The sequence below is a fragment of the Pan troglodytes genome, chromosome 13 (genome assembly GCF_028858775.2).
Source record: "Pan troglodytes isolate AG18354 chromosome 13, NHGRI_mPanTro3-v2.0_pri, whole genome shotgun sequence".
Classification (NCBI taxonomy): Eukaryota; Metazoa; Chordata; class Mammalia; order Primates; family Hominidae; genus Pan; species Pan troglodytes.
This window is the reverse complement of record NC_072411.2, coordinates 10,876,756-10,948,844: the sequence shown is the minus strand read 5'-3', so window position 1 is coordinate 10,948,844 and position 72,089 is coordinate 10,876,756.

The following is a 72,089-nucleotide window of genomic DNA, read 5'->3' as shown; positions in this document are numbered from 1 at the left end:
ATGTTTATACAGATGGCGGTGTAGATATTTCCTTGCTTATACAGATATCGGTGTAGATATTTCCAGGTTTATACAGAGAGCAGTGTAGATATTTCCACGTTTTACAGATAGTGGTGTAGATATTTCCATCTTTATACAGATAGCGGTTCAGATATTTCCATGTTTACACAAATAGCCGTGTAGATATTTCTATGTTTGCACAGATAGAGTTGCAGATATTTCCATGTTTATAAAGATAGCGGTGCAGATATTTCCATGTTTATACAGATAGCGGTGTGGCTATTTCCATGTTTATACAGATAGCGGTGTGGGTATTTCCATGTTTATACAGATAGCGTTATAGATATTCCATGTTTATAGAGATGACTGTCTAGATATTTCCATGTTTATACAGCTTTCCGTGTAGATATTTCCATGTTTATACAGATGACTGTGAAGATATTTCCATGTTTATACAGATGTCAGTGTAGATATATTCATGTTTATAGAGATAACGATGCAGATATTTCCATGTTTATACAGATAGCGGTGTAGATATTTCCATATTTAGAGAGATAGCGTTGTAGATATTTCCATATTTGTACAGATAGCGGTGTAGATCTTTCCAGGTTTATACAGATAGCGGTGTAGATATTTCCATGTTTATACAGATAGCGGTGTAGATAATTCCATGTTTATAGAGATGGCGTTGTAGATATTTCCATGTTTATAGAGATAGTGGTGTAGATATTTCCATGTTTATACAAATCGCAGTGCGGATATTTCCATCTTTATACAGATGGCAGTGAAGATTTTTCCATGTTTACACAGATAGTGTTGTAGATATTTCCATGTTTATACAGATGGCGGTGTAGATACAGCCATGTTTCTGAAGATGGCGGTGTAGATATTTTCATGTTTATACAGATGGCGGTGTAGATATATCCATATTTATACAGATAGCAGTGTAGATATTTCCATCTTTCAAGAGATGGCAGTGTAGATATTTCCATGTTTATACAGATGGCGGTGTAGATATTTCCATATTTATACAGATGTCTGTGTAGATATTTCCATGTGTATACAGATGGTATTCTAGCTATTTCCATGTTTATACAGATGGCGGTGAAGTTATTTCCATGTTTATAGAGAAAGCGGTGTTGGTATTTCCATGTTTATAGAGATAGCGGTGTGGATATTTCCATATTTATACAGATAGCGGTGTAGATATTTCCATGTTTATACAGATATCAGTTTAGATATTTCCATGCTTATACAGATGGCTGTTTAGATATTTCCATGTTTATAGAGATAGCGGTGTAGATATTTCCATCTTTATACAGATAGTGGTGTAGATATTTCCATGTTTCTACAGATGGCGGTGTAGATAGTTCCATGTTTATGAAGATGGCGGTGTAGATATTTTCTTGTTTATATAGATGGCGGTGTAGATATTTCCATGTTTGTAGAGATTGTGGTGTTGGTATTTCCATATTTACAGAGATAGCGCTGTATGAATTTCCTTGTTTATACAGATAGTTGTGTAGAGAAATCTATGTTTATACAGATGGCTGTGTAGATATTTCCATCTGTATACTGATGACTCTGTAAATATTTGTATGTTTACACAAATGGCAGTGTAGATATTTCCATATTTATACAGATAGCGGTGTAGATATTTCCATGTTTATACAGATAACGGTGTAGATATATCCATGTTTATACAGATAGCGATGTAGATATTTCCATGTTTATACAGATAGTGGTGTAGATATTTCCATGTTTACAGAGATAGCGGTGTAGATATTTCCATCTTTACACAGATAGCGGTGTAGATATATCCATTTTTTCACAGATAGCAGTGTAGATATTTTCATATTTATACAGATCGTGGTGTAGATATTTCCATCTTTCCACAGATGGCAGTTTGGATATTTCCATGTTTATACAGATGACAGTGTAGATATTTCCATGTTTATACAGATAGCGGTGTAGATATTTACATGTTCATGCAGATGGCGGTGTAGATATTTCCATGTTTATAGAGATGGCGGTATAGATATTTCTATGTTTATAGAGATAGCGGTGCAGATATTTCTATGTGTATAGAGATGGCGGTGTAGATATTTTCATGTTTGCACAGATAGCGTGAAGATATATCCATGTTTATACACATAGCAGTGTAGATATTTCCATGTTTATACAGATCGTGGTGTAGATATTTACATGTTTATACAGATAGTGGTGTAGATATTAACATGTTTACACAGACCACGGTGTAGATATTTCCATGTTTACACACATAGCGTGATAGATATTTCCATGTTTATACAGATAGCGGTGTAGATATTTCCACGTTTACAGAGATAGCTTTGTAGATATTTCCATGTTTATACAGATAGCGGTGTAGATATTTCCATGTTTATACAGATCACGGTGTAGATATTTCCATGTTTATACAGATCGCGGTGTAGATATTTCCATGTTTACACAGATTGCGGTGTAGATATTTCCATCTTTCTACAGAAGGCATTGTAGATATTTCTATGTTTATATAGATTGCGTTGTAGACATTTCCATGTTTATAAAGATGGTGGTGTAGATATTAGCATGTTTATACAGATAGCGGTGTAGATATTTCCATGTTTATACAGATCGTGGTGAAGATATCTCCATGTTTATACAGATCGCGGTGTAGATATTTCCATGTTTATACAGATCGCGGTGTAGATATTTCCATGTTTATACAGATAGCAGTGTAGATATTTCCATGTTTATACAGATAGCGGTGTAGATATTTCCATGTTTATACAGATGGCGGTGTAGATAATTCCATGTTTATAGAGATGGCAGTGTAGATATTTCCATGTTTTTTTAGATAGCCGTGTCGATATATCCATGTTCATAGAGGTATCAGTGAGGATATTTCCATGTTTATACAGATAGCAGTGTAGATATTTCCATTTTTATAGAGATAGCGGTTTAGACATTTCATATTAATACAGATAGTGGTGTAGATATTTCCATGTTTTTACAGATATCAGTGTAGATATTTCCATGTTTACACAGATTGCGGTGTAGATATTTCCATCTTTCTACAGATGGCATTGTAGATACTTCCATGTTTATACAGATGACGGTGTAGATATTTCCATGTTTATACAGATGGCATTGTAGATATTTCCATGTTTATAGAGATAGCGGTGTAGATATTTTCATGTTTATTCAGATTGCGGTGGAGATATGTCCATGTTGATAGAGATAGCAATGGAGATATATCCACGTTAATACACATAGCAGTGTAGATATTTCCACGTTTATACAGATAGCGGTGTAGATATTTCCATGTTTATACAGATGGCTGTGTCGATATATCCATGTTTATACACAGTTATCTGTAGATATTTCCATGTTTATATAGATGACAGTGTAGATATTTCCAGGTTTATAGAGATAGCGTTGTAGATATTTCCATGTTTATTGAGATAGCGGTTTAAATATTTCCATATTTATACAGATAGTGGTGTAGATAATTCCATGTTTTTACAGATAGCGGTGTAGATATTTCCATCTTTATTCAGAGAGTGCTGTACATATTTCCAAGTTTATGAAGATCACTGTGTAGATATTTCCATGTTTATACAGATAACTTTGTAGTTATTTCCATCTTTATACAAACGGTGGTGTAGATATTTCCTTGTTCCTACACATGACTGTGTAGTTATTTCCATGTTTATACAGATGGCGGTGTAGATATTTCCATATTTATAGAGATAGCAGTGTAGATATTTCCAGGTTTATACAGATAGTGGTGTAAATATTTCCATGTTTATACAGATCGTGGTGTAGTTATTTCCATGTTTATACAGATACTGGTGTAGATATTTCCATGTTTATACAGACTGCAGTGTAGGTATTTCTATGTTTATACAGATAGCGGTGTAGATATTTCCATGTTTGTACAGACGGCGGTGTTGATATTTCCATGTGTACACAGATTGCCGTGTAGATATTTCCATCTTAATACAGATGGCATTGTAGATATTTCCATGGATATGCAGATGGCGGTGTGGATATTTCCATGTTTATAGAGATAGCGGTGTAGGTATTTCCATGTTTATAGACATAGCGGTGTAGATATTTCCATGTTTATATAGATGGCGTTGTAGATATTTCCATGTTTATACCGATAGCGGTGTTGGTATTTCCACGTTTATACAGAGAGCGATGTAGATATTTCCATGTTCATACAGCTCGCGATGCAGATATTTATATCTTTATATAGATGGCATTGTAGATATTTCCTTATTTACACAGATGGCGGTGTAGATGTTTCCATGTTTATACAGATCGCGGAGTAGTTAGTTCCATGTTTATGGAGATGGCAGTGGAGATATTTTCATGTTTATAGAGATGGCGGTGTAGATATTTCCATGTTTATAGAGATAGCAGTGTAGATATTTACATGTTTATACAGATGGCTGTGTAGATATTTCAATGTGTATAAAGATGGCATTGTAGATATTTCCATGTTTATACAGATGACTGTATAGGTATTTCCATGTTTTTACAGATGGCAGTGCAGAAATTTCCATGTTTCTAGAGATAGCAGTGTAGATATTTCCATGTTTGTACAGATGGCGGTGTTGATATTTCCATGTATACACTGATGGCCTTGTAGATATTTCCATGTTTATACAGATGGCGGCGTAGATATTTCCATGGAAATGCAGATGGCGGTGTAGTTATTTCCATGTTTATACAGATAGCGGTGTAGATATTTCCATGTTTACACAGATGGTGGTGTAGATATTTCCGTGTTTATACACATGGCGGAGTAGATACTTCCATCTTTATGGAGACGGCAGTGTAGATATTTTCATGTTTATAGAGATGGCGGTGTAGATATTTTCATATTTATAGAGATAGCGGTGTAGATATTTCCATCTTTCTACAGATGGCAGTGTAGATATTTCCATGTTTATACAGATGGCGGTGTAGATATTTCCATATTTATACAGATGTCTGTGTAGATATTTCCATGTGTATACAGATGGTATTGTAGCTATTTCCATGTTTATACAGATCGCGGTGAAGTTATTTCCATGTTTATAGAGAAAGCGGTGTTGGTATTTCCATGTTTATAGAGATAGCGGTGAAGATATTTCCATATTTCTACAGATAGCGGTGTAGGTATTTCCATGTTTATGCAGATTGTGGTGTAGAAATTTCCATGTTTCTACATATGGCGGTGTAGATATTTCCTTGTTTATACAGATAGTGGTGTAGATATTTCCATGTTTATACATATGGCGGTGTAGATATTTTCTTGTTTATACAGATAGTGGTGTAGATATTTCCATGTTTATACAGATAGCGGTGTAGATATTTCCATGTTTTCAGAGATAGCGGTGTAGGTATTTCCCTCTTTGCACTGATTGCCGTGTAGATATTTCCATTTTTACAGAGATACCTTTGTAGATATTTCCAAGTTTACACAGATAGCTGTGCAGATATTTCCATGTTTACACAGATAGCATTGTAGATATTTCCATGTTTATACAGATAGCATTGTAGATAGTTCCATGTTTATACAGATAGCGGTGTAGATATTTCCATGTTTATACAGATAGCGGTGTAGATATTTCCATGTTTATAGAGATAGCGGTGTAGGTATTTCCATGTTTATAGACATAGCGGTGTAGATATTTCCATGTTTATATGGATGGCCTTGTAGATATTTCCATGTTTATACCGATAGCAGTGTTGGTATTTCCACGTTTATACAGATATCGATGTAGATATTTCCATGTTTATACAGCTCGCGGTGCAGATATTTATATCTTTATACAGACGGCATTGTAGATATTTCCTTATTCACACAGATGGCGGTGTAGATGTTTCCATGTTTATACAGATGGCGGAGTAGTTAGTTCCATTTTTATGGAGATGGCGGTGTAGATATTTTCATGTTTACATAGATGGCGGTGTAGATATTTCCATGTTTGTAGAGACTGTGGTGTTGATATTTAAATGTTTGTAGAGATAGTGCTTTAGGTACTTCCTTGTTTATAGAGATATTTTTGTAGATACATCCATGTTTATACAGATGGCTGTGTAGATATTTCCATGTGTATACAGATGACTCTGTAGATATTTGTATGTTTACACAAATGGCGGTGTAGTTATTTCCATATTTATACAGATAGCGGTGTTGATATTTCCATGTTTCTACAGATAACAGTGTAGATATATCCATGTTTATACAGATAGCGATGTAGATATTTCCATGTTTATACAGATAGTGGCGTAGATATTTCCATGTTTACAGAGATAGCGGTGTAGATATTTCCATCTTTGCACAGATTGCGGTGTAGATATTTCCATCTTTAAACAGATAGCGTTGTAGATATTTTCATATTTATACAGATCGCGGTGTAGATATTTCCATCTTTCCACAGATGGCGGTTTAGATATTTCCATGTTTATTCAGATAGCGATGTAGATATTTCCATGTTTATAGAGACGGCTGTGTAGATATTCCAATGTTTATACAGATGGCAGTGTAGATATTTCCGTGTTTATACAGATAGTTTTGTGGATATTTCTATGTGTAAACAGATGACTGTGTAGGTATTTCCATGTTTATACAGATGGCGGAGTAGATATTTTCATATTTATAGAAATATCCTTGTAGATATTTCCATGTTTATACAGATAGCGGTGTAGACATTTCCATGTTTATAGAGATAGCGGTGTAGATATTTCCATATTTATACAGATAGCAGTGTAAATATTTCCATGTTTATACAGATAGCGGTGTAGATGTTTCCATGTTTATACAGATAGCGGTGTAGATATATCCATGTTTATACAGATCCTGGTGTAGATATTTCCATGTTTATACAGACAGCGGTGTAGATATTTCAATGTTTATATAGATAGCGGAGTAGATATTTCCATATTTACAGAGATAGATGTGCAGATATTTCCATATTTCCACAGATTGCGGTGTAGATATTTCCACCTTTATACAGATAGCGGTGTAGATATTTCCATGTTTACACAAATAACGGTGTAGATATTTCCATCTTTATACAGATGACTTTGTAGATATTTCCATGTGTATACAGATGGCAGTGTAGATATTTCCATGTTTATGCAGATAGCGGTGTCCCTCTTTCCATGTTAATAGAGGTAGCGGAGTAGATATTTCCATGTTTATACAGATAGTGGTGTAGATATTTCTATGTTTATACAGATTGCGGTGTAGATATTTCCATGTTTATACAGATAGTGATGTAGATATTTCCATGTTTATAGAGATGGCTGTGAAGATATTTCCATGTTTATACAGATGGCAGTGTAGATATTTCCGTGTTTATACAGATGGTGGTGTGGATATTTCTATGTTTATACAGATGACTGTGTACGTATTTCTATGTTTATACAGAAGCGGCTTTAGATATTTCCATATTTATAGAAATAGCCATGTTGATACTTCCATGTTTATACAGATAGCGGTGTAGACATTTCCATGTTTATAGAGATAGTGGTGTAGATATTTCCATATTTATACAGATAGCGGTGCAGATTTTTCCATGTTTATGCAGATGCCTATGCAGATATTTCCATATTTATACAGAGGGCTGTGTAAATATTTCCATGTTTATACAGATGGCAGTGTAGATATTTGCATGTTCCTCCACATAACTGTGTAGGTATTTCCAAGTTTATACAAATGGCTTTGTAGATATTTCCATGTTTATAGAGATAGCGGTGCAGATATTTCCATGTTTATACAGATAGCGGTGTAAATATTTCCATGTTTATTCAGATCGTGGTGTACATATTTCCATGTTTATACAGATACCGGTGTAGATATTTCCATGTTTATACAGACCACAGTGTAGATATTTCCATGTTTATAGATATAGCAGTGTAGATATTTCCATGTTTGTACAGATGGTGTTGTTGATGTTTCCATCTATACACAGATTGCCGTGTAGGTATTTCCATGTGTATACAGATGGCATTGTAGATATTTCCATGTTTATGCACATAGAAGTGTAGATATTTCCATGTTTATACAGATAGCGGTGGGGATAATTCCATGTTTATAGACACAGCGGTATAGATATTTCCATGTTTATACAGAGAGCGGTGTAGATATTTCCCTGTTTACAGACATAGCAGTGAAGATATTTCCATCGTTGGACAGATTGCTTTGTTGATATTTCCATTTTTACACAGATATCTGTGTAGATATTTCCAAGTTTACACAGATAGCTGTGTAGATATTTCCATGTTTACACAGATAGCGTTGTAGATATTTCCATGTTTATACAGATAGCAGTGAAGATATTTCCATGTTTATATAGATAGTGGTGTAGATATTTCCATGTTTATACAGATGGCGGTGTAGATACATCCATGTTTCTGAAGATGGCGGTGTAGTTATTTTCATGTTTATACAGATGGCGGTGTAGATATTTCCATGTATAGAGAGATTGCAGTGTAGATATTTCCATGTTTATAGAGAAAGCAGTGTAGCTATTTCCATTTTTATAGAGATAGCGGTGTAGATATTTCCATATTTATACAGATAGTGGTGTAGATATTTCCATTTTTATACAGATTGCGGTGTAGATATTTCCATGTTTACAGAGATAGCGGTGTAGATATTTCCATCTTTGCACAGATTGCTGTGTACATATTTCCACTTTTACACAGTGGAGTAGGTATTTCCATCTTTGCACAGATTGCGGTGTAGGTATGGCCAAATTTACACAGATAGCATTGTAGATATTTCCAAGTTTACACAGAGAGCTGTGTAGATTTTCCGTGTTTACAAAGATAGCATTGTAGATATTTCCATGTTTATACAGATTGCGGTGTAGTTATTTCCTTGTTGATTCAGATAGCGCTGTAGATATTTCCATGTTTATACAGGTAGCGGAGTAGAAATTCCCATGTTTATACACATCTCTTTGTAGACATTTCCATGTTTTTACAGATGTCTGGGTAGATATTTCCATGTTTATGCAGATGGCGGTGTAGACATTTTCATGTTTATAGAGATGGCGGTGTAGTTATATCTATGTTAATAGAGATAGCGGTGTAAATATCTCCATGTTTATAGAGATGGTGGTGTAAGTATTTTCATGTTTATAGAGATAGCGTTCTAGATATTTCCATGTTTATACAGATAACGGTGTTGGTATTTCCATATTTATACAGATAGCGGTATAGATATTTCCACGTTTATACAGATCGTCGTGTAGATATTTCCATGTTTATAGAGATGGCGGTGTAGATATTTCCATGTTTATATAGATGGTGGTGTAGATATTAACATGTTTATACAGATAGCGGTGTAGATATTTCCATGTTTATACAGATGGCGGTGTAGTTATTTCCATGTTTATAGAGATAGAGGTGTAGATATTTCCATATTTATACAGATAACGGTGTAGATATTTCCATGTTTATAGAGATAGCGGTGTAAATATTTCCATGTTTATACAGAGCACGGTGTAGTTATTTCCATGTTTATAGATATAGCGGTGTAGATATTTCCATGTTTATACAGATATCGGGTTAGATATTTCCATGTTTATACAGACCGCGGTGTAGATATTTCCATGTTTATTCAGATAGCGGTGCAGATATTTCCATGTTTGTACAGATGGCGGTGTTGATATTTCCATCTATACACAGATGACCGTGTATATATTTCCATGTTTATACAGATAGCGGCACAGATATTTCCATGGATATGTAGATGGCGTTCTAGATATTTCCATGTTTATACAGATAGCGGTGTAGTTATTTCCATGTTTATAGAGATAGCAGTGTAGATATTTCCATGTTTGTACAGATGGCTGCGTAGATATTTCCATGTTTGTACAGATGGCAGTGTAGATGTTTCCATGTTTATACAGATGGCGCTGTAAATATTTCCATGTTTATACAGATGGCAGTGTAGATATTTCCATTTTTAAACAGATATCGGTGTAGATATTTCCAAGTTTACAGAGATAGCGGTGTAGGTATTTCCATCTTTGCACAGATTGCGGTGTAGATATTTCCATGTTTATAGAGATGGCGGTGTAGATATTTCCATGTTTATAGATATCACGGTGTAGATATTTCCATGTTTATACAAATCGTGGTGTAGATATTTCCATGTTTATACAAATCATGGTGTAGATAGTTCCATGTTTATACAGATCGTGGTGTAGATATTTCCATGTTTATAGAGATACCGGTGTAGATATTTACATGTTTATACAGACCGCAGTGTAGGTATTTCCATGTTTATAGAGATAGCGGTGTAGATATTTCCATGTTTGTACAGATAGCGGTGTTGATATTTCCATCTATACACAGATGGCCGTGTAGATATTTCCATGTTTATTCAGATGGCGGCACAGATATTTCCAAAGACATGCAGATGGCGTTGTAGTTATTTCCATGTTTATACAGATAGCGGTGTAGGTATTTCCATGTTTACACAGATGGTGGTGTAGATATTTCCGTGTTTATACACATGGCGGAGTAGATACTTCCATCTTTATGGAGATGGCAGTGTAGATATTTTCATGTTCATAGAGATGGCGGTGTAGATATTTCCATATTTATAGAGATAGCGGTGTAGATATTTCCATCTTTCTGCAGATGGCAGTGTAGATATTTCCATGTTTATACAGATGGCCGTGTAGATATTTCCATATTTATACAGATGTCTGTGTAGATATTTCCATGTGTATACAGATGGTATTGTAGCTATTTCCATGTTTATACAGACGGTGGTGTAGATATTTCCATGTTTATTCAGATGAATGTGTAGATATTTCCATGTTTTTACAGATGGCAGTGTAGATATTTCAATGTTTATATAGATGGCGATGTTGATATTTACATGTTTATACAGATAACGGTGGAGATATTTCCATGTTTATACAGAGAGCAGTGGAGATATTTCCATGTGTATACACATAGCGTTGTACATATTTCCATGTTTATAGAGACACCGGTGTAGGTATTTCCATGTTTATACAGATAGCGGTGCAGATATTTCCATGTTTACACAGATGCCTATGCAGATATTTCCATATTTATACAGAGGGCTGTGTAGATATTTCTATATTTATACAGATGGCAGTGTAGATATTTAAATGTTCCTACACATGACTGTGTAGGTATTTCCATGTTTATACAGATGTCTTTGTAGTTATTTCCATGTTTATAGAGATAGCGGTGCAGATATTTCCATGTTTATACAGATAGCGGTGTATATATTTCCATGTTTCTACAGATCATGGTGTAGATATTTCCATGTTTATAGAGATACCGGTGTAGATATTTCCATGTTTATAAAGACCGCAGTGTAGATATTTCCATGTTTATAGAGATAGCAGTGTAGATATTTCCATGTTTGTACAGATGGTGGTGTAGATATTTCCATGTTTATACAGATGGCTGTGCCGATATTTCCATGTTTATACAGAGTTCTCTGTAGATATTTCCACGTTTATATAGATGACAGTGGAGATATTTCCAGGTTTATACAGATGACTGTGTAGATATTTCCATGTTAATACAGATGGCGGTGTAGATATTTCCATGTTTATACAGATAGCGGTGTAGATATTTCCATGTTCATAGAGATAGCAGTTTAAATATTTCCATCTTTATACAGATAGTGGTGTAGATATTTCCATGTTTATACAGATGGTGGTGTAGATACAGCCATCTTTCTGAATATGGCAGTGTAGATATTTTCATGTTTACATAGATGGTGGTGTAGATATTTGCATGTTTATAGAGATGGCGGTGTAGATATTTCCATGTTTATATAGATGGCAGTGTAGATATTTTCTTGTTTATGTAGATGGCGTTGTAGATACCTCCATGTTTAAAGAGATGGCGGTGTGTATATTTCCATGTTGATGGAGATAGCGGTGTAGATATTTCTATGTTTCTACAGATGACTGTGTAGGTATTTCCATGTTTGTACAGATGGCAGTGTATATATTTCCATGTATATAGATATAGCGGTGTAGATTTTCCATGTTTATGCAGATTGCGGTGGAGATATTTCCATGTTTATACAGATGGCTGTGCCGATATTTCCATGTTTTTACAGAATTCTCTGTAGATATTTCCGTGTTTATATAAATGACAGTGTAGATATTTCCAGGTTTATACAGATGACTGTGTAGATATTTCCATGTTAATACAGATGGCGTTGTAGATATTTCCATGTTTATACAGATAGCGGTGTAGATATTTCCATGTTCATAGAGATAGCAGTTTAAATATTTCCATCTTTATACAGATAGTGGTGTAGATATTTCCATGTTTATACAGATGGCGGTGTAGATACAGCCATCTTTCTGAATATGGCAGTGTAGATATTTTCATGTTTACATAGATGGTGGTGTAGATATTTCCATGTTTACAGAGATTGCGGTGCAGATATTTCCATGTTTATAGTGCAAGTGCTGTAGATATTTCCATGTTTATAGAGATAGCGGTGTAGACATTTCCATATTTATACAGGTAGTGGTGTAGGTATTTCCATGTTTATACAGATGGCGGTGTAGATATTTCCATGTTTCTAAAGATGGCGGTGTAGATATTTCCTTGTCTATACAGATAGCGGTGTAGATATTTCCAAGTATACACAGATAGCGGTGTAGATATTTCCATGTTTACACAGATAGCCGTGGAGATATTTCCCTGTTTATACAGATAGCAGTGGAGATATTTCCATGTTTATACAGATAGCGGTGTAGATATTTCCATGTTTATACTGATCGTGGTGTAAATATTTCCATGTTATAGAGATGGCGGTGTAGATATTTCCATGTTCATAGAGATAGCGGTGTTGATTTTTAAATGTTTATAGAAATAGCGGTGTGGATATTTCTATGTTTATACAGATAGTTGTATGGATATTTCCATGTTTATAGAGATGGCGGTGTACATATTTCCATGTTTCTACAGATCACGGTGTAGATATTTCCTTGTTTATACAAATAGCGGTGTAGATATTTCCATGTTTATACAGATAGCGGTGTAGATATTTCCATGTATATACAGATGGCTGTGTAGATATTTCCATGTTTATACAGATGGCTGTGTAGATATTTCCATGTTTATACAGATGATTTTGTAGGTATTTCCATTTTTATACTTATGGCGGTGTAGATATTTCCATGTATATAGAGATAGCTGTGTAGATATTTCCATGTTTACACAAATAGCAGTCTAGATATTTCCATGTTTATACAGATCGCGGTGTAGATATTTCCATGTTTATACAGATCGCGGTGTAGATATTTCCATGTTTATACAGATAGTGGTGTAGATATTTCCATGTTTATACAGATGGCGGTGTAGATATATCCATGTTCATAGAGATAGCAGTGAGGATATTTGCATGTTTATACAGATAGCAGTGTAGATATTTCCACTTTTATAGAGATAGCGGTTTAGATATTTCACATTTATACAGATAGCGGTGTAGACATTTCCATGTTTATACACATTGGGTGTAGATATTTCCACTTTTATAGAGATAGCGGTTTAGATATTTCACATTTATACAGATAGCGGTGTAGACATTTCCATGTTTATACAGATTGCGGTGTAGATATTTCCATGTTTATAGAGATAGCTGTGTAGATATTTCCACCTTTATACAGATGGCGGTGTAGATATTTCCATCTTTCTACAAATGGCAGTGTAGATATTTCCATGTTTATAGAGATGGCGGTGTAGATATTTCCATGTTTATATAGATGGCAGTGTAGATATTTTCTTGTTTATGTAGATGGCTTTGTAGATACCTCCATGTTTAAAGAGATGGCGGTGTGTATATTTCCATGTTGATGGAGATAGCGGTGTAGATATTTCCATGTTTATAGAGATAGCGGTGTAGTTATTTCCATGTTTATACAGATAGCGGTGTAGATATTTCTATGTTTCTACAGATGACTATGTAGATATTTCCATGTTTGTACAGATGGCAGTGTAGATATTTCCATGTATAAAGATATAGCGGTGTAGATTTTCCATGTTTATACAGATTGCGGTGGAGATATTTCCATGTTTATACAGATGGCTGTGCCGATATTTCCATGTTTATACAGAGTTCTCTGTAGATATTTCCTTGTTTATATAGATGACAGTGTAGATATTTCCAGGTTTATACAGATGACTGTGTAGATATTTCCATGTTAATACAGATGGCGGTGTAGATATTTCCATGTTTATACAGATAGCGGTGTAGATATTTCCATGTTCAAAGAGATAGCAGTTTAAATATTTCCATCTTTATACAGATAGTGGTGTAGATATTTCCATGTTTATACAGATGGCGGTGTAGATACAGCCATCTTTCTGAATATGGCAGTGTAGATATTTTCATGTTTACATAGATGGTGGTGTAGATATTTGTATGTTTATAGAGATGGCGGTGTAGATATTTCCATGTTTATATAGATGGCAGTGTAGATATTTTCTTGTTTATGTAGATGGCGTTGAAGATACCTCCATGTTTAAAGAGATGGTGGTGTGTATATTTCCATGTTGATGGAGATAGCGGTGTAGATATTTCCATGTTTATAGAGATAGCGGTGTAGTTATTTCCATGTTTATACAGATAGCGGTGTAGATATTTCTATGTTTCTACAGATGACTGTGTAGATATTTTCATGTTTGTACAGACGGCAGTGTAGATATTTCCATGTATATAGATATAGCGGTGTAGATTTTCTATGTTTATACAGATTGCGGTGGAGATATTTCCATGTTTATACAGATGGCTGTGCCGATATTTCCATGTTTATACAGAGTTCTCTGTAGATATTTCCATGTTTATATAGATGACAGTGTAGATATTTCCAGGTTTATACAGATGACTGTGTAGATATTTCCATGTTAATACAGATGGCGGTGTAGATATTTCCATGTTTATACAGATAGCGGTGTAGATATTTCCATGTTCATAGAGATAGCAGTTTAACTATTTCCATCTTTATACAGATAGTGGTGTAGATATTTCCATGTTTATACAGATGGCGGTGTAGATACAGCCATCTTTCTGAATATGGCAGTGTAGATATTTTCATGTTTACATAGATGGTGGTGTAGATATTTCCATGTTTATAGAGATGGCGGTGTAGATATTTCCATGTTTATATAGATGGCAGTGTAGATATTTTCTTGTTTATGTAGATGGCGTTGTAGATACCTCCATGTTTAAAGAGATGGCGGTCTGTATATTTCCATGTTGATGGAGATAGCGGTGTAGATATTTCCATGTGTATAGAGATAGCGGTGTAGATATTTCCATGTTTATACAGATAGCGGTGTAGATATTTCTATGTTTCTACAGATGACTATGTAGATATTTCCATGTTTGTACAGATGGCAGTGTAGATATTTCCATGTATATAGATATAGCGGTGTAGATTTTCCATGTTTATTGAGATTGCGGGGGAGATATTTCCATGTTTATATAGATCACTGTGTAGATATTTCCATGTTTATACAGATAACGTTGTGGATATTTCCATCTTTATACAAACGGTGGTGTAGATATTTCCATGCTCCTACACATGACTGTGTAGTTATTTCCATGTTTATACAGATGGCGGTGTAGATATTTCCATATTTATAGAGATACTAGTGTAGATATTTCCAGGTTTACACAGATAGCGGTGTAAATATTTCCATGTTTATACAGATCGTGGTTTAGATATTTCCATGTTTATACAGATAACGGTGTATATGTTTCTATGTTTATACAGATAGCGGTGTATATATTTCCATGTTTGTACAGATGGCGGTGTTGATATTTCCATCTGTACACAGATTGCCATGTAGATATTTCTATCTTTATACAGATGGCGTTGTAGATATTTCCATGGATATGCAGATGGCGGTGTGGATATTTCCATGTTTATAGAGATGGCGGTGTAGGAATTTCCATGTTTATAGACATAGCAGTGTAGATATTTACATGTTTATATAGATGGCGTTGTAGATATTTCCATGTATCTACAGATGACTGTGTAGATATTTCCATGTTTGTACAGATGGCAGTGGAGATATTTCCATGTTTATAGAGACAGCGGTGTATATATTTCCAAGTTTATACGAATTGCGTTGGAGATAAGTCCAAGTTTATAAAGATAGCAATGGAGATATTTCCACATTAATACAGATAGCGGTGTAGATATTTCCATGTTTATACAGATAGCAGTGTAGATATTTCCATGTTTATACAGTTGGCTGTGCCGATATTTCCATGTTTATTCAGAGTTCTCTGTAGATATTTCCATGTTTATATAGATGACAGTGTAGATATTTCCAGGTTCATACAGATGACTGTGTAGATATTTCCATCTTAATACAGATGGAGGTGTAGATATTTCCATGTTTATAGAGATAGTGGTGTAGATATTTCCATGTTTATAGAGATAGCGGTTTAAGTATTTCCATCTTTATACAGATAGTGTTGTAGATATTTCCATGTTTATACAGATGGCGGTGTAGATACAGCCATGATTCTGAATATGGCAGTGAAGATATTTTCATGTTTACATAGATGGCGGTGTAGATGTTTCCATGTTTACAGAGATTGCGGTGTAGATATTTCCATGTTTATAGTGCAAGTGGTGTAGGTATTTCCATGTTTATAGAGATAGCGGTGCAGACATTTCCATATTTATACAGGTAGCGGTGTATTTATTTCTGTTTATAGAGATGGCGGTGTAGATATTTCCTTGTTTATACAGATAGCGGTGTAGATATTTCCATGTATATACAGATAGCGGTGTAGATATTTCCATGTTTACACAGATAGCGGTGGAGATATTTCCCTGTTTATACAGATAGCTATGTAGATATTTCCATGTTTATGCAGATAGCGGTGTAGATATTTCCATGTTTATAGAGATAGCGGTGTAGATATTTCCATGTTTATACAGATGGCTGTTTAGATATATCCATGTGTATACAGATGGCGGTGTAGATATTTCCATGTTTATACATATAGCAGTGTAGATATTTCCATGTTTACAGATATACCGGTAAAGATATTTCCATCTTTGCACAGATTGCGGTGTAGGCATTGCAAACTTTACACAGATAGCGGTTTAGATATTTCCAAGTATACACAGATACCTGTGTCGATATTTCCATGTTTACAGAGATATCATTGTAGATATTTCCATGTTTATACAGATAGCGGTGTAGTTATTTACACGTTGATACAGATAGCGGTGTAGATATTTTCAGGGTTATACAGATAGTTGTGTAGATATTTCCACGTTTTACAGATAGCTGTGTAGATATTTCCCTGTTTACACAGATAGCGTTGTAAATATTTCCATGTTTACACAGATAGCGTTGTAGATATTTCCATGCTTACACAGACTGCGGTGTAGATATTTCCAAGTTTACACAGATAGCTGTGTAGATATTTCCATGTTTACACAGATAGCGTTGCAGATATTTCATTGTTTATAGAGATAGCGGTGTAGGTATTTCCATGTTTTTAAAGATACCGGTGTAGGTATTTCTGTGTTTAAAAGGTAGCGGTGGAGATATTTCCATGTTTATACAGATAGCGGTGTAAAAATTTCCATGTTTATACAGATAGCGGTGTAGCTATTTCCATGTTTATACAGATAGCGTTGTAGATATTTCCATGTTTATAAAAATTGTGGTGTAGTTATTTCCATGTTGATACAGATAGCGGTGTAGTTATTTCCATGTTTATACAGGTAGCGGTGTAGAAAATCCCATGTTTATACAGATCACTTTGTAGATATTTCCATCTTTCTACAGATGTCAGTGTAGATATTTCGAAGTTTATACAGAAGTCTGTGTAGATATTTCCATCTTTATGCAGATGGCGGTGTAGATATTTCCATCTTTATAGAGATGGCGGAGTAGTTATTTCTATGTTTATAGAGATAGCGGTGAAAATATTTCCATGTTTATAGAGATGGTGGTGTAAGTATTTTCATGTTTATAGAGATAGCGGTGTAGATATTTCCATGTTTATACAGAAAACGGAGTTGTTATTTCGATGTTTATTCAGATAGCGGTGTAGATATTTCCATGTTTATACAGCTCGCGGTGTAGATATTTCCATCTTTATACAGATGACAGTGTAGATATTTCCATGTTTATACAGATAGCGGTGTAGATATTTCCATGTCTATACAGATAGCGGTGTAGGTTTTTCCATATTATACAGATTGCGGTGTAGATATTTCCAACTTTACACAGATGGCGGTGTAGATATTTCCATGTTTATACAGATGGCAGTGAAGGTATTTCCATGTTTATACAGATAGTGGTGTAGATATTTCCATGTTTATACAGATGGCGGTGTAGATACATCCATGTTTCTGAAGATGGCGGTGTATTTTCATGTTTATAGTGATGGCGGTGGAGATATTTCCATGTTTATACAGATGTCTGTGTAGATATTTCCATGTTTATGCAGATTGCAGTGTAGATATTTCCGTGTTTATAGAGATGGCGATCTAATTATTTTGAAGTATATAGAGATAGCGGTGTAAATATTTCCATGTTTATAGAGATGGTGGTGTAAGTATTTTCATGTTTATAGAGATAGCAGTGTAGATATTTCCATGTTTATACAGATAGCAGTGTTGTTATTTCCATGTTTATACAGATGGCGGTGTAGATATTTCCATGTTTATACAGCTCGCGGTGTAGATATTTCCATCTTCATACAGATGGCAGTGTAGATATTTCCATGTTTATACAGATAGCGGTGTAGATATTTCCATGTCTATAGAGATAGCGGTGTAGTTATTTCCTTATTTATACAGATTGCGGTGTAGATATTTCCATCTTTATACAGATTTCTGTGTAGATATTTCCATGTTTATACAGATGACAGTGAAGATATTTCCATGTTTATACAGATAGTGGTGTACATATTTCCATGCTTACACAGATGGCGGTGTAGATACGTCCATGTTTCTGAAGATGGCGGTGTAGATATTTTCATGTTTATAGAGATAGCAGTGTAGATATTTCTATATTTGTACAGATCGCGGTGTAGATATTTGCATGTTTATACAGACAGTGTTGTAGATATTTCCATGTTTATACAGATAGCGGTGTAGATATTTCCATTTTTATACAGATCGTGGTGTAGATGTTTCCATGTTTATACAGATAGCGGTGTAGATATTTCCATGTTTACAAAGATAGCGGTGTAGATTTTTCCATGTTTATAGAGATCGCGGTGTAGACATTTCCATCTATCCACAGATGGCAGTGTAGATATTTCTAAGTTTATACAGATGGCGGCGTAGATATTTCCATGTTTATACAGATGGCCCTGTAGCTATTTCTATGTTTATAGAGATACCGGTGTAGATAATTCCATGTTTATAGAGATGGCGGTGTAGTTATTTCAATGTTTATAGACATAATGGTGTAGATATTTCCATGTTTATACAGATAGCGGTGTAGAGATTTCCATGTTTATACAGTTCGTGGTGTAGGTATTTCCATCTTTATGCAGATGGCAGTGTAGATATTTCCATGTTTATAGAGATAGCGGTTAAGATAATTCCATTTTTACACAGATGGTGGAGTAGATAGTTCCATGTTTATGGATATGGCAGTGTAGATAATTTGATGTTTATAAAGATGGCGGTGTAGATATTTCCAGTCTTATATAGATGGCGGTGTAGATATTTCCATGTTTATAGAGATAGCTCTGTAATTATTTCCATGTGTATAGAGAAAGCGGTGTAGGTATTTCCGTCTTTATACAGATGGCTGTGTAAATATTTCCACGTTTGTGCAGAAGGCAGTCTAGGTAATTCCAGGTTTATAGAGATGCTGGTGCAGATATTTCCATTTTTATACAGATGGCGGCATAGATATTTCCATGTTTATAGAGATAGCGGTGTATATATTTCCATATTTATAGAGATAGCAATGTAGATATTTCCATGTTTATTCAGAGGGCGGTATAGATATTTCCATATTTATACAGACAGCGGTGTATTTATTTCCATGTTTATACAGAGAGACTTGTAGATATTTCCATGTTTATACAGATCGTGGTGTTGATATTTCCACGTTTATACAGGTAGTGGTGTTGGTATTTCCCCGTTTATACAGATATCAGTGTAGATATTTCCATGTTTATACAGCTCGGACTGCAGATATTTCCATCTTTATACAGACGGCAGTGTTGATATTTCCATGTTTACACAGATGGCGATGTAGATAGTTCCATGTTTATGGAGATGGCGGTGTAGATATTTTCATGTTTATAGAGATGGCGGTGTAGATATTTGCATGTTTATAGAGACTGTGGTGTAGATATTTCCAGGTTTATAGAGATTTCAGTGTAGGTATTTCCATGTGTATAGAGATAGCGGTGCAGATGTTTCCATGTTTATACTGATGGCTCTGTACACATTTCCATGTGTATACAGACGGCAGTGTAGATATTTCCATGTTTATAGAGATGGTGGTGTAGATATTTCCATGTATATACATATGATTGTGTAGATATTTCCATGTTTACAGATGGCAGTGTAGGCATTTCCATGTTTATAGAGATGGTGGTGTAGATATTTCCATGTATATACAGTTGACTGTGTAGATATTTCCATTTTTATTCAGATAGCGGTATAGATATTTCCATATATAAACAGATAGCGCTGGTGATATTTCCATGTTTATACAGAGAGCGATGTAGATATTTCCATGTTTATACAGATTGCTTTGTAGGTATTTCCATGTTTATAGAGGTAGCGGTGTAGATATTTCCATGTTTATACAGATGGCTGTGTAGATATTTCCATGTGTATACATGTCAGTGTAGATTTTTCCATGTTTATGCAGATAGAGGTGTAGATATTTCCATGTTTATAGAGACAGCGGTGGATATATTTCCACGTTTATACAGATGGATGTGTAGATATTTCCATGTGTATACACATTGGAGAATAGATATTTGTATGTTTATACAGATGGCAGTGTAGATATTTCCATGTTTATAGAGATAACGATGAAGAATTTCCATGTTTATACAGATAGAAGCGTAGATATTTCCATGTTTATGGAGATAGCGGTGTAGATATTTCCATATATACACAGATAGCGGTTTAGATATTTCCATGTTTATAAAGATCCCGGTGTAGATATTTCCATGTTTAAATAGATGGCGGTGTAGATATTTCCATGTTTATACAGATAGCCGCGTAGGTATTTCCATGTTTATACAGATAGCGGTGTAGATATTTCCATGTTTACAGAGATAGCGATGTAGATATTTCCATCTTTGCACAGATTGCGGTGTTGATATTTCCATCTTTACATAGATTGCGGTGTAGATATTTCCAAGTTTACACAGATAGCTGTGTAGTTATTTCCATGTTTACACAGATAGTGTTGTAGATATTTCCATGTTTATAGATATAGCGGTGTTGATATTTCCATATTTATTCAGATAGCGATGTAGATATTACCATGTTTATACAGATAGCAGTGTAGATATTTCCATGTTTACAGAGTTAGTGGTGTAGATATTTCCATCTTTGAACAGATTGCGGTGTATATCTTTCCATCTTTACACAGATTGCCGTGTAGATATTTCCAAGTTTACACAGATAGCTGTGTAGATATTTCAATGTTTACACAGATAGCGTTGTAGATATTTCCACGTTTATACACATAGCAGTGTAGATATTTCCAGGTTTATAGAGATAGCGGTGTAGATATTTCCATATTTATGGAGATGTTGATGTAGATATTTCCATGTTTTTACAGATAGCGGTGTAGATATTTCCATGTTTATACAGATAGCGATGTAGACATTTCCATGTTGATACAGATAGTGGTGAAGATATTTCCTTCTTTATACAGATAGCAGAGTAGATATTTCCAGGTTTACACAGATAGCGATGTAGATATTTCCATGTTTACACAGATAGCCGTGTAGATATTTCCAAGTTTATGCAGATGGCGGTGTAGATATTTCCATGTTTATGCAGATGGCGGTGTAGATATTGCCTAGTTTATAGAGATGGCGGTGTAGATATTTCCATGTTTATAGAGATAGCGGTGTAGGTATTTCCATGTTTATAGTGATAGCGGTGTAGTTATTTCCAGGTTTATACAGATAGCGGTGTAGATATTTCCATGTTTATTTGGATAGCGGTGTTGGTATTTCCATGTTTATTGGGATAGCGGTGTAGATAATTCCATGTTTATACAGATAGCTGTGTAAGTATTTCCGTGTTTATACAGATAGCGATGGAGATATTTAAATGTTTATACAGATGTCTGTGTAGATATTTCCATGTTTATACAGATGCCAGTGTAGATATTTCCATGTATATACAGATGGTGATTTAGATATTTCCATGTTTATACAGATGACTGTGTAGGTATTTCCATGTATATACAGATGTCGGTGTAGATATTTTCATATTTATAGGGATGCCAGTGTAGATATTTACATGTTTATACAGAGAGCGGTGTAGACATTTCCATGTTTATAGAGATAGCGGTGTAGATATTTCCATGTTTACAGAGATAGTGGTGTAGATATTTCCATCTTTGCACAGATTGCGGTGTAGATATTTCCAACTTTACACAGATATCGGTGTAGATATTTCCAAGTTTACACAGATAGCTGTGTAGATAGTTCCATGTTTACACTAATAGTTTTGTGGATATTTCAATGTTTATAGAGATAGCGGAGTAGTTATTTCCATGTTTATACAGACAGCGGTATAGATAATTCCATGTTTATACAGATAGCGGTGTTCGTATTTCCATGTTTATACTGACAGTGGTGGAGATATTTCCTTGTATATATTTCCATCTTTATTCAGAGAGTGCTGTACATATTTCCATGTTTATACAGATCACTGTGTAGATATTTCCATGTTTATACAGATAACGTTGTAGATATTTCCATCTTTATACAAATGGTGGTGTAGATATTTCCATGTTCCTACATATGACTGTGTAGTTATTTCCATGTTTATACAGATGGCGGTGTAGATATTTCCATATTTATAGAGATAGCAGTGTAGATATTTCCAAGTTTATACAGATAGCGGTGTAAATATTTCCATGTTTATACAGATCGTGGTGTAGATATTTCCATGTTTATACAGATACCGGGGTAGATATTTCCATGTTTAAACAGACTGCAGTGTAGATATTTCTATGTTTATACAGATAGCGGTGTAGATATTTCCATCTTTGTACGGATGGCGGTGTTGATATTTTCATCTGTACACAGATTGCCGTGTAGATATTTCCATCTTTATACAGATGGCGTTGCAAATATTTCCATGGACATGCAGATGGCGGTGTAGATATTTGCATGTTTATAGAGATAACGGTGTAGATATTTCCATGTTTATAGACATAGCGGTGTAGATATTTCCATGTTTATGTAGATGGCGTTGTAGATATTTCCATGTTTATACCGATAGCTGTTTTGGTATTTCCACGTTTATACAGATAGCGATGTAGATATTTCTATGTTTATATAGCTCGCGGTGCAGATATTTATATCTTTATACAGATGGCATTGTAGTTATTTCCTTATTCACACAGATGGCTGTGTAGGTGTTTCCATGTTTATACAGATGGCGGAGTAGATAGTTCCATGTTTATGGAGATGGCAGTGTAGATATTTTCATGTTTATAGAGATGGTGGTGTAGATATTTCCATGTTTATAGAGATAGCAATGTAGATATTCACATGTTTATACAGATGGCTGTGTAGGTATTTCCATGTGTATACAGATGGCATTGTAGATATTTCCATGTTTATACAGATGGTGGTGTAGATATTCCCATGTTTATACAGATGACTGTATAGGTATTTCCATGTTTTTACAGATGGCAGTGTAGATATTTCCATGTTTATAGAGATTCCGGTGTAGATATTTCCATGTTTGTACAGATGGCAGTGTTGATATTTCCATCTATACACAGATGGCCTTGTAGATATTTCCAAGTTTATACAGATGGCGGCATAGATATTTCCATGGATATGCAGATGCCGGTGTATGTATTTCCATGTATATACAGAAGGCTGTGTAGATATTTCCAAGTTTATACAGATGGCGGTCTATATATTTCCATGTATATACAGATGACTTTGTAAGTATTTGCATTGTTATACAGATGGCGGTGTACATATTTCCATGTTTATAGAGATAGCGGTGTAGGTATTTCCATGTTTATGGAGATAGCGGTGTAGATATTTCCATGTTTACACAGATGGCTGTGTAGGTATTTCCATGTGAATACAGATCGCATTGTAGATATTTCCAAGCTTATAGAGATGGTGTTGTAGATATATCTATGTTTATACAGATGACTGGGTAGATAATTCCATATTTTTAAAGATGGCACTGTAGATATTTCAATGTTTACAGAGATAGCTCTGTAGATATTTCCATATTCATACAGATGGCGCTGTAGATATTTCCATGATTACACAGATGGCAGTGTAGATATTTCCATGTTTATACAGATAGTGGAGTAGATATTTCCTTGTTTACAGAGATAGCGGAGTAGATATTTCCATCTTTGCACAGATTGCGGTGTAGATATTGCCAATTTTTCACAGATAGCGGTGTAGATATTTCGAAGTTTACACAGATAGCTGTGTAGATATTTCCATGTTTACAGAGATAGCATTGTAGATATTTCCATGTTTATACAGATAGCGGTGTAGTTATTTCCATGTTGAAACAGATAGCGGTGTAGATATTTCCAGGTTTATAGAGATAGCGGTGATGGTATTTCCACGTTTATACAGATAGCGATGTAGATATTTCCACGTTTATACAGATAGCGTTGAAGACATTTCCAGATTTATACAGATAGCGGTTTAGATATTTCCAAGTTTATACAGATAGCTGTGTAGATATTTCCACGTTTTACAGAGAGCTGTGTAGATATTTCCATGTTTACACGGATAGCGTTGTAAATATTTCCATGTTTACACAGATAGCATTGTAGATATTTCCATGTTTACACAGATAGCGGTGTACATATTTCCAAGTTTACACAGAGAGCTGTGTAGATATTTCCATGTTTACACAGATAGCGTTGTAGATATTTAATTGTTTATACAGATAGCGGTTTAGGTAATTCCATGTTGATACAGATACAGGTGTAGGTATTTCCATGTTTATACAGATAGCGGTGGAGATATTTCCATGTTTATACAGATAGCGGTGGAGATATTTCTATGTTTATACAGATAGCGGTGTAGATATTTCCTTGTTTACACAGATAGCGGTGTAGATATTTCCATGTTTATAGAGGCAGTGGTGAAGATATTTCCATGTTCATACAGATGCCTGTGTAGATATTTCCATGTATATAGATATAGTGGTGCAGATATTTCCATGTTTATAGAAATGGTGATGTAGATATTTCCATGTTTATGCAGATGACTGGGTAGGTATTTGCATGTTTATACAGATGGTGACGTAGATATTTCCATGTTTATAGAGATAACGGTGTAGATATTTCCATGTTTATGAAGATAGTGTTTTAGATATTTCCATGTTTATAGAGATTGCGATGTAGAGATTTCCATATTTATACAGATAGCGGTGTAGATATTTCCATGTTTATACAAAAGGCGGTGTAGTTATTTCCATGTTTATAGAGATGGCGGTGTAGATGTTTCCTTGTTTATAAAGATAGCGGTGTAAATATTTCCATATTTATAGAGATATCGGTGTAGATATTTCCATGTTTATACAGAGAGCGGTGTAGATATTTCCAAGTATTTCAGATAGTGGTGTAGATATTTCCATCTTTATACAGATAGCGGTGCAGATATTTCCATGTTTACACAGATAGCCGTGTAGATATTTCGATGTTTACACAGATAGAGTTGCAGATATTTCCATGTTTAAAAAAATAGCGGTGCAGATATTTCCATGTTTATACAGATAGCGGTGTCGGTATTTCCATGTTTATACAGATAGCGGTGTAGATATTTCCATGTTTATAGAGATGACTGTCTAGATATTTCCATGTTTATACAGATTTCCATGTAGATATTTGCACCTTTATACAGATGGTGTTGTAGATATTTCCATGTTTATACAGACGACTGTGTAGGTATTTCCATGTTTATACAGATGTCGGTGTAGATATTTTCATGTTTATATCGATAGCGATGTAGATATTTCCATGTTTATACATATAGCGTTGTAGACATTTCCATGTTTACAGAGATATCGGTGTAGATATTTCCATCTTTACACAGATTGCGCTGTAAGTATTGCCAAATTTAAACAGATAGCCGTGTAGATATTTCCAAGTTTACACAGATAGCTTTGTAGATATTTCCATGTTTACAGAGATAGCATTGCAGATATTTCCATGTTTATACAGATTGCGGTGTAGTTATTTCCATCTTGATGCAGATAGCGGTGTAGATATTTCCATGTTTATACAGGTAGCGGTGTAGAAATTCCCATGGTTATACAGATCGCTTTGTAGATATTTCCATCTTTCTACAGATGTCAGTGTAGACATTTCCATTTTTACACAGATAGTTGTGTAGATATTTCCAAGTTTACACAGATAGCTGTGTAGATATTTCCATGTTTACACAGATAGCGTTGTAGATATTTCCAAGTTTATACAGATTGCGGTGTAGATATTTGCATGTTTATACAAATAGCGGTGTAGATATTTCCATGTTTATACAGATAGCGGTGGAGATATTTCCCTTTTTATACAGATAGCGATATAGGCATTTCCAAGTTTATAGAGATAGCGGTGTAGATATTTCCATGTTTATACAGATGGCTCTTTAGATATTTCCATGAGTGTACAGATGGCGGTGTAGATATTTCCATGCTTATACAGATGGCGCTGTAGATATTTCCATGTTTATACAGATTGCAGTGTAGATATTTCCATGTTTATACAGATTACGCTGTAGTTATGTCCATGTTGATACAGATTGCGTTGTAGATATTTCCAGGTTTATACAGGTAGCCTTGTAGAAATTCCCATGTTTATACAGATCGCTTTGTAGACATTTCCATCTTTCTACAGATGTCAGTGTAGATATTTCCAAGTTTATACAGATGGCAGTGTAGATATTTCCATGTTTATACAGATGCCTGTTTAGATATATCCATGTTTATGCAGATGGCGGTGCAGATATTTCCATGTTTATAGAGATGGCAGTGTAGTTATTTCTATGTTTATAGAGATAGCAGTGTAATTATTTCCATGTTTACAGATATGGTGGTGTAAGTATTTTCATGTTTATAGAGATAGCGGTGTAGATATTTCCATGTTTATACAGATAATGGTGTTGGTATTTCCATGTTTATACAGATAGCGGTGTAGATATTTCCATGTTTATACAGCTCGCGGTGTAGATATTTCCATCTTTATACAGATGGCAGTGTAGATATTTCCATGTTTATACAGATAGCGGTGTATATATTTCCATGTCTATAGAGATAGCGGTGTAGGTATTTCCATACTTATACAGATTGCGATGTAGATATTTCCATCTTTATACAGATGGCGGTGTAGATATTTCCAGGTTTATAGAGATGGCAGTAAAGATATTCCCATGTTTATATATATAGTGGTGTAGATATTTCCATGTTTATACAGATGGCGGTGTAGATACATCCATGTTTCAGAAGATGGCGGTGTAGATATTTTCATGTTTATAGAGATGGCGGTATAGATATTACCATGTTTATACAGATGTCTGTGTAGATATTTCCAAGTTTATGCAGATGGCGGTGTAGATATTTCCATGTTTATAGAGATGGCGGTGTAGTTATTTCTATGTTTAGAGAGATAGCGGTGTAAATATTTCCATGTTTATAGAGATCGCGGTGTAATTATTTTCATGTTTATGGAGATAGCGGTGTAGATATTTCCATGTTTATACAGATAGCGGTGTTGGTATTTCCATGTTTACACAGATAGCGGTGTAGATATTTCCATGTTTATACAGCTCGCGGTGTAGATAATTCCATCTTTATACGGATGGCAGTTTAGATATTTCCATGTTTATAGAGATAGCGGTGTAGATATTTCCATGTCTATAGAGATAGCGGTGTAGGTATTTCCATATTTATACAGATTGCGGTGTAGATATTTCCATCTTTATACAGACGGCGGTGTAGGTATTTCCATGTTTATACAGATAGCAGTGAATATATTTCCATGTTTATACAGATAGTGGTGTAGATATTTCCATGTTTATACAGATGGCGGTGTAGATACATCCATGTTTCTGAAGATGGCGTTGTAGATATTTCCAATTTTACAGAGATAGCGGTGTAGTTATTTCCATCTTTGCACAGATTGCCGTGTAGTTATTTCCATGTTTACGCAAATATCTGTGTAGATATTTCCAAGTTTACACAGATAGCTGTGTAGATATTTCCATGTTTACACACATAGCGTTGTAGATATTTCCGTGTTTATACAGACTGCGGTGTAGATATGTCCATGTTTATACAGATAGCGGTGTAGATATTTTCATGTTTATACAGATAACGGTGGAGACATTTCCATGTTTATAGAGACAGCGGTATAGATATTTCCATGTTTATACAGATAGCGGTGTAGATATTTCCATGTTTACAGAGATATCAGTGTAGATATTTCAATTTTTGCACAGATTGCTCTGTAGATATTTCCATTTTTACACAGATAGATGTGTAGATATTTCCAAGTTTACACAGATAGCTGTGTAGATATTTCCATGTTTACACAGATAGCGTTGTAGATATTTCCAAGTTTATACAGATACCGGTGTAGATATTTCCATGTTTATTCAGATTGCGGTGTAGATATTTCCATGTTTACACAGATACTGGTGGAGATATTTCCCTGTTTATACAGATAACGATGTAGACATTTCCATGTTTATAGAGATAGCGGTGTAGATATTTCCATGTTTATACAGATGGCTGTTTAGATATTTCCATGAGTGTACAGATGGCCGTGTAGATATTTCCATGTTTATACAGATGGCGCTGTAGATATTTCCATGTTTATACAGATGGCAGTGTAGATATTTCCATGTTTATACTGATTGCGGTGTAGGTATTTCCATGTTTATAGAGATAGCGGTGCAGATATTTCCATATTTATACAGATAGCTTTGTAGATATTTGTATGTTTATACAGATCGCGGTGTAGATATTTCCATGTTTATAGAGCTGGCGGTGTTGATATTTCCATGTTTATACAGATATTGGTGAAGATATTTCCATGTTTATACAGATAGTGGTGTAGATATTACCATGTTTACACAGATAGCGGTGTAGATATTTCCATCTTTGAACAGATTGCGGTCTGGATATTTCCATGTTTATTCAGATAGCGTTGTAGATATTTCCCTGTTTACACAGATAGCTCTGTAGATATTTCCATGCTTACACAGATAGCATTATAGATATTTCCATGTTTATAGAGATAGTGGTTTAGGTATTTCCATGTTTATACAGATAGCTGTGTTGTTATTTCCATGTTTATATAGATAGCGCTGTAGATTGTTCCATGTTTATGGAGATGGTGGTGTAGATATTTTCATGTTTATAGATAAGGTGGTGTAGATATTTCCATTTTTATAGAGATGAATTTGTAGATATTTCCATGTTTATACAGATGGCGGTGTAGATATTTCCATGTTTATACAGATAGCGGTGGAGATATTTCCTTGTTTATAGAGATCGTGTTGTAGATGTTTCTATGTTTATACTGAGAGCCGTGTAGATATTTACATGTTTATACAGGTAGCGGTGTTCATATTTCCAAGTTTATACAGATCGTGGTGTAGATATTTCCATTTTCCTCAGATGGCAGTTTAGACATTTCCATGTTTATACAGATGGCGGTGTAAATATTTCCATGTTCATTCAGAAGGCGGTGTAGATATTTCCATGTTTACAGAGATGGCGGTGTTGATATTTCTATGTTTATAGAGATAGCAGTGTAAATATTTCCATGTGTATAGAGATGGTGGTGTAGGTATTTCCATGTTTATAATGACAGTGGTGTAGTTATTTCCATGTTTATTCAGATAGTTGTGTATGTATTTCCATGTTTATACAGATGTTGGTGTAGTTAGTTCCATGTTTATGGAGGTGTCCATGTAGATATTTCCATGTTTATACAGATAGCGGTGTAGACATTTCCATGTGTATAGAGATAGTGGTGTAGATATTTCCATATTTATACAGATTGCGGAGTAGATATTTCCAAGTTTATACAGATAGTGGTGTAGATATTTCCATGTTTATACAGATAGCTGTGTAGATATATCCATGTTTATACATATTGTAGTGTAGATATTTCCATGTTTATACAGATAACGGTGTAGATATTTCCATGTTTATACAAAGAGTGGTGTAGATATTTCCATGTTTACAGAGATAGAGGTGTAGATATTCCAATATTTGCAAAGATTGTGGTGTAGATATTTCCATCTTCACACAGATTGCGGTGTACATATTTCCATGTTTAAACAGACAGCTGTGTACATATTTCCATGTTTACACAGATAGTATTGTAGATATTTCCATGTTTCTACAGATTGCGTTGTTGATATTTACAAGTTTATAAAGATAGCTGTGTATATATTTCCATGTTTATACAGATAGTGGTGTAGATATTTCCATGTTTATACAGCCTGCGTTGTAGATATTTCCATGTTTATACAGAGAGTGGTGGAGATATTTCCATGTTTATACAGATAGCGGTGGAGGTATTTCCATGTTTCTAGAGATGGTCTTGTAGATATTTCCAAGTTTATGCAGGTAGCGGTGTAGATATTTGCATGTTTATAGAGATAGCGGTGTAGATATGTCCATGTTTATACAGGTAGCGGTGTAGATATTTCCATGTTTACAGAGATAGCGATGTAGATATTTCCATATTTATAGAGATAGCGGTTTAGATATTTGTGTGTTTATTCAGATGGTGGTGTAGATATTTCCATGTTTATAAAGATAGCGGTGTGGCTATTACCATGTTTATACAGATGGCGGTGTAGATATATCCAAGTTTATACAGATAGTGGAGTAGATATTTCCAAGGTTATAAAGATAGCGGTGAAAATATTTCCAAGTTTATAGAGATAGCGGTGGAGATATTTCCATGTTCATAGAGATAGCGATGGAGATATTTCCATGTTTGTACAGATATCGATGTAGATATTTCCATGTGTATGCAGATAGCGGTGTAGATATTTCCGTGTTTATGAAGAAAGCGGTGTTGATATTTCCATGTTTATAGAGATAGCCATGTAAATATTTCCATGTTTATACAGATAGCGGTGTACACATTTCCATGTTTATAGGGATAGCGGTGTGGATATTTCCATATTTATACAGATACCGGTGTAGATATTTCCATGTTTTTACAGATGGCGGTGTAGATACATCCATGATTCTGAAGATGGCGGTGTAGATGTTTTCATGTTTATTGAGATGGCGGTGTAGATATTTCCATGTTTATACTGATGACTGTGTAAGTATTTCCATGTTTATACAGATCGCAGTGAAGACATTTCCATGTTTATACATATAGCGGTGTATATATTTCCAACTTTATACAGATAGTGGTGTAGATATTTCCATGTTTATAGAGATAGCGATGTAGATATATCCATCTTTATACAGATAGCGGTGTAGATATTTCCATGTTTATTCAGATGGCGGTGTAGATAGTTCCATGTTTATGGAGATGTCTCTGTAGATATTTTCATGTTTATATACATGGCCGTGTAGATATTTCCATGTTTGTGCGGATTGCGGTGTAGATATTTCCATGTTTATAGAGAAAGCGTTGTGGGTATTTCCTTGTTTATAGAGATAGCTGTGTAGATACATCCATGTTTATACAGATGGCTGTGTAGGTATTTCCATGTCTATACAAATGAATGTGTAGATATTTGTATGTTTACACAAATGGCGGTGTAGATATTTCCATATTTATACAGATAGCGGTGCAGATATTTCCATGTTTATTCAGATGGTCGTGTAGATATTTCCATGTTTACAGTGATAGCGGTGTAGATATATCCATCTTTGCACAGATTGTGGTGTAGATATTTCCATCTTTACACAGAAAGCGGTGTAGATATTTTCATATTTATAGAGATCTTGGTGTAGATATTTCCATCTTTCCACAGATGGCATTGTAGATATTTCCATGTTTATACAGATGACAGTGTAGATAGTTCCATGTTTATACAGATAGTGGTGTAGATATTTCCATGTTCATGCAGATGGCGGTGTAGATATTTCCATGTTTATAGAGATGGCGGTGTAGATATTTCTATGTTTATAGAGATAGCGGTGAAGATATTTCTATGTGTATAGAGATGGCGGTGTAGGTATTTCTATGTTTATAGAGATATTTGTGTAGATATTTCCATGTTTATAGAGATAGCAGTGTAGATATTTCCATGTTTATACAGATAGCGGTGTTGGTATTTCAATGTTTATACAACTAGCATTGTAGATATTTCCATGTTTATACAGCTCGCGGTGTGGATATTTCCATCTTTATAGAGATTGCAGTGTACATATTTCCATGTTTTTACAGATAGCGCTTTAGATATTTCCATGTTTATACAGATGGCGGTGTAGATATTTCCATGTTTATACAGATATCGGTTTAGATATTTCCATGTTTATACAGATAGCTGTGTTGTTATTTCCATGTTTATACAGATAGCGGTGTAAATTGTTCCATGTTTTTGGAGATGGTGATGTAAATATTTTCATGTTTACAGAGATGGTGGTGTAGATATTTCCATGTTTATACCGATGACTTTGAAGAGATTTCCATGTATATACAGATGGCGGGGTAGATATTTCCATGTTTATACAGATAAAGGTGGAGATATTTCCTTGTTTATACAGTTCGTGGTGTCGATATTTCTATGTTTATAAAGAGAGCCGTGTAGATATTTCCATGTTTATACAGGTAGCAGTGTACATATATCCATGTTTATACAGATCGTTGTGTAGATATTTCCATTTTCCTCAGATGGCAGTTTAGATATTTCCATGTTTATAGAGATGGCGGTGTAGAAATTTCCATTTTTATGCAGACAGCCCTGTAGATATTTGCATGTTCATTCAGAAGGCGGTGAAGCTATTTCCATGTTTACACAGATGGCGGTGTAGATAGTTCTATATTTATAGAGATAGCGGTGTAGGTATATCCATGTGTATAGAGATAGTGGTGTAGGTATTTCCATGTTTATAGAGATAGTGGTGTAGGTATTTCCATGTTTATTCAGATAGCGTAGAAGTTATTTCCATGTTTATACCGATGGTGGTGTAGATAGTTTCATGTTTATGGAGATGGCCGTGTAGATATTTTCACGTTTATACAGATGGCGGTGTAGATATTTCCATGTTTATAGAGATAGCGGTGTAGATATTTCCATGTTTATACAGATGTCGGTGTAGATATTTCCATGCTTATACAGATGGCAGTGTAGATATATCCATGTTTTTACAGACAGCGGTGGAGATATTTCCATATTTATAAAGATAGCGTTGTAGATATTTCCATATTTATGCAGATAACTGTGTAGATATATCCATGTTTATACAGATAGCGGTGCAGATATTTCCATGTTTATACAGATAGTGGTTTTGTTATTTCCATGTTTATACAACTAGCATTGTAGATATTTCCATGTTAATACAGCTCGCGGTGTTGTTATTTCCATCTTTATACAGATGGCAGTGTAGATAATTCCATGTTTTTACAGATAGCGGTGTAGATACTTCCGTGTTTATACAGATGGTGGTGTAGATATTTCCATGTTTATGGAGATCACGGTGCAGATATTTTCAGGTTTATAGAGATGGCGGTGTAGATATTTCCACGTATATAGAGATGGCGGTGTAGATATTTCCATGTTTATAGAGATAGCGGTGTAGGTATTTCCGTGTTTATAGAGATGGCGGTGAGGATATTTCCATGTCAATGTAGATGGCTGTGTAGATATTTCCATGTGCATACAGATGGCAGTGTAGATATTTCCATGTATAAGCAGATGGTGGTGTCGATATTTCCATGATTATAGAGATGACTGTGTAGATATTTCCATGTTTATACGGATGGAGGTGTAGGTATTTCCATGTTTATAGAGATAGCGGTGTAGATATTTCCATGTTTATACAGATAGCGGTGTAGTTATTTCCATGTTTATAGAGATAGCGGTGCAGATATTTCCATATTTATACAGATAGCTTTGTAGATATTTCTATGTTTATACAGATCGCGGTGTAGATATTTCCATGTTTATAGAGATGGCGGTGTAGATATTTCCATGTTTATACAGATATCGGTGTAGATATTTCCATGTTTATACAGATAGCGGTGTTTGGTATTACCACGTTTACACAGATAGCGGTGTAGATATTTCCATCTTTGAACAGATTGCGGTGTGGATATTTCCATGTTTATTCAGATAGCGTTGTAGATATTTCCATGTTTACACAGATAGCTCTGTAGACATTTCCATGTTGACACAAATAGCATTAGAGATTTTTCCATGTTTATAGAGATAGTGGTTTAGGTATTTCCATGTTTATACAGATAGCTGTGTTGTTATTTCCATGTTTATACAGATAGCGGTGTAGATTATTCCATGTTTATGGAGATGGCGGTGTAGATATTTTCATGTTTATAGAGATGGTGGTGTAGATATTTCCATTTTTATAGAGATGACTTTGTAGATATTAACATGTTTATACAGATGGCGGTGTAGATATTTTCATGTTTATACAGGTAGCGGTGGAGATATTTCCTTGTTTATAGAGATCGTGTTGTAGATGTTTCTATGTTTATACAGAGATCCGTGTAGATATTTCCATGGTTATACAGGTAGCGGTGTTCATATTTCCATGTTTATACAGATCGTGTTGTAGATATTTCCATTTTTCTCACATGGCAGTTTAGATATTTCCATGTTTATACAGATGGCGGTGTACATATTTACATGTTCATTCAGAAGGCGGTGTAGATATTTCCATGTTTACAGACATGGCATTGTTGATATTTCTATGTTTATAGAGATAGCGGTGTAAATATTTCCATGTGTATAGAGATGGTGGAGTAGTTATTTCCATGTTTATAATGACAGTGGTGTAGATATTTCCATGTTTATTCAGATAGTGGTGTAGGTATTTCCATGTTTATAGAGATGGCGGTGTAGATATTTCCATGTTTATACAGATAGCGGTGTAGACATTTCCATGTGTATAGAGATAGTGGTGTAGATATTTCCATATTTATACAGATTGCGGAGTAGATATTTCCATGTTTATACAGATAGCGGTGTAGATATTTCCATGTTTATACAGATAGCTGTGTAGATATATCCTTGTTTTTATAGATTGTGGTGTAGATATTTCCAAGTTTATACAGATAGCGGTGAAGATATTTCCATGTTTATACAGAGAGTGGTGTAGATATTTCAATGTTTACAGAGATAGAGGTGTAGATATTTCCATATTTGCAAAGATTGCGGTGTAGATATTTCCATTTTCACACAGATTGCGGTATACATATTTCCATTTTTAAACAGACAGCTGTGTACATATTTCCATGTTTACACAGATAGTGTTGTAGATATTTCCATGTTTATACAGATGGTGGTGTTGATATTTACATGTTTATAAAGATTGCGGTGTATATATTTCCATGTTTATACAGATAGCGGTGTAGATATTTCCGTGTTTAAACAGATGGCGGTGTAGATATTTCCATGCTTATACAGATGGCAGTGTAGATATATCCATGTTTATACAGATAGCGGTGGAGATATTTCCATATTTATAAAGATAGCGCTGTAGATATTTCCATGTTTATACAGATAACGGTGTAGATATATCCATGTTTATACAGATAGCGGTGTAGATATTTCCATGTTTATACAGATAGTGGTATTGGTATTTCCATGTTTATACAACTAGCATTGTAGATATGTCCATGTTAATACAGCTCGCGGTGTTGTTATTTCCATCTTAATAGAGAAGCCAGTGTAGATAATTCCATGTTTTTACAGATAGCGGTGTAGATACTTCCGTGCTTATACAGATGGTAGTGTAGATATTTCCATGTTTATGGAGATCACGGTGCAGATATTTCCAGGTTTATAGAGATGGCCGTGTAGATATTTCCACGTATATAGAGATGGCGGTGTAGATATTTCCATGTTTATAGAGATAGCGGTGTAGGTATTTCCGTGTTTATAGAGACGGCGGTGAGGATATTTCCATGTCAATGCAGATGGCTGTGTAGATATTTCCATGTGCATACAGATGGCAGTGTAGATATTTCCATGTTTAAGCACATGGTGGTGTCGATATTTCCATGTTTATAGAGATGACTGCGTAGATATTTCCATGTTTATACAGATAGCGGTGTAGGTATTTCCATGTTTATAGAGATAGCGGTGCAGATATTCCCATATTTATACAGATAGCTTTGTAGATATTTCTATGTTTATAGAGATCGCGGTGTAGATATTTCCATGTTTATAGAGATGGCGGTGTAGATATTTCCATGTTTATTCAGATATCGGTGTTGATATTTCCATGTTTATACAGATAGCGGTTTAGATATTACCATGTTTACACAGATAACGGTGTAGATATTTCCATCTTTGAACAGATTGCGGTGTGGATATTTCCATGTTAATTCATATAGCGTTGTAGATATTTCCATGTTTACACAGATAGCTCTGTAGACATTTCCATGTTTACACAAATAGCATTATAGATATTTCCATGTTTATAGAGATAGTGGTTTAGGTATTTCCATGTTTATAGTGACAGTGGTGTAGATATTTCCACGTTTATTTAGATAGTGGTGTAGGTATTTCCATGTTTATACAGATGTCGGTGGAGATATTTCCATGTTTATGGAGATGGCCATGTAGATATTTCCGTGTTTATAGAGATAGCGGTGTAGATATTTCCATGTTCAAATAGATAGCGATGGAGGTATTTCCATGTTTCTAGAGATGGTGGTGTAGATATTTCAAAGTTTATGCAGGTCGTGGTGTAGATATTTCCATGTTTATAGAGATAGCAGTGTAGATATGTCCATGTTTATAGAGGTAGCGGTGTAGATATTTCCATGTTTACAAAGATAGCGGTGTAGATATTTCCATGTTTATACAGATCGCGGTGAAGATATTTCCATGTTTATACAGATCGCGGTGTAGATATTTCCATGTTTATACAGATCGCGGTGTAGATATTTCCATGTTTATACAGATTGCGCTGTAGATATTTCCATGTTTATACAGATCGCAGGGAAGATACTTCAATGTTTATACAGATAGCGGTGTAGATATTTCCATGTTTATACAGATAGCGCTGTAGATATTTCCATCTTTATACAGATGGCGGTGTAGATATTTCCATGTTTATAGAGATGGCGGTGTAGATATTTCCATGTTTAGAGAGATAGCGGTGTAGATATATCCATGATCATAGAGATAGCATTGAGGATATTTCCATGTTTAAACAGATAGCAGTGTAGATATTTCCATTTTTATAGAGATAGCGGTTTAGTTATTTCATATTTATACAGATAGCTTTATAGATATTTCCATGTTTGTACAGATGGCGTTGTAGATATTTCCATGTTTATACACATGACTGTGTATGTATTTCCATGTTTATACAGATGGCTTTGCAGATATTTCCATGTTTATAGAGATAGCGGTGCAGATATTTCCATGTTCATGCTGATAGCGGTGTAAATATTTCCATGTTTATACAGATAGTGGTGTAGATATTTCCGTGTTTATACAGATAACGGTGTAGATATTTACATGTTTATACAGACCGCAGTGTAGGTATTTCCATGTTTATAGAGATAGCGGTGTAGATATTTCCATCTTTGTACAGATGGCGGTGCTGATGTTTCCATCTATACACAGACTGCCGTGTAGGTATTTCCATGTGAATACAGATGGCATTGTAGATATTTCCATGTTTATACAGATGGTGGTGTGGATATTTCCATGTTTATACAGATGACTGTATAGGTATTTCCATGTTTTTACAGATGGCATTGTAGATATTTCCATGTTTATAGAGATAGCAGTGTAGATATTTCCATGTTTATACAGATGGTGGTGTAGATATTTCCATGTTTATAGAGATAGCGGTGTAGATATTTCCATATCTATTCAGATAACGGTGTAGATATTTCCATGTTTATACAGATAGCAGTGTAAATATTTCCATGTTTATAGAGATCATGGTGTAGATATTTCCATGTTTATAGAGATAGCGGTGTAGATATTTCCATGTTTATACAGATAGCAGTGTAGATATTTCCATGTTTATACAGACCGCGGTGTAGATATTTCCATGTTTATACAAAAAGCGGTGCACATATTTCCATGTTTGTACAGATGGCGGTGTTGATATTTCCATCTATACACAGATGACCGTGTAGATATTTCCATGTTTATACAGATGCCGGCACAGATATTTCTATGGATATGCCGATGGCGGTGTAGATATTTCCATGTTTATACAGATAGCGGTGTAGTTATTTCCATTTTTATATAGATAGCGGTGTAGATATTTCCATGTATATACACATGGCTGTGTAGATATTTCCATGTTTATACAGATGGCGGTGTAGTTATTTCCATGTTTATACAGATATCTTTGTAAGTATTTCCATGTTTATACAGATGGTGGTGTAGATATTTCGATGTCTATAGAGAAAGCAGTGGAGATATTTCCATGTTTATACAGATAGCTGTGTAGATATTTCCATGTTCATAGAGATAGCGGTGTTGATTTTTCCTTGTTTATAGAGATAGCTGTGTGGATATTTCCATGTTTATACAGATTGGGGTGTAGTTATTTCCATGTTTATAGAGATGGCGGTGTAGATATTTCCATGTTTATACATATCACTGTATAGGTATTTCCATGTTTATACAGATCATGGTGTAGATATTTCCATGTTTATACAGATCGCGGTGTTGATATTACCATGTTTATAGGGATAGCGGTGCAAATATTTCCACATTTATACAGATAGCGGCATAGTTATTAGCATGTTTATACAGATAGCAGTGTAGATATTTCCATGTTTATACAGACCGCGGTGTAAATATTTCCATGTTTATACAGATAGCGCTGCAGATATTTCCATGTTTGTACAGATGGTGGTGTTGATATTTCCATGTATAAACAGATGTCTGTGTATATATTTCCATGTGTAAACAGATGGCGGTGTAGATATTTCCTTGTTTATACAAATAGCGGTGTAGTTATTTCCATATTGATACTGATAGCGCTATATATATTTCCATGTATATACAGATGGCTGTGTAGATATTTCCATGTTTATACAGATGGCTGTGTAGATATTTCCATGTTTATACAGATGACTTTGTAGGTATTTCCATGTTTATACAGATGGCGGTGTAGATATTTCCATGTTTACAGAGATAGGTGTGCAGATATTTCCATGTTTATACAGATGGCGGTGTAGATATTTCCATGTATATAGAGATAGCGGTGTAGATATTTCCATATTTATACACATAACGGTGTAAATATTTCCATGTTTATACAGAAAGCGGTGTAAATATTTCCATGTTTATAGAGATCATGGTGTAGATATTTCCTTGTTTATAGAGATAGTGGTGTAGATATTTCCATGTTTACACAGATAGCGGTGTAGATATTTCCATGTTTATACAGACCGCGGTGTAGATATTTCCATGTTTATACAGCTAGCGGTGCACATATTACCATGATTGTACAGATGGCAGTGTTGATATTTCCATCTATACACAGATGACCGTGTAGATATTTCCATTTTTATACAGATGCCGGCACAGATATTTCTATGGATATGTAGATAGCGGTGTAGATATTTCCGTGTTTATACAGATAGCGGTGTAGTTATTTCCATGTTTATATAGAGGGCGGTGCAGATATTTCCATGTATATACACCTGGCTGTGTAGATATTTCCATGTTTATACAGATGGCGGTGTAGTTATTTCCATGTTTATACAGATAACTTTGTAAGTATTTCCGTGTTTATACGGATGGTGGTGTAGATATTTCGATGTCTATAGAGATAGCAGTGGAGATATTTCCATATTTATACAGATAGCGGTATAGATATTTCCATGTTTATACAGATCGCGGTGTAGATATTTCCATGTTTCTACAGATCGCAGTGTAGATACTTCAATGTTTATACAGATAGCGGTGTAGATATTTCCATGTTTATACAGATAGCGCTGTAGATATTTCCATGTTTATACAGATGGCGGTGTAGATATTTCCATGTTTATAGAGATGGCGTTGTAGATATTTCCATGTTTATAGAGGTAGCGGTGTACATATATCCATGTTCATAGAGATTGCAGTGAGGATATTTCCATGTTTATACAGATAGCAGTGTAAATATTTCCATTTTTATAGAGATAGCGGTTTAGATATTTCATATTTATACAGATAGCGGTGTAGATATTTCCATGTTTATACAGATGGCATTGTAGATATTTCCATGTTTATACACATGACTGTGTAGGTATTTCCATGTTTATACAGATGGCTTTGTAGATATTTTCATGTTTATAGAGATAGCGGTGCAGATATTTCCATTTTTATGCAGATAGCGGTGTAAATATTTCCATGTTTATACAGATCGTGGTGTAGATATTTCCATGTTTATACAGATACCGGTGTAGACATTTACATGTTTATATAGACCGCAGTGTAGGTATTTCCATGTTTATAGAGATAGCGGTGTAGATATTTCCATCTTTGTATAGATGGCGGTGTTGATGTTTCCATCTATACACAGATTGCCATGTAGGTATTTCCATGTGTATACAGATGGTATTGTAGATATTTCCATGTTCATACAGACGGTGATGTAGATATTTCCATGTTTATACAGATGACTGTATAGGTATTTCCAAGGTTTTACCGATGGCATTGTAGATATTTCCATGTTTATAGAGATAGCAGTGTAGATATTTCCATGTTTATACAGATGGCGGTGTAGATATTTCCATGTTTATAGAGATAGCGGTGTAGATATTTCCATATTTATAGAGATAACGGTGTAGATATTTCCATGTTTATACAGATAGCGGTGTAAATATATCCATGTTTATAGATCATGGTGTAGATATTTCCATGTTTATAGAGATAGCGGTGTAGATATTTCCATGTTTATACAGATAGCGGTGTAGATATTTCCATGTTTATACAGACCGCAGTGTAGATATTTCCATGTTTTTACAGATATCGGTGTAGATATTTCCATGTTTACACATATTGCGGTGTAGATATTTCCATCTTTCTACAGATGGCATTGTAGATATTTCCATGTTTATACAGATGGCGGTGTAGATATTTCCATGTTTATATAGATGGTGGTGTAGATATTACCATGTTTATACAGATAACGTTGTAGATATTTCCATGTTTATACAGATCGTGGTGAAGATATTTCCATGTTTATACAGATCGCAGTGTAGATATTACCATGTTTATACAGGTCGCGGTGTAGATATTTCCATGTTTATACAGATAGCGGTGTATATATTTCCATGTTTATACAGATAGCGGTGTTGATATTTCCATGATTATAGAGATAGCGGTGTAGGTATTTCCATGTTTATAGACATAGCGGTGTAGATATTTCCATGTTTATATAGATGGCGTTGTAGATATTTCCATGTTTATACCGATAGCGGTGTTGGTATTTCCACGTTTATACAGAAAGCGATGTAGATATTTCCATGTTCACACAGCTCGCGGTGCAGATATTTATATCTTTATACAGATGGCATTGTAGATATTTCCTTATTCACACTGATGGCGTTGTAGATGTTTCCATGTTTATACAGGTGGTGGAGTAGTTAGTTCCATGTTTATGGAGATGGCAGTGTAGATATTTTCATGTTTATAGAGATGGCGGTGTAGATATTTCCATGTTTATAGAGATAGCAGTGTATTTACATGTTTATGCAGATGGCTGTGTAGATATTTCCATGTGTGTACAGATGGCATTGTAGATATTTCCATTTTTATACAGATGACTGTATAGGTATTTCCATGTTTTCACAAATGGCAGTTCAGATATTTCCATGTTTATAGGGATAGCGGTGTAGATATGTCCATGTTTTTACAGATGGCGGTGTAGATATTTCCATCTATACACAGATGGCCGTGTAGATATTTCCATGTTTATACAGATGGCGGCGTAGATATTTCCATGGACATGCAGATGGTGGTGAAGATATTTCCATGTTTATACAGATAGCGGTGTAGATATTTCCATGTTTACACAGATGGTGGTGTAGATATTTCCGTGTTTATACACATGGCGGAGTAGATACTTCCGTCTTTATGGAGATGGCAGCGTAGATATTTTCATGTTTATAGAGATGGCGGTGTAGATATTTCCATATTTATAGAGATATCGGTGTAGTTATTTCTACCTTTTTACAGATGGCAGTGTAGATATTTCCATGTTTATACAGATGGCGATGTAGATATTTCCATATTTATACAGATGTCTGTGTAGATATTTCCATTTGTATACAGATGGTATTGTAGGTATTTCCATCTTTATGCAGATGTTGGTGTAGATATTTCCATGTTTATTCAGATGACTGTGTAGATATTTCCATGTTTTTAGAGATGGCAGTGTAGATATTTCAATGTTTATAGAGATGGAGCTGTAGATATTTCCCTTTCTTTTTACAGATCGCGCTGGAGATATTTCCATGTTTATACAGATAGCGGTGTAGATATTTCCATGTTTTTACAGATATTGGTGTAGATATTTCCATGTTTACACAGATTGCGGTGTAGTTATTTCCATCTTTCTACAGATGGCATTGTAGATATTTCCATGTTTATACAGATGGCGGTGTAGATATTTCCATGTTTATATAGATGGTGGTGTAGATATTACCATGTTTATACAGATAGCGGTGTAGATATTTCCATGTTTATAGAGATCGTGGTGAAGATATTTCCATGTTTATACAGATCGCGGTGAAGATATTTCCATGTTTATACAGATCGCGGTGTAGATATTTCCATGTTTATATAGATCGCGGTGTAGATATTTCCATGTTTATACAGATAGCGTTGTAGATATTTCCATCTTTATACAGATATCGGTGTAGATATTTCCATGTTTATAGAGATAGCGGTGTAGGTATTTCCTTGTTTTTAGACATAACGGTGTAGATATTTCCATGTTTATATAGATGGCGTTGTAGATATTTCCATGTTTATACTGATAGCGGTGTTGGTATTTCCACGTTGATACAGATAGCGATGTAGATATTTCCATGTTTATACAGCTCACGGTGGAGATATTTATATCATTATAAAGATGGCATTGTAGATATTTCCTTATTCACACAGATGGCGGTGTAGATGTTTCCATGTTTATACAGATGGCGGAGTAGTTAGTTCCCTGTTTATGGAGATGGCCGTGTAGATATTTTCATGTTTATAAAGATGGCGGTGTAGCTATTTCCATGTTTATAGAGATAGCAGTGTAGATATTTCCATGTTTATACAGATGGCTGTGTAGATATTTCCATGTGTATACAGATGGCATTGTAGATATTTCCATGTTTATACAGATGACTGTATAGGTATTTCTATGTTTTTACAGATGGCAGTGCAGATATTTCCATGTTTATAGAGATAGCGGTGTAGATATTTCCATGTTTGTACAGATGGCGGTGTTGATAATTCCATCTATACACAGATGGCCATGTAGATATTTCCATATTTATACAGATGGCGGCGTAGATATTTCCATGGACATGCAGATGGCAGTGAAGATATTTCCATGTTTATACAGATAGCGGTGTAGATATTTCCATGTTTTCAAAGATGGTGTTGTAGATATTTCCGTGTTTATACACATGGCGGAGTAGATACTTCCATCTTTATGGAGATGGCAGTGTAGATATTTTCTTGTTTATAGAGATGGCGGTGTAGATATTTCCATATTTATAGAGATAGCGGTGTAGATATTACCATCTTTCTACAGATGGCGGTGTGGATATTTCCATGTTTATACAGATTGCGGTGTAGATATTTCCATATTTATACTGATGTCTGTGTAGATATTTCCATGTGTATACAGATGGTATTGTAGGTATTTCCATGTTTATACAGATGGTGGTGTAGATATTTCAATGTTTATTCAGATGACTGTGTAGATATTTCCATGTTTTTACAGATGGCAGTGTAGATATTTCAATGTTTATAGAGATGGCGCTGTAGATATTTCCATGTTTATACAGATCGCGGAGGAGATATTTCCATGTTTATACAGATAGCGGTGTAGATATTTCCATGTTTATATAGATGGCGTTGTAGATATTTCCATGTTCATACCGATAGCGGTTTTGGTATTTCCACGTTTATACAGATACCGATGTAGATTTTCCATGTTTATACAGCTCGTGGTGCAGATATTTATATATTTATACAGATGGCATTGTAGATATTTCCTTATTCACACTGATGGCGGTGTAGATGTTTCCATATTTATACAGATGGCGGAGTAGTTAGTTCCATGTTTATGGAGATGGCAGTGTAGATATTTTCATGTTTATAGAGATGGCGATGTAGATATTTTCTTGTTTATAGAGATAGCAGTGTAGATATTTACATGTTTATACAGATGGCTGTGTAGGTATTTCCATGTTTTTACAGATGGCAGTGCAGATATTTCCATGTTTATGGAGATAGCGGTGTAGATATTTCCATGTTTGTACAGATGGCGGTGTTGATATTTCCATCTATACACAGATGGCCGTGTAGATGTTTCCATGTTTATACAGATGGCGGCGTAGATATTTCCATGGACTTGCAGATTGCGGTGTAGATATTTCCATGTTTATACAGATAGAGTTGTAGATATTTCCATGTTTTCTAAGGTGGTGGTGTAGATATTTCCGTGTTTATACACATGGCGGAGTAGATACTTCCATCTTTATGGAGATGGCATTGTAGATATTTTCATGTTTATAGAGATGGCGATGTAGATATTTTCTTGTTTATAGAGATAGCAGTGTAGATATTTACATGTTTATACAGATGGCTGTGTAGATATTTCCATGTGTATACAGATGGCATTGTAGATATTTCCATGTTTATACAGATCGCGGTGTAGATATTTCCATGTTTTTACAGATATCGGTGTAGATATTTCCATGTTTACACAGATTGCAGTGTAGATATATCCATCTTTCTATACATGGCATTGTAGATATTTCCATGTTTATACAGATGGCAGTGTAGATATTTCCATATTTATATAGATGGTGGTGTAGATATTACCATGTTTATACAGATAGTTGTGCAGATATTTCCATGTTTATACAGATCGTGGTGAAGATATTTCCATGTTTATACAGATCGCGGTGTTGATATTTCCATGTTTATACAGATCACGGTGTAGATATTTCCATGTTTATACAGATAGCGTTGTAGATATTTCCATGTTTATACAGATAGCGGTGTAGATATTTCCATGTTTATAGAGATAGCGGTGTAGGTATTTCCATGTTTATAGACATAGCGGTGTAGATATTTCCATGTTTATGTAGATGGCGTTGTAGATATTTCCATGTTTATACCGATAGCGGTATTGGTATTTCCACATTTATACAGATAGCGATGTAGATATTTCCATGTTTATACAGCTCGTGGTGCAGATATTTATATCTTTATACAGATGGCATTGTTGATATTTCCTTATTCACACAGATGGCGGTGTAGATGGTTCCGTGTTTATACAGATGGCGAAGTAGTTAGTTCCATGTTTATGGAGATGGCAGTGTAGATATTTTCATGTTTATAGAGATGGCGGTGTAGATATTTCCATGTTTATAGAGATAGCAGTGTAGATATTTACATGTTTATACAGATGGCTGTGTAGATATTTCCATGTTTATTCAGATGGCGGCATAGATATTTCCATGGACATGCAGATGGCGGTGTAGATATTTCCATGTTTATACAGATAGCGGTGTACATATTTCCATCTTTCTACAGATGGCAGTGTAGATACTTCCATGTTTGTACAGAAGTCCGTGTAGATATTTCCATATTTTTACAGATGTCTGTGTAGATATTTCCATGTGTATACACATGGTATTGTAGGTATTTCCACGCGTATACAGATGGTGGTGTAGATATTTCCATGTTTATTCAGATGACTGTGTAGATATTTCCATCTTTTTACAGATGGCAGTGTAGATATTTCAATGTTTATAGAGATGGCGCTGTAGATATTTCCATGTTTAAACAGATAATGGTGGAGATATTTCCATGTTTATACAGACAGCAGTGCAGATATTTCCATGTTTATACACATAGCGGTGTAAATTTTTCCATGTTTATAGAGACAGCGGTGTAGGTATTTCCATGTTTATACAGATAGCGGTGCAGATATTTCCATGTTTACACAGATGCCTATGCAGATATTTCCATATTTATACAGAGGGCTGTGTAGATATTTCTATGTTTATGCAGATGACAGTGTAGATATTTCCGTGTTCCTACACATGACTGTGTAGGTATTTCCATCTTTAAACAGATGGCTTTGTAGATATTTCCATGTTTATAGAGATAGCGGTGCAGATATTTCCATGTTTATACAGATAGAGCTGTATATATTTCCATGTTTATACAGATCGTGGTGTAGATATTTCCATGTTTTTACACATACCGGTGTAGATATTTCCATGTTTATACAGACCGTGGTGTAGATAATTCCAATTTATAGAGATAGCAGTGTAGATATATTCATGTTTGTACAGATGGCGGTGTTGATGTTTCCATCTATGCACAGATTGCCGTGTAGGTATTTCCATGTGTATACAGATGGCATTGTGGACATTTCCATGTTTATACAGATGGTGGTGTAGATATTTCCATGTTTACACAGATGACTTTATAGTTATTTCCATGTTTATACAGATGGCGGTGTAGATATTTCCATGTTTATAGAGATAGCGGTGAAGATATTTCCATATTTATACACGTAACGGTGTAGAAATTTCCATGCTTATACAGATAGCGGTGTAAATATGTCCATGTTTATACAGATCACGGTGTAGACATTTCCATGTTTATAGAGATAGCGGTGTAGATATTTCCATGTTTATACAGATAGCGGTGTAGATATTTCCATGTTTATACAGACCGCGTTGTAGATATTTCCATGTTTATACAGATAACGGTGCAGATATTTCCATGTTTGTACAGATGGCGGTGTTGATATTTCCATCTATACACAGATGACCGTGTAGATATTTCCATGTTTATACAGATGACTTTGTAGGTATTTCCATGTTTATACAGATGGCGGTGTAGATATTTCCATGTTTATAGAGATAGCTGTGTAGATATTTCCAAGTTTACTCAGATAGCAGTCTAGATATTTCCATGTTTATACAGACCGCGGTGTAGATATTTCCATGTTTATACAGATCGCGGTGTAGATATTTCCATGTTTATACAGATATCAGTGTAGATATTTCCATGTTTATACAGATGGTGGTGTAGATAATTCCAGGTTTATAGAGATGGCGGTGTAGATATTTCCATGTTTAAAGAGATAGCGCTGCAGATATATTCATGTTCATAGAGATAGCAGGGAGGATATTTCCATGTTTATACAGATAGCAGTGTAGATATTTACACTTTTATAGAAATAGCAGTTTAGATATTTCATATTTATACAGATAGTGGTGTAGATATTTCCATGTTTATGCACATTGCAGTGTAGATATTTCCATGTTTATACAGATAGCGGTGTAGATATTTCCACGTTTATGCAGATGGCGGTGTAGATATTTCCATATTTCTACAAATGGCAATGTAGATATTTCCATGTTTATAGAGATGGCGGTGTAGATATTTCCATGTTTATATAGATGGCAGTGTAGATATTTTCTTGTTTATGGAGATGGAGTTGTAGATACCTCCATGTTTAAAGAGATGGCGGTGTGTATATTTCCATGTTGATGGAGATAGCGGTGTAGATATTTCCATGTTTATAGAGATAGCGGTGTAGATATTTCCATGTTTCTACAGATGACTGTGTAGATATTTTCATGTTTGTACAGATGGCAGTGTAGATATTTCCATGTTTATACAGATAGCGGTGTAGATATTTTCATGTTTTTACAGATTGCGGTGGAGATATGTCCATGTTTATACAGACAGCAATGGACATATTTCCACGTTAATTCACATAGCGGTGTAGATATTTCCATGTTTATACAGATAGCGGTGTAGATATTTCCATGTTTATACAGGGTTCTCTGTAGATATTTCCATGTTTATATAGATGACAGTGTAGATATTTCCAGGTTTATACAGATGGCGGTGTAGATATTTTCATGTTTATAGAGATAGCGGTGTAGATATTTCCATGTTTATAGAGATAGCGGTTTAAATATTTCCATCTTTATACAGATAGTGTTGTAGATATTTCCATGTTTATACAGATGGCGGTGTAGATACAGCCATGTTTCTGAATATGGGAGTGTAGATATTTTCATGTTTACATACATGGCGGTGTAGATATTTCCATGTCTACAGAGATTGCGGTGTAGATATTTCCATGTTTATAGTGCAAGTGGTGTAGGTATTTCCATGTTTATAGAGATAGCAGTGTAGAAATTTCCATATTTATACAGGTAGCGGTGTAGGTATTTCCATGTTTATTCAGATGGCGGTGTAGATATTTCCATGTTTATACAGATAAATTTGTAATATTTCCATGTTTATACAGATGGCGGTGAAGATATTTGGATGTTTATAGAGACAGCAGTGGAGATATTTCCATGTTTATACAGATCCAGTGTAGATATTTCCATGTTTATACTGATCGCGGTGTACATATTTCCATGTTTATAGAGATGGCGGTGTAGATATTTCCATGTTTATACACATATCGGTGTAGATATTTCCATGTTTATACAGATGTCGGTGGAGATATTTCCATGTTTATTGAGACAGCAGTGGAGATATTTCCATGTTTATACAGATAGCGGTGGAGATATTTCCATGTTTATACTGATCGTGCTGTAGATATTTCCATGTTTATAGAGATGGCGGAGTAGATATTTCCATGTTTATAGAGATAGCGGTGTGGATATGTCCATGTTTATACAGACAGGGGTGTACATATTTCCATGTTTTTACAGATATCAGTGTAGATATTTCCATGTTTACACACATTGCGGTGTTGATATTTCCATCTATACACAGATGACCGTGTAGATATTTCCATGTTTATACAGATGGCGGCACAGATATTTCTATGGATATGTAGATGGCGGTGTAGATATTTCCATGTTTATACAGTTAGCGGTGTAGTTATTACCAGGTTTATATAGATAGCGGTGTAGATATTTCCATGTATATACACATGGCTGTGTAGATATTTCCATGTTTATACAGATGGTTGTTTAGATATTTCCATGTTTATACAGGTAACTTTGTAAGTTATTCCATGTTTATACAGATGGCGGTGTAGATATTTCGATGTTTATAGAGATAGCAGTGGAGATATTTCCATGTTTATATAGATAGCGGTGTAGATATTTCCATGTTTATACTGATCGCGGTGTAGATATTTCCAAGTTTATAGAGATGGCAGTGTAGATATTTCCATGTTCATAGAGATAGCGGTGTTGATTTTTCCATGTTTATAGAGATAGCTGTGTGGATATTTCCATGTTTATACAGATAGGGTTCTAGAGATTTCCATGTTTATAGAGATGGCGGTGTAGATATTTCCATGTTTATACAGATCACGGTGTACATATTTCCATGTTTATACAGATCGCGTTGTTGATATTACCATGTGTATAGGGATAGAGGTGCAAATATTTCCACATTTATACAGATAGCGGAGTAGTTATTAGCATGTTTATACAGATAGCGGTGTAGATATTTCCATGTATAAACAGATGTCTGTGTATATATTAGCATGTTTAAACAGATGGCGGTGTAGATATTTCCTTGTTTATACAAATAGCAGTGTAGATATTTCCATGTTTATACAGATAGCAGTGTAGATATTTCCATGTATATACAGATGGCTGTGTATATATTTCCATGTTTATACAGATGGCTGTGTAGATATTTCCATGTTTATAGAGATAGCTGTGTAGATATTTCCATGTTTACACAGATAGCGGTCTAGATATTTCCATGTTTCTACAGATCGCGGTGTAGATATTTCCATGTTTATACAGATCGCGGTGTAGATATTTCCATGTTTACACAGATATCGGTGTAGATATTTCCATGTTTCTACAGATGGCGGTGTAGATAATTCCATGTTTATAGAGACAGCAGTGGAGGTATTTCCATGTTTATACAGATAGCGGTGTAGATATTTCCATGTTTATACTGATCGTGATGTAGATATTTCCATGTATATAGAGATGGCGGTGTAGATATTTCCATGTTTATAGAGATAGCGGTGTAGATATATCCATGTTCCTAGAGATAGCAGTGAGGTTATTTCCATGTTTATACAGATAGCAGTGTAGATATTTACACTTTTATAGAGATAGCGGTTTAGATATTTCATATTTATACAGATAGCGGTGTAGATATTTCCATGTTTATAGACATTACGGTGTAGATATTTCCATGTTTATACAGATAGCGGTGTAGATATTTCCACGTTTATACAGATGGCGGTGTAGATATTTCCATATTTCTACAAATGGCAGTGTAGATATTTCCATGTTTATAGAGATGGCGGTGTGGATATTTCCATGTTTATATAGATGGCAGTGTAGATATTTACTTGTTTATGTAGATGGCGTTGTAGATACCTCCATGTTTAAAGAGATGGCGGTGTGTATATTTCCATGTTGATGGAGATAGCGGTGTAGATATTTCCATGTTTATAGAGATAGCGGTGTAGTTATTTCCATGTTTATAGGGATAGCGGTGTAGATACTTCCATGTTTCTACAGATGACTGTGTAGATATTTCCATGTTTGTACAGATGGCAGTGTAGAAATTTCCATGTTTACAGAGATAGCGGAGTAGTTATTTCCATCTTTGCACAGATTGCCGTGTAGATATTTCCATTTTTACACAGCTAGCTGTGAAGATCTTTCCAAGTTTACACAGATAGCTGTGTAGATATTTCCATGTTTACACAGATAGCGTTGTAGATATTTCCATGTTTATACAGATAGCGGTGTAGGTATTTCCATGTTTATACAGATGGCGGTCTAGATATTTCCATGTTTATACAGATAGCGGTGGAGATATTTCCCTGTATATAGAGATAGCGGTGTAGATATTTCCATGTTTATAGAGATAGCGGTGTAGATATTTCCATGTTTATACAGATGGCTGTGTAGATATTTCCATGTGTGTACAGATGGCGGTGTAGATATTTCCATGTTTATAGAGACGGCGCTGTAGATATTTCCATGTTTATACAGATGGCAGTGTTGATATTTCCACGTTTATACAGGTATCGGTGTAGATATTTCCATGTTCACAGAGATACCGGTGTAGGTATTTCCATCTTTGCACAGATTGCGGTGTAGGTATTGCCAAATTTACAGAGATAGCGGTGTAGATATTTCCAAGTTTACACAGATAGCTGTGTAGATATTTCCAGGTTTACAGAGATATCATTTTAGATATTTCCGTGTTTATACAGATTGCGGTGTAGTTATTTCCATGTTGATACAGATAGCGGTGTAAATATTTTCATGTTTATAAAGGTAGCGGTGTAGAAATTCCCATGTTTATACAGATCGCTTTGTAGACATTTCCATTTTTCTACAGATGTCAGTGTAGATATTTCCAAGTTTATACAGATGGCAGTGTAGATATTTCCATGTTTATACAGATGTCTGTGTGGATATTTCCATGTTTATTCAGATGGCGGTGTAGATATTTCCATGTTTATAGAGATGGGGGTGTAGTTATTTCTATGTTTATAGAGATAGCGTTGTAAATATCTCCATGTTTATAGAGATGGTGGTGTAAGTATTTTCATGTGTATAGAGATAGCGGTGTAGATATTTCCATATTCCTACAGATGACTGTGTAGATATTTCCATGTTTGTACAGATGGCAGTGTGGATATTTCCATGTTTATAGAGATAGCGGTGTAGATATTTTCATGTTTATACAGATTGCGGTGGAGATATGTCCATGTTTATACATATTGCAATGGAGATATTTCCACGTTTATACACATAGCGGTGTAGATATTTCCATGTTTATAAAGATAGCGGTGTAGATATTTCCATGTTTATACAGATGGCTGTGCCGATATTTCCATGTTTATACAGAGTTCTCTGTAGATATTTCCATGTTAATATAGATGACAGTGTAGATATTTCCAGGTTTATACAGATGTCTGTGTACATATTTCCATGTTAATACAGATGGCGGTGTAGATACTTCCATGTTTATAGAGATAGCAGTGTAGATATTTCCATGTTTATTGAGATATCGTTTTAAATATATCCATATTTATACAGATAGTGGTTTAGACATTTCCATGTTTTTACAGATAGCAGTGTAGACATTTCCATCTTTATTCAGAGAGTGCTGTACATATTTCCATGTTTATACAGATCACTGTGTAGATATTTCCATGTGTATACACATAAAGTTGTAGATATTTCCATCTTTATACAAACAGTGGTGTAGATATTTCCATGTTCCTACACTTGACTGTCTAATTATTTCCATGTTTATACAGATGGCGGTGTAGATATTTCCACATTTATTGAGATAGCAGTGTAGATATTTCCAGGTTTATACAGATAGCGGTGTAAATATTTCCATGTTTATACAGATCGTGGTGTAGATATTTCCACGTTTATACTGATGGCGGTGTAGATATTTCCATATTTCTACAAATGGCAGTGTAGGTATTTCCATGTTTATATTGGTGGCAGTGTAGATATTTTCTTGTTTATGTAGATGGCGTTGTAGATACCTCCATGTTTAAAGAGATGGCGGTGTGTATATTTCCATGTTGATGGAGATAGCGGTGTAGATATTTCCATGTTTATAGAGATAGCGGTGTAGTTATTTCCATGTTTATAGAGATAGCGGTGTAGATATTTCCATGTTTCTACAGATGACTGTGTAGATATTTCATTGTTTCTACAGATGGCAGTGTAGATATTTCCATGTTTACAGAGATAGCGGTGTAGTTATTTCCATCTTTGCACACATTGCCATGTAGATATTTCCATGTTTACGCAGATAGCTGTGTAGATATTTCCAAGTTTACGCAGATAGCTGTGTAGATATTTCCATGTTTACACACATAGCGTTGTATATATTTCCATGTTTATACAGATTGCGGTGTAGATATGTCCATGTTTATACAGAAAGCGGTGTAGATATTTTCATGTTTATACAGATAGCGGTGGAGATATTTCCATGTTTATAGAGACTGCGGTATAGATATTTCCATGTTTATACAGATACCGGTGTAGATATTTCCATGTTTATACAGACTGCAGTGTAGGTATTTCTATGTTTATACAGATAGCGGTGTAGATATTTCCATGTTTGTACAGATGGCGGTGTTGATATTTCCATCTGTACACAGATTGCCGTGTAGTTATTTCCATCTTTATACAGATGGCGTTGTAGATATTTCCATGGATATGCTAATGGCAGTGTGGATATTTCCATGTTTATAGAGACAGCGGTGTAGGTATTTCCATGTTTATAGACATAGCTGTGAAGACATATCCATGTTTACATAGATGGCGTTGTAGATATTTCCATGTTTATACCGATAGCAGTGTTGGTATTTCCACGTTTATACAGATAGAGATGTAAATATTTCCATGTTTATACAGCTCGCGGTGCAGATATTTATATCTTTATACAGATGGCATTGTAGATATTTCCTTATTCACACAGATGGCGGTGTAGATGTTTCCATGTTTATACAGATGGCGGAGTAGTTACTTCCATGTTTATGGAGATGGCAGTGTAGATATTTTCATGTTTATAGAGATGGCCGTGTAGATATTTCCATGTTTATAGAGATAGCAGTGTAGATATTTACATGTTTATACAGATGGCTGTGTAGATATTTCCATGTGTATATAGATGGCATTGTAGATATTTCCATGTTTATACAGATGACTGTATAGGTATTTCCATGTTTTTACAGATGGCAGTGCAGATATTTCCATGTTTATGGAGATAGCGGTGTAGATATTTCCATGTTTGTACAGATGGCGGTGTTGATATTTCCATCTATACACAGATGGCCGTGTAGATATTTCCATGTTTATACAGATGGCGGCGTAGATATTTCCATGGACATGCAGATGGCGTTGTAGTTATTTCCATGTTTATAGAGATAGCGGTGTAGATATTTCCATGTTTACACAGATGGTGGTGTAGATATTTCCGTGTTTATACACATGGCGGAGTAGATACTTCCATCTTTTTGGAGATGGCAGTGTAGATATTTTCATGTTTATAGAGATGGCGGTGTAGATATTTCCAAATTTATAGAGACAGCGGTGTAGATATTTCCATCTTTCTACAGATTGCAGTGTCGATATTTCCATGTTTATACAGATGGCGGTGTAGATATTTCCATATTTATACAGACGTCTGTGAAGATATTTCCAAGTGTATACTGATGGTTTTGTAGCTATTTCCATGTTTATACAGATTGTGGTGTAGATATTTCCATCTTTATTCAGATGACTGTGTAGATATTTCCATGTTTTTACAGATGGCAGTGTAGATATTTCAATGTTTATATAGATGGCGCTGTAGATATTTCCATGTTTATACAGATAACGGTGGAGATATTTCTATGTTTATACAGACAGCATTGGAGATATTTCCATGTTTATACACATAGCGGTGTACATATTTCCACGTTTATAGAGACAGCGGTGTAGGTATTTCCATGTTTATACAGATAGCGGTGCAGATATTTCCATGTTCATACAGATGCCTATGCAGATATTTCCATATTTATACAGAGGGCTGTGTAGATATTTCTATGTTTATACAGATGGCAGTGTAGATATTTCCATGTTCCTACACATGACTCTGTAGGTATTTCCATGTTTATACAGATGGCTTTGTAGATATTTCCATGTTTATAGAGATAGCGGTGCAGATATTTCCATGTTTATACAGATACCGGTGTAGATATTTCCATGTTTATACAGACCGCAGTGTAGATATTTCCATGTTTATAGAGACAGCAGTGTAGATATTTCCATGTTTGTACAGATGGCGGTGTTGATGTTTCCATCTATACACAGATTGCCGTGTAGGTATTTCCATGTTTATACAGATGGCATTGTAGATATTTCCATGTTTATACAGATGGTGGTGTAGATATTTCCATGTTTACACAGATGACTGTATAGGTATATCCATGTTTATACAGATGGCAGTGTAGATATTTCCATGTTTATAGAGATAGCGGTGTAGATATTTCCATATTTATACAGATAACGGTGTAGAAATTTCCATGTTCATACAGATCACGGTGTAGATATTTCCATGTTTATAGAGATAGCGGTGTAGATATTTCCATGTTTATACATATGGCGGTGTAGATATTTCCATGTTTATACAGACCGCGGTGTAGATATTTCCATGTTTATACAGATAGCGGTGCAGATATTTCCATGTTTGTACAGATGGCGGTGTTGATATTTCCATCTATACACAGCTACCGTGTAGATATTTCCATGTTTATACAGATGGCGGCGCAGATATTTCTATGGATATGTAGATGGCGGTGTAGATATTTCCATGTATATACAAATAGCGCTGTAGTTATTTCCATGTTTATATAGAGAGCGGTGTAGATATTTCCATGTATGTACACATGGCTGTGTAGATATTTCCATGTTTATACAGATGGCGGTGTAGATATAGCCATGTTTATACAGATAACTATGTAAGTATTTCCATGTTTATACAGATGGCGGAGTAGATATTTCGATGTTTATAGAGATAGCAGTGAAGATATTTCCATGTATATACAGATATCGGTGTAGATATTTCCATATTTATACAGATAGCAGTGGAGATATATCCATGTTTACACACATAGCGGTGTAGATATTTCCATGTTTATAGAGATAGTGGTGTAGATATTTTCATATTTATACAGAAAGCGGTGTAGATATTTCCATGTTTATACAGATCATGGTGTACATATTTCCCCGTTTACACAAATAGCGTTGTAGATATTTCCATGTTTATTCAGATAGTGATGTAGATATTTCCATGTTTATACATATCGCGGTGTAGATATTTCTCTCTACAGATGGCAGTGTAGACATTTGCATGTTTATACAGAGGGCGGTGTAGAGATTTCCATGATTATATAAATGACGGTGTAGATATTTCCTTGTTTATGTAAATGGCGGGGAAGATATCTCCATGTTTATAGAGATGGCGGTGTATATATTTCCATGTTTATGCAGATAGCAGTGTTGGTATTTCCATGTTTATACAGATAGCGGTGTAGATATTTCCATGTTTATACAGATAGCAGTGTAGATATTTCCATATTTATACACATAGCAGTGCAGATATTTCCATGTTTATACAGACAGCGGTGGAGATGTTTCCATGTTTATACAGATAGCAATGTAGATATTTCCATGTTTATAGAGATAGTGGTATAGATATTTCCATATTTATAGAGATAGCGGTGTAGATATTTCCATGTTTATGCAGATAGCGGTGTACATATTTCCATGTTTACACAGATCATGGTGTAGATATTTCCGTGTTTATACAGATAGCATTGAAGATATTTCCATGTTTATACAGATAGCGGTGTAGATATTTCCATGTTTATAAAGATCGTGGTTTAGGTATTTTCATCTTTCTACAGACGGCAGTATAGATATTTCCATGTTTATACAGACGGTGGTTTAGAAATCTTCATGTTTATATAGATGGCGGTGTAGATATTTCCTAGTTTATGTAGATGGCGGTGAAAATATTTCCATGTTTACAGAGATGGCGGTGTACATATTTCCATGTTTACAGAGATAGCAGGGTAGATATTTCAATGTTTATAGAGATAGTGCTGTAGATATTTCAACGTTTATAGAGATAGCGGTGTAGATATTTCCATGTTTATACAGGTCACGATGAAGATATTTCCATGTTTATAAAGATGGTAGTGTAGATATTTCCATGTTTATACAGATAGAGGTGTACATATTTCCATGTTTACACAAAAGGCTGTGTAGATAGTTCCATGTTTATGGAGATGGAGGTGTAGATATTTTCATGTTTATAGAGATGGGGGTGTAGATATTTCCATGTTTATAGAGAAGGTGATGTTGATATTTCCATGTTTATACAGATGACTGTGTAGCTATTTCCATGTTTATACAGATGGCGGTGTAGATATTTCCAAGTTTATACAGATGGTGGTGTATATATTTCCATGTTTATACTGATGACTGTGTAGATATTTCCATTTTTTATGGACGGCACTGTCGATATTTCCATGTTTATTCAAATAGCGGTGTAGATATTTCCATGTTTATATAGATGGCAGTGTAGATATTTCCTTGTTTATGTAGATGGCGCTGTAGATATTTCCATGTTTGTTGAGATGGCGGTGCATATATTTCCACGTTTACAGAGATAGCTGTGTAGTTGTTTCCATGTTTATACAGATGGTGGTGTAGATATTTCAATGTTAATGGAGATAGCTGTGTAGATATTTCCATATTTATATAGATGGCAGTGTGGATATTTCCATGTTTATACAGATATCGGTGTAAATATTTCCGTGTTTATAGAGCTCGCCATGTAGATATTTCCACTTTTATACTAATGGTGGTGTGGATATTTCAATGTTAATACAGATGGCAGTGTAGGTATTTCCATGTTTATACAGATAGCGGTGTAGATATTTACATGTTTATACAGATTGCTGTGCAGATGTTTCCATGTTTATAAAGAGGGCTGAGAACGCATTTCCATGTTTATACAGATGGCAGTGTAGATATGTCCATGTTTATGAAGATGACTGTGTAGATATTTCCATGTTTATACAGATGTTGGTGTAGATATTTCCCTGTTTATAGAAATAGCGGTGTAGATATTTTCATGTTGATAGAGATAGCGGTGTAAATATTTCCATATTTATACAGATAGCGATGTAGATATTTCCATGTTTATACAGATAGCGGTGTGGATATTTGAATCTTTATACAGTGAGTGCTATACATATTTCCATGTTTATAGAGATGGTAGTGTAAATATTTCCATGTTTATAAAGATGACTGTGTAGATATTTGCATGTTTATACAGATGGCACTGTAGATATTTCCATGTTTATATAGATAGCGGTGTATATATTTCCATGTTTATACAGATAGCGGTGTAGATATTTCCATGTTTATAGAGATAGCAGTGAAGATATTTCCATATTTATACAGATAGCGGTGTAGATATTTAGATGTTTATACAGATAGCAGTGTAGGTACTTCCATGTTTACAGAGATAGCGGAGTAGATATTTCCATCTTTGCACAGATTGTGGTGTAGATATTTCCATCTTTACACAGATAGCGGTGTAGATATTTCCATGTTTATACAGATGGCTGTGTAGATGTTTCCATGTTTATACACATGGCGGTGTAGATATTTCCATGTGTACACAGATAGCATTGAAGATATTTCCATGTTTATACAGATAGCGGTGTAGATATTTCCATGTTTATAAAGATCGTGGTGTAGGTATTTTCATCTTTCTACAGACGGCAGTGTAGATATTTCCATGTTTATACAGACGACCTTCTAGCTATTTCCATGTTTATAGAGATAGCGGTGTAGATATTTCCATGTTTATACAGATAGCAGTGTAGATATTTCCATGTTTATACAGATGTTGTTGTAGATATTTCCATATTTATACAGATAGTTGTGTAGATATTTCCATGTTTATACAGGTGGCGGTGTTCATATTTCCATGTTTATACAGATCGCGTTATAGATATTTCCATCTTTATACAGATGGCAGTGTAGATATTTCCATGTTTACAGAGATAGTGGTTGAGATATTTCAATATTTATACAGATAGCGGTGTAAATATTTCCATGTTTATAAAGATAGTGGCGTAGATATTTCCATGTTTATACACATAGCGATGTAGTTATTCCCAAGTTTATTCAGATTGCGGTGTAGATATTTCCATGTTTATACAGATGGCTGTGTAGATATTTCCATGTTTATACAGATGGCAGTGTAGATATTTTCATGTTTATACAGATGGTGATGTAGGTATTTCCTTGTTTATACAGATGACTGTTTAGCTATTTCCATGTTTATACAGATGGCGGTGCAGATATTTCCATGTTTATAGAGATAGCATTGTAGATATTTCCATGTTTATACAGATAGCGGTGTAGATATTTCCATGTATATAAAGATGACTGTGTGGATATTTCCATGTTTCTACAGATGGCAGTGTACATATTTCCATGTTTATAGAGAGAGCGCTGTAGATATTTCCATCTTTATAGAGATAGCGGTGTAGATATTTCCATGTTTTTAGAGATAGCGGAGTAAATATTTCCATATTTATACAGATAGCAGTGTAGATATTTCCATGTTTACAGAGATATTGGTGTAGATATTTGCATCTATGCACAGATTGCGGTTTAGATATTTCCATCTTTACACAGATAGCGGTGTAGATATTTCCATGTTTATACAGAGGGCTCTGTAGATATTTCCATGTTTATACAGACGGCGGTGTAGATATTTCCATATTTATACAGATGGTGATGTAGATATTTCCATCTTAATACAGATGGCAGTGTAGATATTTCCAAGTTTATACAGATGGCAGTGTAGATATTTCCATGTTTATAAAGATGGCTGTGTAGATACTTCCATGTTTATAGACATGGCAGTGGAGATATTTTCATGTTTATAGAGATGGCGGTGTAGATATTTCCTTGTTTACAGAGATAGCGATGTAGATATTTCCATGTTCATTCATATAGCGTTGTAGGTATTTCCATGTTTATAGAGATATTGGTGTAGATATTTCCATGTTTATAGGGATGGCTTTGTAGATATTTCCTTGTGTATACAGATGGCAGTATAGATATTTCCATGTTTCTACAGATAGCGGTGTAGGTATTTCCATGTTTACAGAGATAGAGGTGTAGGTATTTCCACGTTTATACAGATGGCTGTGTAGATATTTCCATGTGTATAGATATGGCTGTCTATATATTTCTATGTTTTTTGAGATGGTGGTGTAGATATTTACATGTTTATACAGATGACTTTGTAGATATTTGCATGTTCATACAGATGTCGGAGTAGATATTTCCATGATAATAGTGATAGCGGTGTAGATATTTCCATATTTATAGATATAGCGGTGAAGATATTTCCATGTTTATACAGATAGCGGTGTAGATATTTCCATGTTTACCGAGATAGCGGTGTAGATATTTCCATCTTTGCACAGATTGCGGTGTAGGTATTTCCATCTTTACACAGATAGCAGTGTAGATATTTCCAAGTTTACACAGATAGCTGTGTAGGTATTTCCACGTATGCACAGATAGCGTTGAAAATATTTCCAGGTTTATACATATAGCGCTGTAGATATTTCCACGTTTATTCAGATAGCGGTATAGATATTTCCACGTTTATACAGATAGCGGTGTACATATTTCCACGATTATACAGATAGTGGTGTAGATATTTCCATCTTTATAGAGATAGCGGTTTATATATTTCCATGTTTACACAGATAGCGGTGTAGATATTTCCATGTTTACACAGATAGCGTTGTAGATATTTCCAGGTTTATACAGATAGCGGTGTAGATATATCCATGTTTATACAGACGGCAGTGTAGATTTTTCCATGTTAGAGAGATAGCGATGTAGGTATTTCCATGTTTATAGTGATAGCGGTGCAGATATTTCCATGTTTATACAGGTAGCGGTGTAGATATTTCCATGTTTACATGGATAGCGGTGTTGATATTTCCATGTTTATGGGGATAGTGGTGTAGATGCTTCCATGTTTATACAGATAGCGGTGTAGGTATTTCCATTTTTATACACTTAGCGGTGTAGATATTTCCATGTTCATAGACATGGCTGTGTAGATATTTCCATGTTTATACAGATAGTGATGTAGATATTTCCATGTTTCCACACATAGCAGTGCAGGTATTTCCATGTTTACACAGATGTCGGTGTAGGTTTTTCCATGTTTATGCAGACGGCGGGGTAGATATTTCCATGGTTGTCCCGATGGCGGTGTAGATATTTCCAAGTTTATAGACATGGTGGTATAGATGTTTCCATGTTTATAGAGATGGCGGTGTAGGTATTTCCATGTTTATAGTGATAGTGGTGTAGATATTTCCGTGTTGAAGCAGATAGCGGTGTAGATATATCCATGTTTATTTTGATAGCGTTGTTGATATTTCCATGGTTATATGGATAGTGGTGTAGATGTTTCCATATTTATACAGATAGCGGTTTAGGTATTTCCATGTTTATACAGATGGCAGTATAGATATTTCCATGTTTACACAGATGGTGGTGTAGATATTTCCATGTTTATACAGATGACTGTGTAGTTATTTCCATGTTTATAGAGAGAGCGGTGTAGATATTTCCATGTTTATAGAGATAGAGGTGTAGATATTTCCATCTTTATACAGATAGTGGTGTAGACATTTCCATGTTTATGCAGATAGCGGTGTAGATATCTCCATGTCTACAGAGATGGCGGTGTTATTTCCATGTTTATAGAGATAGTGTTGTAGATATATCCATGTTTATACCGATAGTGGTGTAGGTATTTCCATGTTTATACAGATAGCTGTGTTGGTATTTCCATGTTTATAAAGATAGCAGTGTAGATATTTCTATCTTTATGCAGCTCACGGTATAGATATTTCCATCTTTATACAGATGGCAGTGTAGATATTTCCATATTTATACAGATAGCGGTGTAGGTATTTCCATGTTTATACAGATAGCGGTGTAGATATTTCCATGTTTATACAGATAGCAGTGGAGATATATCCATGTTTACACACATAGCGGTGTAGAGATTTCCATATTAATAGAGATAGTGGTGTAGATATTTCCATGTTTATACAGAAAGTGGTGTAGATATTTCCATGTTTATACAGATAGCGGTGTACATATTTCCAGACTTATACAGAAAGCGGTGTAGATATTTCCATGTTTATACAGATCATAGTGTACATATTTCCACGTTTACACAAATAGCGTTGTAGATACTTCCATGTTTATTCAGATAGCCATGTAGATATTTCCATGTTTATACAGATCGCAGTGTAGATATTTCTCTCTACAGATTGCAGTGTAGACATTTGCATGTTTATACAAATGGCGGTGTAGAGATTTCCATGATTATATAGATGTCAGTGTAGATACTTCCTTGTTTATGTAAATGGCGGGGAAGATATCTCCATGTTTATAGAGATGGCGGTGTATATATTTCCATGTTTATGCAGACAGCGGTGTTGGTATTTTCATGTTTATACAGATAGCGGTGTAGATATTTCCATGTTTATACACATAGCGGTGCAGATATTTCCATGTTTATACAGACAGCGGTGGAGATGTTTCCATGTTTATACAGATAGCGATGTAGATATTTCCATGTTTATCAAGATAGTGGTATAGATATTTCCATATTTATAGAGATAGCGGTGTAGATATTTCCATATTTATGCAGATAGCGGTGTACATATTTCCATGTTTACACAGATCATGGTGTAGATATTTCCATGTTTATACAGATAGCATTGTAGATATTTCCATGTTTATACAGGTAGCGGTGTAGATATTTCCATGTTTATATGGATAGCGGTGTTGATATTTCCATGTTTATGGGGATAGTGGTGTAGATGCTTCCATGTTTATACAGATAGCGGTGTAGGTATTTCCATTTTTATATACTTAGCGGTGTAGATATTTCCATGTTCATAGACATGGCTGTGTAGATATTTCCATGTTTATACAGATGGCAGTGTAGATAATTCCATATTTATGCAGAAGGCGGTGTAGATATTTGCATGTTTATAGATATGTTGGTGTAGATATTGTCATATCCATAGAGATATCGGTTTAGATATTTCCATGTTTATACCGATAGCGGTGTAGACATTTCCATGTTTATAGAGATAGCGGTGTAGATATTTCCATATTTATACAGATAGCGGTGTAGATATTTCCATGTTTATACAGATAGCGGTGTAGATATGTCCATGCTAATGCAGATATCGGTGTAGATATTTTCATGTTTATAGAGATGGCGGTGTAGGTATTTCCATTTTAATAGAGATACTGGTTTAGATATTTCCATGTTTATACAGACAGCGTTGTAGATATTGCCACGTTTATACCGATAGCGGATTTGATATTTCTATATTTATACAGATAGTGGTTTAGATATTTCCATGTTTATACCGCTCACGGTATAGATATTTCCATCTTTATACAGATGGCAGTGTAGATGTTTCCATGTTTATACAGAAAGCGGTGTAGATATTTCCACTTTTATACAGATGGTGGTGTAGTTATTTCCATGATTATGGAGATGGCGGTGTAGATATTTTCATGTTCATAGAGATGGCGTTGTAGATATTTCCATGTTTATTGAGATTGCGGAGTATATATTTCCATGTTTTTAGAGATAGCTGCGTAGGTATTTCCATGTTTATAGAGATTGTAGTGTAGATATTTCCATGTTTATACAGATGGCTGTGTAGATATTTCCATGTGTATACAGAAAGCAGTGTATATATTTCAATGTTTATAGAGATGGTGGTGTAGATATTTCCATGTTTGTAGAGATAGTGGTGTAGATATTTCCATATTTATACAGATAGCGGTTTAGATATTTCCATGTTTATACAGATCATGTTGTAGATATTTCCATGTTTATACAGATAGCGGTGTAGATATTTCCAAGTTTACCTATATAGCTGTGTAGATATTTACATGTTTACAGAGATGCTGTTGTAGATTTTCCATGTTTATACAGATAGCGGTGTAGATATTTCCATGTTTATATGGATAGCGGTGTCGATATTTGCATGCTTATACAGACAGCAGTGGAGATATATCCATCTTTATGCAGATAGCTATGTAGACATTTCCATGTTTATACAGATAGCGGTGTAGGTATTTCCATGTTTATAGAGATGACTGTGTAGATATGTCCAGGTTTATACAGATGGCGGTGTAGGTTTTTCCATATTTATAGAGTTAGCTGGGTAGATATTTCCATCTTTATACAGATAGCGGTGTAGATAGTTCCATGTTTTCAGATAGCTGTGTAGATATTTCCATGTTTATACAGATGGCGGTGTTGATATATCCTTGTTTATGTAGATGCCGGTGTAGATATTTCTATGTTTATAGAGGTGGCGTTGTATATATATCCATGTTTATAGAGGTACTCGTGTTGATATTTCCATGTTTATAGAGATAGCGGTGTAGATATTTCCATGTTTATACAGATCATGGTGTAGATATTTACATATTTATACACATAGCGTTGTAGATATTTCCATGTTTATACAGATAGCGGTGTAGTAATTTCCATGCTTATGCAGATCGCGGTGTAGATATTTCCATGTTTATACAGATAGCGGTGTACATATTTCCATGTTTACAGAGATAGCGGTGTAGATATTTCCATGTTTATAGATATAGCGGTGTAGATATTTCCATATTTGCGCATATTGCGGTGTAGATATTTCCATCTTTACACAGATAGCGGTGTACATATTTCCATGGTTACAAAGATAGCAGTGAAGATATTCTCATGTTTACACAGATAGTGTTGTAGGTATTTCCGTATTTATACAGGTAGCTGTGTAGATATTTCCATGTTTACAAAGATAACGGTGTAGTTATTTCCATGTTTATTGAGATAGCGCTGGGGATATTTCCATGTTTATGCAGATAGCGGTGTAAATATTTCCATGTTTATAGAGGTGACTGTGTAGATATTTCCATTTTTTTACAGAAGCGGGGTATATATTTCCATGTTTATGCAGATAGCGGTGTGGCTATTTCCATGTTTATACAGATAGCAATGTAAATATTTCCATGTTTATAGAGATGGCTGTGTAGATATTTCCATGTTTATACAGATGGCAGTGTAGATATTTCCAGGTTTATACAGATGGCTGTGTAGATATTTCCATGTTTATACAGATGGCAGTGTGGGTATTTCCACGTTTATACATATAGCGGTGTAGATATTTCCATGTTTACAAAGATAACGGTGTAGATATTTTCATGTTTATAGAGATAGCGCTGGAGATATTTCCATATTTATACAGATAGCGACGTAGATATTTCCATGTTTCTACAGATAGCGGTGTAGATATTTCCATGTTTATACAGATAGCGGTGTAGATATTTCCATGTTTATACAGATAGCGTTGTAGATATTTCCATGTTTATACAGATAGCGGTGTAGATATTTCCATGTTTATACAGATAAGGGGGGAGATATTTCCATGTTTACAGAGATAGCGCAGTATATATTTTGATATTTCCACAGATTGCGGTGTACATATTTTCATCTTTACACAGATAGTGGTGTAAATATTTCCATGTTTACACAGATAGCTGGGTAGTTATTTCCATGTTTACACAGATATTGTTGTAGATATTCCCATGTTTTTACAGATATCGGTGTAGATATTTCCATGTTTATAAAGAAAGCGGTGTAGATATTTCCATGTTTATACAGATAGCGGTGTAGATATTTCCATGTTTGCACAGATATTGTTGTAGATATATCCATGTTTATACAGACAGCGTTGTAGGTATTTCAATATTTATAGAGATAGCGGTGTAGATATTTCCATGTTTATGCAGATAGTGGTGTAGATATTTCCATGATTACACAGATATTGTTGTAGATATTTCCACGTTTATAGAGATAGCGGTGTAGATATTTCCACGTTTTACAGATAGCGGTGTAGATATTTCCATGTTTATGCAGATAGCGGTGTAGATAATTCCATGTTTACAGAGATAGCAGTGTAGATATTTCCATCTTTGCACAGATTGCGGTGTGGATATTTCTATCTGTACACAGATAGCTGTGTAGATATTTCCAAGTTTACACAGATAGCTGTGTAGGTATTTCCATGTTTACACAGATAGCATTGTAGGTATTTCCATGTTTATACAGGGAGCGGTGTAGATATATCCAAGTTTATACAGCTAGCGGTGTAGATATTTCCATCTTTATACAGATTGCGGTGTAGGTATTTCCATCTTTATGCAGATAGTGGTGCAGTTATTTCCATGTTTACAGAGATAGCGGTGAAGATATTTGCAGCCTTCCACAGATTGTGCTATAGATATTTCCATCTTTACACAGATAGCTATGTAGATATTTCCAAGTTTACACAGATAGCTGTGTAGATATTTCCATTTTTACACAGATAGCGTTGTAGATATTTCCATGTTTATACAGATAGCGGTGTAGATATTTCCATGGTTATAGAGATGGCGGTGTAGATATTTCCATGTTTATAGAGATTGCGGTGTAGATATTTCCATGTTTATAGGGATGGCGGTGTACGTATTTCCATGTTTATAGAGATAGCGGTGTAGATACTTCCACGTTTCTACAGATGGCTTTGTAGTTATTTCTCTGTGTATACAGATGGCAATTTAGATATTTCCATGTTTATAGATATGGTGGTGTAGATATTTCCATGTTTATACAGATGACTGTGTAGATGTTTGTATGTTTATACAGATGGCGGTGTAGATATTTCCATGTTTATAGAGATAACAGTGTAGATATTTCCATGTTTATACAGATAGCGTTGTAGATATTTCCATGTTCATACAGATAGCAGTGTAGATATGTCCATGTTTATACAGATAGCGGTGGAGATATTTCCACGTTTATACCGATAGCGGTGTAGATAATACCACGTTTATCCAGATTGCGGTGTAGATATTTCCAAGTTTATACAGCTCGCGGTGTAGATATTTCCATATTTGTACAGATTGCGGTGTAGGTATTTCCATGTTTATGGAGGTAGCGGTGTAGATATTTCCATGTTTATACAGATGGCTTTGTAGTTATTTCCATGTGTATACCGATGGCAGAGTAGATATTTCCATGTTTATAGTGATGGTGGTGTAGATATTTCCATGTTTATACAGACGACTGTGTAGATATTTGCATGTTTATACAGATGGTGGTGTAGATATTTCCATGTTTATAGAGATAACAGTGTAGATATTTCCATGTTTATAAAGATAGCGGTGTAGGTATTTTCATGTTTATAGAGATAGCGGTGTAGCTATTTCCATATTTATACAGATAGCGGTGTAGATATTTCCATGTTTATATAGATGGCGTTGCAGATATTTCCATGTTTATACAGATGGTGGAGTAGTGATTTCCTTCATTATACACATAGCAGTGTAGATATTTCCATGTTTATACAGATAGCGGTGTAGATATTTCCATGTTTATAAAGCTCGTGGTGTAGATATTTCAATCTTTATATAGACGGCAGTGTAGATATTTCCGTGTTTATACAGATAGCGGAGTAGATATTTCCATGTTTATACAGATTGCGGTGCAGGTATTTCCATGTTTATAGAGATAGCGGTGTAGACATTTCCATGTTTGTACAGATGGCTGTGTAGATATTTCCATGTGTATACAGATGGCAATGTAGATATTTCCAGGTTCATACAGATGACTGTGTAGATATTTTCCTGTTTTACACATGGCGGTGTTGATATTTCCATGTTTATACAGATACGGTGTCGCTATTTCTATGTTTATACAGACAGCAGTGTAGATATTTCGATGTTTATAGAGATAGCTGTGTAGATTTTCCCATGTTTGTACAGATAGCGGTGTAGATATTTCCTTGTTTATACAGATTGCAGTGTAGATATTTCCATGTTTATATAGATAGTGGTGTAGATTTTTCCATGTTTATACAGATGACTGTGTAGGTATTTCCATGTTTATACAGGTGGTGGTGTAGATATTTCCATGTTTATGGAGTTAGCCATGTGAATATTTCCATATTTATAAAGATAGCGGTGTAGGCATTTCAATGTTTATAGAGATAACGTTGTAGGTATTTCAATATTTATAGAGATAGCGTTGTAGATATTTCCATGTTTATGCAGATAGTGGTGTAGATATTTCCATGTTTATACAGATAGCGGTGTAGACATTTCCATGTTTATACAGATCGTGGTGTAGATATTTCCATGTTTATACAGATAGCGGGGTAGATATTTCCATGTTTATACAGATAACGGGGTAGATATTTCCATGTTTGCAGAGATACCTGTGTAGATATTTTGATATTTGCACAGATTGGGGTGTACATATTTTCATCTTTACACAGAGAGCGTTGTACATATTTCCATGTCTACACAGATAGCTGTGTAGATATTTCCATGTTTACACAGATATTGTAGATATTTCCATGTTTATACAGATAGCGGTGAAGATATTTCCATGTTTATAAAGATAGCGGTGTAGTTATTTCCATGCTTATACAGAGAGCTGTGCAGTTATTTCCATGTGTATACAGATTGCAGTGAAGATATTTCCATGTTTATACAGATGGAAGTGCAGATATTTCCATGTTTATACAGATAGCAGTGCAGATATTTCCATGTTTATGGAGACAGCTGTGTAGATATTTCCATGTTTATAGAGACAGCAGTGTAGATATTTCCATGTTTATACAGATAGTGGTGTAGATATTTCCACGTTTTACAGATAGCGGTGTAGGTATTTACATGTTTATGCAGATAACGTTGTAGATATTTCCATGTTCATTCAGATAGCAGTGTAGATATGTCCATGTTTATACAGATAGTAGTGGAGATATTTCCACGTTCATACCGATATCGATGTAGATATTTCCACGTTTATGCAGATAGCATTGTAGATATTTCCACGTTTATACAGATAGCGGTGTAGATACTTCCACGTTTATTCAGATTGCGGTGTAGATATTTCCACGTTATTCAGATAGCGGTGTAGATATTTATATGTTTATGCAGATAGCGGTGTAGATTTTTGCATGTTTACACAGATAGCGTTGTAGATATTTATTTCTTTGCACAGATTGCGGTGTGGATATTTCCATCTTTACACAGATAGCTGTGTAGATATTTCCAAGTGTACACGGATAGCTGTGTAGGTATTTCCATGTTTACACAGATAGCATTGTAGATATTTCCATGTTTATACAGATAGCGGTGTTGATATTTCCATGTTTATACAGATAGTGGTGGAGATATTTTCAAGTTTATACAGATAGCGGTGGACATATTTTCATGTTTACACGAATAGCGGTGAAGATATTTCCATGTTAACACAGATAGTTTTGAAGATATTTCCATGTTTATACAGACAGCGGTGTAGGTATTTCCATATTTATAGAGATAGTGGTGTAGATATTTCCATATTTATACAGATAGCGGTGTAGATATTTCCATGTTTATACATATAGTGGTGTAGATTTTCCATGTTTATGCAGATAGCGGTGTAGATATTTCCATGTTTATAAATATAGCGGTGTAGATATTTCCATGTTTATACCGATAGTGGTGGGGATATTTCCATGTTTATACAGATAGCGATGTAGATATTTCCATGTTTATAGAGAGAGTGGTGGAGATATTTCCATGATTATACAGATGGCGGTGTAGATATTTCCGCGTTTATACAGATAGTGGTGTAGATATTTCCATGTTTATACTGAGGACTGTGTATTTCCATGTTTATACAGATGGCGTTATAGATATTTCCATGTTTATACAGATAGCCATGTAGATACTTCCATGTTTATACAGAAATCAGTGTAGGAATTTCCATGTTTATAGAGATAACGGTGTAGATATTTCCATGTTTATACACATGGCAGTTTAGATATTTAAATGTGTATAGATGGCAGTGTAGGTATTTCCATGTTTATACAGATGGAGGTGTAGATATTTCCAAGTTTATACAGATAGTGGTGTAGATATTTCCATGTTTCTACAGATAGCGGTGTAGATATTTCCATGTTTATACAGATAGCTGTGTAGGTATTTCCATGTTAATAGAGATAGCAGTGTAGATATTTCCATGTTTATAGAGATGGCTCTGTAGATATTTCCATGTTTATACAGATGGCAGTGTAGATATTTCCATGTTTATAAAGATAGTGGTGTAGATATTTCCATGTTTATACAGATGACTGTGTAGGTATTTCCATGTTTATACGGATGGTGGTGTAGACATTTCCATGTTTATAGAGATACCCATGGAGATATTTCCATGTTTATACAGATTGCGGTGTAGACATTTCCATGTTTATACAGATAGCGTTGTAGATATTTCCATGTTTATACAGATCGTGGTGTCGATATTTCCATGTTTATAGAGATAGCGGTGTAGATATTTCCATGTTTATAGAGATGCCTTTGTAGATATTTCCATGTTTATACAGATGGCAGTGCAAATATTTCCATGTTTAGACATATAGTGGTGTAGATATTTCCATGTTTATACAGATGACGGTTTAGTTATTTCCATGTTTATACAGATGGCGGTTTAGATATTTCCATGTTTATAAAGATAGCGGTGTAGACATTTCCATATTCATAGACATAGCGGTGAAGATATTTCCATATTTATTCAGATATCTGTGTAGATAATTAAATGTTTATACAGATAGAGGTGTAGATATTTCCATGTTTATGCAGATGTCGGTGTAGATATTTCCATCTTTCTACAGATGGCAGTGTAGATATTTCAATGTTTATAGAGATGGCAGTGTTGATAATTCCATGTTTATACAGAAGGCAGTGAAGTTATTTGCATGTTTATGCTGATGGCGCTGTAAATATTTAAATGTTAATAGAGATGGCGGTGTAGATATTTCAAGGTTTGTAGAGATAGCGTTGTAGATAATTCCATATTTATAGAGATGGCGGTGTAGGTATTTAAATGTTTTTAGAGATAGTAGTGTAGATATTTCCACGTTTATACAGAAAGAGCTGTAGATATTTCCACGTTTATACAGAAAGAGCTGTAGATATTTCCATGTTTATACAGATAGTGGTGTTGGTATTTCCATGTTTATACAGATAGCGGTGCAGAGATTTCCATGTTTCCACAGATGGCAGTGTAGATTGTTCCATGTTTATGGAGATGGCTGTGTAGACATTTTCATGTTTATAGAGATGGCGGTGTAGATATTTCCATGTTTATACAGATTGCCGTGCAGATATTTCCATGTTTATAGAGATTGCGGAGTAGATGTTTCCATGTTTATACAGATAGCGGTGGAGATATTTCCATGTTTATACAGATCGTGGTGTAGATATTTGCATGTTTATGGAGATAGCGGTGTAGATATTTCCATATTTATACAGATAGAGGTGTAGATATTTCCATCTTTATTCACATGGTGTAGATATTTCCATGTTTATACAGATGGTGGTGCAGATATTTCTATGTTTATACTGATAGTGGTGTAGATATTTCCACGTTTATACAGATAGTGGTGTAGATAATTCCATGTTTATACAGATAGCGGTTTAGATATCTCCATGTTTACAGAGATAGCGGTGTAGATATTTCCATATTGGCATAGATTGCGGTGTAGATATTTCCATCTTTACACAGATAGCGGTGTACACATTTCCATGTTTACACAGATAGATGTGTAGATATATCCATGTTTATCCAGATAGTGTTGTAGATATTTCCATGTTTATACAGATAGTGTTTTAGATATTTCCATGTTTATACAGATAGCGGTGGAGATCTTTCCATGGTTATACAGATGGCCGTGGAGATATAT